The sequence below is a fragment of the Chlamydotis macqueenii genome, chromosome 4 (assembly GCF_036417535.1).
Source record: "Chlamydotis macqueenii isolate bChlMac1 chromosome 4, bChlMac1.mat, whole genome shotgun sequence".
In the NCBI taxonomy this organism is placed as follows: domain Eukaryota; kingdom Metazoa; phylum Chordata; class Aves; order Otidiformes; family Otididae; genus Chlamydotis; species Chlamydotis macqueenii.
In genome coordinates, this window is record NC_141559.1 from 13,979,413 (window position 1) to 14,051,501 (window position 72,089).

The following is a 72,089-nucleotide window of genomic DNA, read 5'->3' on the forward strand; positions in this document are numbered from 1 at the left end:
TCTGTGTCCCACGCCGTGCCAGCAAAAGCAATGGCCTACCATGCAGAGGAAGCTGTTGTTCTCAATAACAGGTGCTCTGGGGAAAGGTACAAACTAACAGATGGGAAAAATTGCTGGTCTGAGGACAATAAGCTATCAAAAAACCCCAGGACTGAAATGACAAACGAACAATTATTGACAGTAAATTGCAAAACACTGTCTTTTCATCAACTAGTTAAAGGTTTCATAACTCCCAGTGCATTCACCCCTTCTGTACATAGTATGCCACGTATTATGATTCCCTACAGAAAGCACATTGATTTTTTCATGTAAAGGAGTGAGCAATATATTGTGGGGTGATGTGGGGGTTTTATGTTGCACAAGTGTGTCATGATATATGAAAAGGCTCTTTATACACCTCAGTAACCTGAAAGAAATGTGACAAAACTAAAGATAATGTTGAATTTAGTATGACTCCTAATTTAAAGTTAAACTACTTGGAGAAAACCCCTTCCTTCCTTTTGGTTAAATACAGTATGTTGTGCAGAGTCTCTTAAATTTTAAGTATTTAGAACACATTCTGTCCACATGGTAGCTAAATATCTTGTTTTCTCTATTTATACAGAAATTACTTTCCATTGAGTGATTTCTATCTTCGTCACAAAAGCTTTGAGCATTAGAAACCAGCTGTATTACAGTATAATGAAACTATAAAACAGTATTATCAAATGAGAAATATTATACATACGTCATGGTTATTGTATTTTAGTATTAAAGAGAAAAAATGGGAAATAATTGTGATGGAATGCATACCATTGCTCAGTTGCATTCCTTCCTCTTTCAGTCCTCTTTTGTATCTAATGTCTTTTTTTAGTAGGACTTAACTTATTCGCATCATCATATGCATTAGGATCTAACTCTTTTGCATCCCTGAAAACTGCAAGTACAAATGGCAAAGTGAGCCGCAAAGCAGGCTGTTAACCTCAGAGAGGGTGTTTAGGCTGGAGAGGTGGGCCCGTGCAAACCTCACAAAGTTCAACAAGGCCAACTGCAAGGTCCTGCATATGGGTCGGGGCAATCCCAAGCACAAACACAGGCTGGGCAGAGAATAGATTGTAAGCACCCTTAGGAGAAGGACTTTGGAGTGCTGGTGGACAAGAAGCTCAATGTGAGCTGGCAATGTGCACTTGCAGCCCAGAAACCCAACCGCATCCTGGGCTGCATCAAAAGAAGCATGGCCAGCAGGTCGAGGGAGGTGATTCTGCCCCTCTACTCCACTCTTGTGAGACCATATCTGGAGTACTGCATCCAGCCCTGGAGACCCCAGCATAAGGACGTGGACCTCTTGGGGAGAGTCCAGAGGAGGCCACAAAGATGATCAGAGGGCTAGAGCACCTCTCCTGTGAGGACAGGCTGGGAGAGTTGGGGCTGCTCAGCCTGGAGAAGAGAAGGCTCCAGGGAGACCTTACAGGAGTCTTCCAGTACCTCAAGGGGGCCTACAAGAAAGATGGGGAGAATTCTTTAGCAGGGCCTGTTGCGATAGGACAAGGGGTAATGGTTTTAAAATAGAGGGAGGTAGATTCAGACTTGCTGTAAAAGAAAAAAATTTTTACACTGAGGGTGAGGAACACTGGAACGGGTTGCCCGGAGAGGTGGTGGATGCCTCATCCCTGGAAACATTCAAGGCCAGGTTGGATGATGCTCTGAGCAACCTGATCTGGTTGGAGATGTCCCTGCTCCTTGCAGGGGAGTTTGACTAGACGACCTTTAAAGGTCCCTTCCAACCCAAACTATTCTATGATTCTATACATGGACTAAGGCTGACAGATCTCGACAAACTATTTTGACAGATAGTTAGCTCTGAGGAAAAGAATCCGTCCCCTCCCCCTCCAAGGGATTACGTTTCATTATTATAATGTAATATTTTGATTCTCCAATTAACTGTTCTGGAATTTCTATTGAGAAACACTTCTAAAATGCTTGTCTAGTAAAAAAAAATAGTAATGGACTGACACATGTTTTGGATGCTGTGCTTTAAACTGAAGAAAGGTACTGCTTTCAGGGGAGGATCCTGAGCCATGGATCCTGGTTGGAGGTATGGTCAGTGTAGCTGAGGGCACATAAATGCTCATAAGACTTTTCCCAGCCCTGCTAATTGGTTAATTTGGACAGTGCCCTGCTCAGTACTTGAAATCTAACTGCTAAATGTGCTTGACTTCCAAGGCACTGCATTAGGCTCCAGCTACCCAGTTAAGAAAATGCCCAGTTATCGCAAGTCAGTATCTAACTTCGAAAAAGCATTTGAGTAGAGAATTCTTTCTACTGGAACTAGCTAGGAACTTAAATAAGGATTAGATTCACTAAGTTTTGTGGATTTGGCATGTAGTTCCCTACATCAGAGACCACTGAGATAGTGTGGACTGCAAGAGTTTTACGGTCTGGCCAGTCCACTCAGGGTTAATTAACACAGAGAGAAATAACACAAGTATAGCTTGAGAGAATCGCTATAGTGAAGACGTGACTTTTGGGATGTCAGCCAGCTTTTTTTTTAAACATATTTTTTAATTTTTGTGTAGATTTTCTGGCTCTATCATAAAATTTAAGGAGCAGCTCTTAATCTTGGAAAACTTTTAGGCTGCAGTACTGGAAATACTTTGTCTAAATAGGATAGTGCTTGTTCACAGGGCACTAAACAAAACACTTTGATTATAGATTCCCCACATTAATCCAACTAAGAGCTGCACATTTCTCTGTGATAGGTTTTTTCACAGATTCAGAAACATATTCTTACTAATTTTAAGCATTAAATCACTTTATTTTTGTTTTGTTTTTGCTAACTTAGCAATTGATATGGTTTTGCTTGGAAACACTGTCTCTTTAAATAGGAATAGTTCATGCAGAGTGGCAACAGTTGATAAATTAGAACATGCCAGAAATAGTGTGCATCCTTCTGAAAGGTAGAATATTAATGTCTCTCCAGATGTGTCTAGAAATTAAATAGCATTTTTGAGATGCTACAATTTTTTAATAACCCTTCTGAAGAGGCTATAATTTAGGACACATTATAATTTAGTATAAAAAAAAAAAAAAAGAGACAGATCAGCTACAGCCCTATAACAGCCATGAAACAGAAGCTGGCTTGATCTTCAGAAGGCGCACATTCCCACCTAGTAACGTGTTTAGTATATTACATGTTCTATTACAGCAATAACTAAGCCAAAGAATCATTTCAGACTGGAATGTTGGTTGATGTGTTGTCTTGGCACCGGTGCAGGATAGTTCCCAAATTCAGTTATGTGTATGATTTGTTGAAGATTGTAATTTCCAGAAATGCACATTCCTAGTGTTTATCAAAGACAGAATTACGTAAGTCCCTCATCATACAATTTCCCCCCACCCGTCCTCTCCTGCTCAGGAGCAAGGCACTCTGCTGCTGACCACTGTCACCAGAATCAGGGCTCACCTTAGCTCAGATACCCCTGCTCTCGGCATGCAGTAACGGTGAAAGCTGTTGGGATGACCGAGATGTGACTCCTCAGAGGCAGAAGGCTTCTTCCCCCTGAGTCAGCTCCTCTGGCTGCCACACTGGAGTGGGGGCAGCCGAAGTTGGACCTGCTTATCAGCTCTTTGCATCCACTCTGTCACCTAGAGGAAGAAAATAACAGCTCTTTCATTTTCCATGCAGAAATTAAGGAGACTGATAATTGAGGGTGCAGTAGTTCAGCCCTGCAGCAAAAATACAAACACAGCAGGAGCACTATAATAAAAAAAATACTCAGGAAAAGACACTATCCAAATTGCAAATACTGTCCTCTGCATCTGCCTGTACATTGGGTTCAGGTTTTCTAAAAATTTTGGAATTCTGTTAAAAACAAATCATTATGCTTATCAGAGCATAATGTCTTATCAAAGCACATATCAGAGAAGGCCTCCATTTAAAGACTGTGTTTTTAAAAAACCTGATACTGAGATAGTAGGTGAGAAGAGAGTAGCGCAGTCCCATCTTTAAGCATCCAGTAATTTAGCAAAGAAAGTTGAGTCTGAGCTGGGTCAGTTGCGAGCCATCTGGCTTTCCAAGAACTGCAATTTTTTTTTTCCAGACTACAGAAAATCTATCATTTTTGTATAACCACCCAAATCACATTACTCTGGAAAAGCCTTCTTCCCTCCCACTTCTTCACTCCTGCTCCTGTAGCAGTATTTCCTCCCCTGGTGTTCAGTGACAGAAATAACACCAGTTCCAAAGGAATTAATTTCACCCTACTAGGGGCAAATTTAAGAGGACAACAGTCCCAAACGTCTTGTGGCTGTTGTGCAGCCATACAAAATGTTTGCATGGTGCTGCTTCAAATCAGGATGACCACGTTTGAATTTTCAGTTATCCTGTTTTACTTTCAGCATGACATTCATGCATCTATTTTCACTTTGATATTTGCAAAATGTAAGTTATTCAAGTTCTTTTTCAATGCACTTACAACACTAAATAACAATTTAGCAGGTCATTAGTGAGAGTAATTGCCAATATCTTGCCAAACAGCCTGTGTCCACTATAAATGAAACTTGCATAAATTAGGAAGGGATATTCTGCTCATAGGAGAGTATGAAAATAATTTATGCTATATATAAACACCTTGGTGTGGCTAGTTGCATAATTAGGAAGCACATTTTTGTGTAATTAAGAAAATGAACAAGAATTAAATGTTGAGGGAGTGCAGGTGGTATTGCCACCCTATTGTAACAAAACACATACTGACAGTTGCATTATTTGTATATACAACTACTGTAACGTTTAGGAACAGTTTTTATATTAAGCTGGAAAATGACATATTTTAACTTCAGAAATGCCAGCAAAACACAGTTCTAAAAAAAAAAAAAAAAAAGAACCAACCTGGAGACGTAGTTTACAAAAAAAATAAAAATCCATCCTATATGCAGTGTTTCCATTTTGCAGTCTTCAAAGGAAACTGTTTGGAAAGTGATTTAAAAAAAAATAATAAATGAGTGATTCTTCCTCCTTTCCCACAGAATATAATTTATGAATATCTAAAGCTTTTTGTGCTTGGTTTTGACTGTTTGCTTATAAATTTTTCCTAGTTGAGAAAATTCTCTCATATTATATTACAGCAAAGGTTTCACATCAAAAAGCAAAGACAAATGGAAAGCAATGTATTTTCTTTCAGTTTTAAACAGCAACAAATATGAGAGACTTTGGGATCCCAAGTCCAAATACATATACTCACATGTGTACTTGAAATTATTTACTCTCATTCTTTGAAACAGCTGGAGGAGTAAACTGACAAAACAGAGGTGCTTGTGACCACTTACATCTTAGAAGAAGTACCCTTACCACAAGACAGTTAATAAATGAGTACGTTCCTTTGGTTTAAATATTTATCTTAGGCTGGTGTTTTTTCCTGCATTGCTGGTACCTCCTTTTTATTTGCATTTTTGTGTTCTGTCACAGCAAGAATTCCAGCCAAGTCTGTACTTTCCTTTAGTCTTTCAAATACTGCCCAGGTTTCTAACAGCTGCCACTTGAGACAGATTTCACCTCCCATGTCTGCACAACTGCTTATGAAGTGCTATTAACACTCTAAACTGAGACAAGAGTACATGGGGCGTGAGTAGCTGCTTTTCTGGAGACACAGATACAGTGTCATGTGAGAGAGCCAAGAGTCCCTGGAGAGCATGAAATTGTGAGTTCTGCTTTTTTGTCTTGTGTCAAATTTCTGGAAGGTTCTCTGCAGCGGTAGTGACTCCAAACCAGATCCTGTACAGGAGCTAAACAGCGCGGCTGCATTTCACTTTGGTGCCTTCTCTGCAGAATGGATCCAAGCGTTGGACCACAGGATACGGTTCACAGGGATGCTGAGAAATGGCAGCAAGCTGCCTCACATAGTGAATTTGTCATGCAGTCATCTAGAACTATTCTCTGGGAACACTCAGTTACAGTCCTTGTTTCTCTCTCTTGTATGACAGCTGTTCAAGATACAGAAGTCTTATTTAGGTCCTTAAGTAGATTTTCTGAATCTGGCTGTATCAGAGTATCCCAGCACAGGAAACTAACTGGTATTGTTCACCAGGTTTTATAAATAGCGTTCCTGAAAAAATGTTATTTCACTGAGAAACAAGAAGGAAATGCCCAAGTCTAGAAACTCATCTCCTCTTCAGTGAGCAGACAGAGCCATTTCTAAAACGCTCTCTTTTAGCAGCAGAATATTTTTACCACCTCACAGTGTGTGATGTGCACAGAATAACAACCACCACCTAAATAACATATAAGAGAAGAAAAACAAAATTGCACAGAGAGGAAGTACCATTTTCACTCTTTCCTCTGGAGTGCGTGAGCTTTACATAGGTAAGTGGTGGTTCCTGGAAAGCTGAGAGTACTCCTAGAGAGCTGCTGAGCCTCATCTTCAGGACATTAAAGTTTAGCTCAAGGTAAAAACTTTTTTCATTGCGAGGTGACTAAGCAGGATTTTAGGATTATAGCTGCCCTGCCCTGTTATTATCATAGCCACTAAACTCACACATAACAGCTAAAACCCACAACTTTGAGTTCTGTGCAATTCACAGAGTATTTTTTCAGCTCCTTTATGAGGATCCTTTTTTGATGCCCCCTGTGCCTATGCCTCCTCCCTGTTCTCTTGTCCCATAGCAAGCCAGATACTGTGTCTTTTGGAGAACTCCTTTCCATCTTGCCAATCCTTTTTCATGGCTGTGCCTTTCTTTCCTGGTGCTGCCCTGAGAGGCAACTTCTCTTTCCCTCCTGTGGTGGCTGCCCCAGTAAAATATTGTTCAGAGAGGAGGAGTTATAGCATAAAGCTACAGTGTCCGCTTTGAAGGTAAGCAACTCTTTGGAGCTCTGGCTGGGAAGATACACTACAAAGTATGTAATTACACAGTCCTTTCAAGAAACAAGGGCACAAACTGTAGGTTTCCTTCCCTTTATTGAAGGATAAGAAGTATCATGCATAAAGATTGCAGCAAGCAGCTGCCTTCTGTGTTTGTCAGTCACTTGCCTGCCTGCTGAATCACAGGCATGTGTCTTTCCCCATGTTATTTTTATTTTTTTTCCAAGTTTGATAATTGCTCAGGAATGGCAGTGGGAAATCCCTACTATCTGCTGTTTGTAGTGAAAACAATTTCCACATCGCATTAGGTACAAGCGTAATCCTACATTATTATATAACAACTGAAAGTAAAACAGAATGGAGGAGGGGGTGGAGCATTTGCTGCTGTCACCAGTGCAAACTTTAGCCTAACTTCTGGGCAAACTTGCTGCATAGCTTCTCCGAGACTTGTGAGTATTTTACAACTTTTAACATCCTCTTGCTTTTCTTTCTTGTATTAAAACATGAGAGAACTCATACTGCTTAGCTTCCAATTATTTAATGATTTTAAAAATTGTCTTGTAAGATTTGTTATAAATATTAAAGACACAGTTTAAGTATTGTATTTAACCTTGTACCTGCCACCTGTGCCTCTGTTTCTGCTGAGAGAGAGACATCAACAAGTACGGAGAACTGGTGCTAGCCAGTGAAAATCTGTATTGTTTTCTAACAAATTCACAAAGCAAAAATGAGGAGAAAACAAAGATACTGCTGTGAGCCTAGTTAACACAACAAGGACAGAGATTACAAGTTGGGAGAAAGGTTCTTTACCATCTTAGTGTATACTTTGCAAGAGCATTAAATGCAGGCAAGGAACTGAAAATCTGCAGTCAAGTGAAATTCTAGTGGAAACAGCGATACAGAAATACTGCAGCTGATAGCAGTATAAAAGGAAGGTATCAGCTGGTAGTAAACCTGAGTAAGCAAATGCATTTATGAGTCTGCTGTTAAAAATGCCCCTTTCCACCTAATGAAACCAAAAGGTAGGAGGAAGAGGATGTGTGGAGCAGAAACTTGTGAAGGATTGTATTGTTAAGACCTGAGAAATGACCTCTGTAAAAGCCAGTAATAGGAAGTTCTCCTTAATGTGCACAACCACTGCCTTGTGATTCCTTCTGTATACAGCAGGTATGTTTGTACTGCTTACTTTTAAGATAGTCTGACATTGCAGAACAAAGTCCTGATTCTAATGACTACAATACGTTTTGCTATACTTTCCAAATAGTCAATAGGACAGCATTTCTTTTGCCTGTTATGAATGTTTTAATTTCTATTTACAGTTACCAACTTATTTGACATATACTAGATAAATGGAAAGGCATCACGTGGGTATTTTATCTTAAAAGGAGATACATAATTATAGATCAACTTGGTATAAACAAATGATCTTTCTAGATCAACAGGGGTATCAAATTCATTCTTTGGGAGCCTACTGGGCTGTTCTAAACTCTAAGAACATGGAGTATGACTTTATAGCCTGTCACAATCATTTTAGCTCTGCAAACTCAAACAGTAAAGGTCAGCTTTGCCAGCTCTTTAGAGTGTAACATTATACCCTGCTGTCTTTAAGAATGTTTGGATTCTCTGGGAAGAAATATTATGGTCAGATCCATTCTGAGGCTTTCTAGGTCTTAACCGAAAAAAAGAGACGAATCACAGGGGACAGGCTGATGTGGAGTAATTGAGTAATATGGATGAAAAGTCCCTTCTTACTTCAGCTGGCAGTCTCTTGGCTTTGCAAGAAGATAAACATCTTCCAGGCTGTAGCCAGTAATACATTTGACACAAACCTTCCAATGCCAGGTGCAGGGTTCTGTCAGCCAAATGTCCCCCTACTCTGTGCTCAAGGTGTTCAGCTTGCTGCAGCCAGCACAGCAGGGAGGACAATCTGGACAGCCCCTCTCTGAGACACACTGTTCTCTCAAAATAATCTGTTTTGTGGTATAAAGTAGATGACTGTTCTGCAGGTCAGCATAGTGTTAATGCTGCAGGGATCAGTAAAGCACAGCAGCCCCACCTTAGTTGTTGGAACAAACTTGCTAGTCTGCACAAAAGGACATACTATATTTCTGCTGGGTTTTTTATGTTATATGGTCTTGTTGCTACATCCTCTATGTCATCACTGTACCATCAGCAGCTAAAACCCAGGAGAGTAAATACTTTTACATTCATGTTTTTCACAAGGTCTTTCTGTGCACTTAAAAACTCATAATGGAGGATAGTGACTTTAAAGGTTATTTTAACTACATGACTATAATGCACTGCAATTTTAATTATTATAATACATTACTACGTCTCTACACCAAATTACAGTGCGTTAGGCAAAGCAAGAACATCTGAAACATGTCCATCTGCTGTGCATACATGCTAACATATTTCTAATTTTCAAAAATATTTCAAAAGTAATTGCTCAGAAATGGAGGTGGGAAATCCGTACTGTCAGTTATTTATTATTGGGTACTTATTACTCAGAGAAATGTATATGGAGCAACATCTTAATTTTTTTATAAGTAGTTCCCAAATTTAAAGACAGACACTCTTCTCATTCAACCCAGATTCCAGATTCCCGTTTTACAGGCTTTGATAGGACAGGAGTTCACTCCAGGAATAAATGCTGATGAATTTGCAAACAAGCTGATACATTTGTTTCTGGCAGAAAGCAGTATTAACAGGAATATATGCTCAAAACTCCTTTCTGAGCAGGAGTTCTAAGGGATAGAAGTTGGAGGTCCCCAGTACCTAGACACACAGATTATTCTTTCACAGACAAAAATGAGTTCTGATTCCATATCATTAATCCCAGATCAACTTACCTTCTCACTGCTTCCATACCAAACACTGAAACTTAGCCGCTGGTGCCCACCTCAAAAGTTCCTATCTGCTGAAGGCTCTTCTGGTCTTGCTGGGCCAGTGCCATTCCCAAGATGAGTGCTATTATCCTATGCTCAGAATGAACCTGAAGGAAGGACTGTAAGAGAAAGAGGTCATTTCATCCAAACTGTCTGTACTGTATCAGTGTAACCAGAGATTCCACTTGGACAAGGTCGAGTGCCACCTTTGAGGTAACATTCAGCACATCTCAGAGAGTTCTAGTCTGGGATTTCCTCCATATCCTTTAGCTCATCTGGAGCCTGTTCTCCACCATCCATCAGGATTCACGGGCAGCCGGGGCTCGATTTTTATATCTTGGTGACAACAGAAAGAATTCAGGCACCTCAACAGCTAATAAAAGCTTTCTGTCTCCCATCCATAAATTAATGTACGAGTGTAAAATAAGAAGACTGATTCTTTTATAGCTAAGAAATTAGTGAAGAGCAGGAGAAATATTTGGAAGCCAGCAGGAGATGTACTATATAATCAAACTGTTGTCCTTGCTGATAGGTTATTATCAGCAGGTAACAAGATATATGCATTGTTACAAACCATCTTGCAGTATTTCATGCTATAACAGACGAGGTACGTCTTTAGTGGCAGCATAGGATGATCACTCAGCCATGGCTGCCATTATAGCTGCTATAAATTACAGCTTAACAGTTTAATAGTTTATCAATTAGCTTTAGTGCCAATGCTTAAAAATTCTTTACCAAAAAATAGCTGATTTTTTCACCCATGGAAGAACTGTTTTTAAAAGTATGCTTTATAAAAATACCTGTAAGATTAGAAAGGTTGAAAGGTTGACACTGTGACAGTTTAAAAATATTGTATCAAAGCTGCTAAATGAGCTCATTCATGAGTAGAATTTATCAAATGTTGTAGGGTGCCTTTTTATAAAGAAAAAAAGAAGCAAGTGAAGCAAATTTATTGGCTGTAATTTATTTTTGAGTAGAGGGATGACCATATTCTAAACTGCTAGCCAAAAATGGCTCCCACTGCACCTTTCCCTGGCTGCAGTCTCTGCCAGAAGGCTGTGAATGTCAAGTTTTTTGTAATTTTTTTCCCTGGAGTTTAAGATATAAATAAGGACAGTGTGGAGAAGTTTATTGTCTCTGCTGGAGAAAGGACTTGAGCTCATCAACAACATCAGGTCATCATCACAGATGCCACAGATCCTGTTTATGCAGATACAAAATATGACGACGCAGTTGTTGAGCTAATGATCACGTGAACAACTAGTGCAGTAGAAGACCCATTTTACACAAAGGAATAGCAACACTGACAAGGTTTCACTCCACATGTCTTAAATACCATATTAACTGTTAATATGTTGTTAACTCCTGTTAACACAATGCCAATTCTGTAACCAACATGATGGAAGATCAGGGATGAACTCTGTGGCCTCTTTTGATGCTGCATGGGCTAACTAAGAATTATGGCACCTGTACCAGAAGGGCCTGCCTGTATCTCTGGCAAGTGACAAAGTGTCACTATCTGCCTTCCTGCAAGGAGAAGCAGGAACCTTACCTGTCCTTCCAGGACTAAGGAGAAGTATTGCAGGAACATGGAAATCTATGCGTCTGGCATCTGAAAGCTTCAGCTGGTTACTGTCACGCACCTGCTTGTAAGAGTAAGAGGTATCAACATAAGCACACTTAGGCAAAAATAATTAATTATATCTGTTTGTATAAGCCATCCTGGCTCCCTCTTGAGTCACACAGCCTCAGTTTGAATGCCATATTAAGCTATGTCAAAGTATTTTAAAATAACAGATATAGACCTATCTATTAAAGCAAGTGCATGTAGCGTGCTTTTAAGAACACAGGAATGGCAGTCACAGTAACTATTGCAGGCTCATCTCTGGCAGCCTGCGGCGGAAAACCAAAAAGTATCGTTTGTTTCCCTGGTAGTGCACTTTGGCAATGGTATACTCGCTACATGGAGTTTTCCTTTGTGCTGCCTCCTGGCAGGGTAAATAGATCAAATAGTGCTTCACATTCCTGAGGCTAGATTAGTTCTGATACTGGAGTTAACAGGAGTAGTTGTACTCAGGGCACGTACCACATGCAGCGTAAATCACTGCCAAGGGGGAAGAGGGGATGGGAAGCAGGGTGGCACCAGGAGCCTGCCTGGGATTGCACTGGTCCCGGTTCTCAGTCTGGGAATTCCAAGTGTCAGCCTGCCCTGTGATGACCAACACCAGATGCTGGTGATGGCAAAAGTAATCAGACTGGGGTTTGCATGCTGCCTTGTTGCTTTCAGCTTTCTCTCAGTAATTTTATTTAATTTAAAATCTTCTTTATTTAATAAAAAAGGTCTACAACCTTAGCTACCTGTATCTAACAGTAATTAGTTACATGGACACAAGAAATGTGATTTTACACTGGCTAGAATACATATTATGTATATAAACAAAACAAAACAGGAAAACCAGGAAAAGCAGTTATTCTGTACTTGATATATTCTTCTTTTATATGGCCCCATGTCTGATTTGCTGCACATTCCTTGCACCATGTTGTAAATCCAGAACCATTAATTTTATCTTTTATTTTTTGTTCTCCCTTTATAGCACTTATCAGTATAGTATACAATTGCGTCTTGAACATGAATTAGTCCATTTTTCTCAAAAGTCCTGAAGGATGGGAATTTTACTTTATAAATGGAAGAAGACTGGAAGAACCTAATGATTTTGGGTCCAGTATGTGATACATGAAGATGGATTTTTTTTTTTAAGAGACTGTTTAGCATTCCCTAGGATTGTCTGTGCTCACATATAGCCCCCAGTGTGTTCTATTGCAGCTGTGAGAACTCAACACTTTTTTGAACTTAGCTCTGTAGAGGGCACTCATTTCTTCAAACTAGAGTATCTGCACTGGAGAAACCTGCATCTGAACTAGCTGACTATAATGACTAGAAATATATGCTCAGGGAGTATTAGGCATCTCATCCTAAGGGCAGATATACAAAGCAACTTAAAGTCAAGATTTCTTGTAGGACGAAACTCAGAAAATGATTGACACTTGTGAAAACTCTGGGTTAAGGAACTTGCTCAAATCACAGGGAGGATGGTGAGATGAATGCAGGGACAGGACTGTTTTCCTCAGGGCTGCATTCAGCTGCCTTTGTCATCGAACTCAAGCTTTTTTTTCTGTGATCTTCTGCCTCCTTTTCTATACATCTTCCCTTTTCAAATAAGGACACTCATACAGGTTTGTTTTTTTTTCAGGAGCTTGGTCCATTTGGTGAACAGAATCAATTTTGTTCCTAAATCCTGTGAGAGAAAAAGGAAATTGTTACCTCATACTGTGATTAAAGATTTAATACCTTTTTAAAATTGTGAATTCATGGAAGGCAGTGAGCATGGAATGGACTATCAAGGTCTTAAGAAAAATATGCTTTAAACCACTTTCGTTACACCCAACCTTTCCTCTTTCCCTTCACCTCCACCCTATCTTAATTCTTCGCTGTGCTTTCCATGCAGTCATGCTACCCAGATTCCACCACTGTGTACCAGCAGCATCACTGATTTCTGTTCCTCTGCCTTCACCACTTTGTTCCTCCAGGAAAGCTTTTTTTTTTTTTTAATACAATGAGTTCTGTTCACCTCTGAAGCTCTGAGATGGAGTATGTTCATTATAAAGAGACTGCTGGAAACGAACTACACAGTGCCAACAAATCTCTTCTGCAATTATGTAAACTGAGCCATTCACGACTTGGCCAAGTCTGTGCAGATTTCCTAGGCTGCCAGACTTGAACACATTACTAAAAAGCACAGCTTTAATTAAATGGTTATAAACATTTTCTTTACATGAAAGAAATGCGTATTTCTGCTAATTTGGTTTTGGAAATTACTAAGCTACTCTTGATGGGACTTAAAAGAAAATCAGTAGCCTAAATAAGTCATTCAGTGTAGGAAACTTCAGCTCAAACAATTTCAGCTTGACCAACCTAAAAGCATCTGAAACTGAGTCTTATTGTTCGAGATGCAGCTGCAGAAGGCTCTAAGAAAACTCTAGGCAATAGCCCCTTTACATATATAGAAATAAGACTGTGTTCCCAGCCCATACCTTCGAAATTATCAGTGTTTAATTTAATTTCCTAAGAAAATAATGCTTATGCAATCACACATCTGTGCCTGTTTGCACATTTCTGCCTCCCTCGTCCATCACATTATTTTTTAATTCAAGGTCTAATTTCATTGAATAATTTATAGTGGAAGAAGGCATCTACAGGTCATCTCTTCCAATCTCCTACCTAAAGCAGGGCTAACATCAACATTAGAGCAGGTTGCTCCAGTCTTGGTTGATTTTTTTAATACCTCTGAGTATGGAGCTTCCACAACTTCTCTAGGTGGCCTCCTTCACAAACTTATTTTCTTGTTGATTGTCTTGAGATTGCTTTTATAAAAAATACTAATATTAATGTCCAAGTGAAGTGTTCTGTGAATATGTCTTCATCTTTTCTGCTGTATCTCTTCAAGGTCTTGCTGTGAATACAAAAAAGTTGTTTGAACAAAAAAAAATTGCTTGTTTCTCCAACAACCCCAACACTTGCAAGATTGGAAAGTGAATCTGGGGAAAAAAAGGTTTCTGAAAGAGAAGAGAAACATTCCAATCAGGTTTTATTTTGTCATCTGTAGAAAGGTAATAAAAAGGGGAATGAGCTGGTTAGACAACTGCCACGATCCTTACTATGAAGACGCTGCTTAGATGGAGGTGGTATAGTGGATTGCTGCTGACCTGACCTTGGTTCCACACCGTTTGCCTCATACATTCTAATTTATTTTCTAAAATAGGGAAGAACAAAAGTAAAATTGCATAGCTGAACTGTACCATGTCTACCTAAAAGGCAACTATTAAAAGCAATTGTCATACCTTGTTGTAGGAATTAGAGGAACTCTTCCAGCCCTTTATAAAATGCAGATTTATACTGATGTTAATGACATGTTAATACTAGCTAACTCTTCTGATTGTCACCAGAAGTCACAAAAAATTATCCTTTGATGACAATATACATTTTCCAGGGGAAACTCCCCTTATATTGTAGCATTCAAAGATGACAGTGTAAGAGGGGTCTCTACTATCTAGATAAAAATAACCCTTTTACAAAGTCTGTCTCTTGTGTCTTCCATTCATTTAGAAGATTCAAAGGGGACTTGCCAAAGTCACTTGCGAAATTTCAGCAACTTCCTGTTTTGCATGCTCTTAACAGATGAGCTGAGAGCCACTCAGAACTCTATTGCAACATGATATACACTGCCTTTTCCACCTCTAGGTCCCACAATGTGCTTTCCTGATCCAGATCCTGTGCTTCCATTCTGAGTAATGTTCCAGCAGGCAGGATGCTGGGGACGGTGCGGCCAACACGAAACTCCGCTGGAGCACTGAGCAGGCTGGAGAGTCAGGTAAGTGTCATTTAAACAATATGACATTTTAGGAAATTTCAGCAAAGCTTTAAAAGTTATTTTTACAGCCTAACAAGAAAACCAGGTAATACAGAAAACCGAAGGCTTGGAAACATTTCCAGTATTTTAGATGAGATCACTAGCACTCTATAATTTTCTGCTTTGTTTTTTCCACTCCTTGTTGTTTGCTTGTACCAGAATTACATAGTAAATAGGTCTGGATTTTTTCACATTTGTGTTTTTCACAGTTTATTCGTTGCATAGCAAATTCTAGCAAACTTTCCCTCTTACTTGGACTTAATGCCTATGTCTAGCTGACCTTTCACAACATGCCAGGCCATAACCCCTGACCATCAAGGGTCTTTAATACAGGAGGAAAATGCTTGCAAGCGGCCAGCCTCTGTAGCACTCTTCAGAGCTGCCCAACACGCTTTCTGGATGAGTCTGTACCAGTTCCATTTCCAGCATGCAGTGTGGCCATGTGACCTCATTATAACCCAAAAGCATATGGCACTTAGTACCCTCCAAGGCTTGCACGCAGCTCCACACTGGTGGGCCAGTCCTTCCATTCCTCCAGGTAGGCTCCCTTCCTGAAGAAACTGGCAGCCTGAGGTGGGATTCTCCCACTTTCACTTGACCTTCCCATGGCAACAAGCAGAGCAGAGAGCAGCCTGCATGGTACCTTGCCATAGAGGGAAAAACAGAGTGTCCCCAGCTGTGGGCCCTCACTCATGCCAGGGCTGCGGTTGGGCTCCGAGGTAGGTACCACGCATAACCCAGCCACCACGGCACCTCCACGACGCCTCCGCAGCCCCATCCCAGCCGGCCTTCCCTGCCCATGTGCTGCACTGCGGGAAAAGCAGGTCCCTGTGCAAAGCCAGTCTGCCTAAATATGCGGGGAGAGGAGTTGTCTGAATGGTCTAGTTATGGTAGTGAAGTTGTTACTTAGGACAGGGTGGATATTTTACAATGGATTTTGATCATTTTGGGGTTTATCGCAAAGCTTCTTTAGCTTCTTCAATTCTAAATGTGTAATTGCTCATAATTGAAACTATAGCTCATCTTTTCCACTGGCTTACCAGTTGCTTTTCTGCAGAAGTCAGAGAAACAACTAATCAGCTCAAACCCAAGTTCATAATTGATTACCCAATAGCTTCATATGACTTGATGCAAAGTGCCAGAGTGATTACATTAGAATCTTGGCTTGCACTAAAAGCAGGAAAAATACAGCCTCCCTGATGATGGAGAAAAATTTGGAACTGGGCTCCCACCAATGTAGCCTATGGAAAGCTGGGAGGATTAGAGCAGATGGCAGCAGTTTATGTAGCAGGTGAAGAATATAGCATAGCTAAGTCACACACCTAAATCTCTCTCACATACTGAGAGAGTCACTCATTATAAGGTTTGTTTCTTGTGTTTATCTAATTCGTTACAATTAAGCTATTTGTGTTCTGCTGGGAGGCTGGGGTAAAAGTAGCATAGTAAAATAGTAAAAAAAAAAAATATATATTACTATATATACTATAGTAAAAAATAGTACATTCTGCTTGTTGGCTGGCTTTAGGTGTCTCCTATTACTGGGAGCTAAACTACTGCAGGGACCTCCTTGTCACAGGCCTTTCAAAATTACACCTCATCAAAGTGCCTCCACTTCTACACCTCTTTCTTTCTGGTCTACACTTCTACCACCTCCTGCATCACATTCCATCTCTCCACACCAGACTATAACTCCCTGAGTCTTTGCCCCTGCATTTTCAGTCTCCCGTCCATGTTCTCATAGAAAAATGCAGGTCCTGGCACTTCTCACTTAGTGCTGAAGTTATGATCTACGATAATGACAGAGCAGGTCATGAGTGACTTGTCTAGAGGAGGTACAAGTTACCACATCCTAGCTGTTCCACAATGATCACCTGTGGCACGTGTGAGTCAAGTTAACGTTATTTATTTTTCTAAGTCTGTAAAAAAATGAAACGCATCACAAACAAGTAAGCTTCTATCTATGCTGAGCATTTAAAATAAAAATACAGCCAGTGTTGTTTTGACTATAGTATCTCCCTTACTCCTCTTAAAGAACATAAAAAGCCATTACTCATGCAGCAAGATGCAGACAAAGAATTGTGTGACTGTCTCAGTAAGCAAGCTTATTTTGCCATTTGGTCATAGTAATGTTGTAGCCTACCTATTTAATCTCCTTCATGGTAACTTAAAAGAAGTCTCATGGCTTCTGGAAGCAACTCTGTTTGCTTCCAAAGCCAGTCAACATTTTTAAATACAACTGTACCACTACCAGTTTTAAAGGTATGTGTGAATTTGTTCATCTGGCATTTATGCTGTTACTTTATGCTCTCTTAAATTAATAATTTTATGCTATTTCTCATATTTATACACAGTGAATGATGTAGCTGTGAAGGTACAAACAAAAAGATTACATCCTTCCAACAGAGCTTCCTATCTAAACCCAAAAGTAACACATTGCTATTAACATCTATGTCGTGCCTGTTAAAAGAAAAAACACAAACATGCCGATAAACTAAAAATAGTAAATCATGGTAGCAGAATAGTCTACTATGAGGAAAAAAGCTGAGTAGATTCCATCCACTGAGAATATATTGTTGTGCACTAGTTTCATAAAGAGTTTTTTGACTTTAAATCTTTAGAGATCGATAAAGATTTGAACTGGATAATGCATTTGTTGTTCAGCTATAGTCTCGCTATTTTTACAGATATTATTTATATAAAATAGTATCTCAGAAACGACTACACAAAAGCTAACTAAGAGTGTTCTGATAATGTTAGAAGTTTCAGAACAGTTTCCAGAGATCAGGTGGGAGAGGTATCACTCACTGCAGAACAGACAGGTAGTTACAACATTACCAGAAATTTAGGAACCAGGGTTCCCGGTCTGTTTTCCAGAAATCAGATCAAACTTCCATTACCAAATTGACTTTGAGTAATTGTATCTGTCTGTTGACCACTTTGCTATGAGTTATCTCTATATGCTAGAAGGAAAGATGCCATAAACAAAAAGTTAGAATAGAGTAGCTGGTCCTTTGGAATTTGACAGGGAAACAGTCGAAGAAGATATTAATCTACAGACTCACAGGTAATTACTTATCCTTAGTGTCCTCAAGGGTGCTTCTGCATGTACTGAACTAGCTCCTCTGCAGTGCTAGCCTATGGACTGTGTGATGATCTTAAGTGGTGTTGAAGAAGGTCATTCTTAAGGAGATTACTGAATAAGAGGTTATTCCTGACATTAATCTTTAATATAAACAGTTACATTAACATAAAAACAAGAACAAAGTAACTAAAGGGGTGAAGTAACCCAGTGTCTTGATCCACTGATTCTAACAGCTCCTAATACAAGCAGAATTTTTCAATATCTTAGAAGTTTCTGCAATAGTTTACCATATTATTTGAAACTACAAGTTGAGATTAAATTACACATTATCTGATCCATTATTCCTAATTTTAGGTTCTCTGGCTGAATAGGAAAGTTAAAAATTTACTTTTAAAAAGACCACTGAAACGGCACCAGCACATATAAGTCATTCACTTATTCATGAAAATGAAATAAAGTAGCCCTGATCTCGGTTGTTAATTTCTTTTCTTTTCTCTGAAAGACATTAAAATGCCTGTTCCTTACTCAACTGAGACAATGAAACTCTGTGCCAGTTTAAAGCAAGTGTTAGGTCTATTTATCTACTGAAGAAATAAAACTCACTGCACACAACCCTTGACTTCTGCCATTCAGGATACGCAGTTCTGTGAAGGACAACACAATGCCATTGAGCATGCAGCCCTATCAGCTTCCACTATTGTCTCCTGTCTCCTTTTCCATCATCAATACCTTAAGCACCTTTTTTTTTTTAACACAGTCAACTTTAAGTCTGTAACTGGAACACAGTTTCGATGCTTTTATTAGCTAATTCATGCTCTCGTTTGAATGAAGTTTCATATACAGTATTTTGTTACACCTCTGTAATCATCTAGCCAGTTGTAAACTGAATTTATTCTACTGTACTGTTAGCTTACCAAGGTTGCTGGGTAAATGAAAGCCTCCAAAAAAGCTCCAGGCATATTCAGTCATCTTATTCCTCCTCAATGTTATTTTTGAGACAAACACCAATCCATTGGTGTTTTCAATTAGAGGTGTCAATTCAGTTACCGTATCCTGAAGAGGGATCAGACAACAGAAAGAAGAGAGAAGCCTCTATGAAAAAATGGAGAAACTTAGAAAATTGTCAGAAGACAGTACTTAGAAACACAGGCACATGCAGAAACACTGCTGGAGTAACTGCAGAAATGGTTGGCCCTGCTGGAGAATATTCCAATTAAAACTCCAGTCCAGAAAAGCCCTACAGCCTAAAATTAATTACATGCTGAGAACAACCATGCACTTCTCCCCCACTGAGGCTGCAAGATGGTGAGTCACTAACAACCCCACCTCTTTTTCTGTTACTTGCCTTTCTGCTCCTATGTCAAGAGCAGCAGGCAGAAATAGGATGTTTGTAGTGGCACACATTCAGTCAAACCTGTGGCCTCAGTACTCACAGGCATGCGTGCTACATTTGCGTTGCTACGTTCAATGAAGTTTGAAATATTTATTCTTATAGGCTGAAATTTATGGTGTAAGGTTTGCATTGTTGGTGGGCTTTATGTTCTGGTAAAAAAAAATCATATCTGACAAAGACTTAATGCAGCATTGTAATATGTATGTGGCACATATAACAAAGCTATTTAAAGGAACAGCTGCATAAAAAGCTTCAACTTCCAGCTTCCTTGCAGACAACGTTGATGCTATATTCAGCTGGCAGGAAGGATTAAATTGCATAAACAATAGTCTCAATAGTTCTGCTTCCCAGCCACTGTGGAAGTCACCCCTCTTGTTTTTGCCACTATTTTGTCAAATAGGAAAAGTTTTTCAAGCACTTGAGGCAGGCACTTCCGGCAGACACCATCTATATGCTTCTATTAGCCTCAGCATTAACCATTGCAAACTCCTTTTCTACCTCCCAGCAGAAAACCTTTTAGTCATTCTACAACTTCTTGAGATCCTCCTTACTATCAATTTTGTCCGGTGACTGGATCAGGCGCATGGTAGTGGGGTATAGTAAACGCTTGAGTCATGGAATACTATGCAAACGGACTGCGAGACCTCAAGGAGTCCTGACTGTCCTGATGGAGCTTGACAAACCCAAGTGTGCAAATCCAGCTGTTATCCATGCATTGCAAAATTTTGTAAGCCAAGATTTGAATATCCACTTGACTGATGTCATCTACTCATCCACAGCCTTGGTGTTTGATCTGTCCACAGCAAACTGGTGAGCTAGGGATTAGTCAGTTCCACCTCAGAGCATAGTGTACTACTATCTCCTTGATATACTGTTTTAATGTCTCGATTTTCTCTGAGCAGATTTTTATGATAATAAGCTTCATTTCCATGCCACATAGTCATTTCACTATTGTATCACTATCCAGCATAGCCTTGCTGTGAACCACAGTTCTTTCCCAATGTTCACTAGTAGTTCCCTGAGTCAAGAAATAACAATCTCCCGAATGAAGATGCTGCAGGAAAAGTTTACTCACAGCTTTTTAGCTGGAGGAAAGAGAGGAAAATATCAGCATGGCAACTTACTGGCAAACCAAAGCAGCTTCAAGTGGAAGTGTACCAGCATTATTTTTTGAAGAAAACAACGCTCCCTGCCTAAATGCAATCTAGAAGTTTCACTTCAACTTCACAGGTAACTCATGAAGCCCTTTTGGAGGCAACACGGTATTTTGTTCAGCTAACTTCAATCACAAAACCCCTCCTTGGTTTCTAACACACGTCCTGCAGTGGGTGCTGGGGAGAGGAGGAAAAGACCTCTCAGTGACATTTGAATATACTGATTTAAAGAAAAACAGCTATGGAGATACAGTTATTTCAAATTAATTCTGCTATTTAGAAAAAAAAAATCGAGGTATGTATTATAAAGACATTCTCTGTACAGCTATTAACAGTTACTTCTCGTCTATGCTATCAGACAATTTCCAACTAAACTCATAAAGCACAGGCTGCTATGAAATTAATTGTTCCTACAGCAACATAACACAATGTACCAGATCATTTGTCTCATGACACTCTTTGCAAAAGTAAAATTGGTAGCCTTTATGTCTTGGCTAAATTCTTATGTGAGTAAGTACCTGTCCTCTCTCTCGAATCCCAGGTATGTATTTCTTCATGTCTCCTTGTCATACCCTCAAGCAAACTTTACAGTAAAGACAGAGAACCTTGATTTGTATGCTTTCTACACGTATAAAAATAGAGAGATGAATCCGACTTCCAATTTCCTCCAGAAGCTATGTGAATAACTACATGATTTTACTCAAAAAAAAAACCAAACCAAAACAAACAACCAAATCAAAACAAAACATGTCCAGAAAAACACAGTATTATTTAATGGACTACAGCTTTGAGCCTGCAGTTATGCCCATTTTGTTACAAAGATGTTCCACACCTCATTACCACATTCCACTTAGATAGAATGCTCTTGTTCTGCTCTTTTGCTTCTATTCAGAATTCTGAAGGGTTGTGCCATAATTTGGCTGATTTTAGACATTCTCAGCGTATTTTGGTGGACTTACTCTTTCCAAGATACACCTCTCTGTGCTACTAAAGAGGTCTGATTTTAAAGTTCTTTGTAAAAAATATTGTGAATTTTATTTTGCATCATGATATCAGTTCAAAGGAGAGATGACCAAATAATATGTCAAAATTAAGATCCTGAATCATATTAATCATCCACAATAACTCTCATTTCATCTGCTGTTGATTTGCAGATAAATTTGTCAATGTAATTTGAGAGGTATGCGATGGCATTTTCAAACTAAGCAATTTCTTCCTGTAAAGAAACGGTCTTTACTTGCCTTATGACAGAATGTGCCTTTCACTTCACTTAATATCTTTAGTCAATTAATTTGAAATAATATGTGCTTCCCCCTTCCAGCTATCATTCTTCTTTAAAACACAAAGATCTGGGATGTGAGGTTCTTCCCCTAGTAAATAATCCATTACTCTATTTTTCACCCATGTCCCCTTGTTAGAATAGTCAACAGGTAATCCTGCCACACAGGACAGCCTGTTTGTTGGCCTTAAATCCTATATGCCGTATCAGCAAATAGTACATTATCTTCCTCATATTTTATGAGCCACAACGTATGTTTTTTTCCTCTGCCCTGCTCTTCAAATCCCATTCACACTGCCACCTGGGAACATCAAGGGAAGTAACCAATAGGGTCTAGGAATTACAGGCGATGCCTGCAGCAATGGCAGACACAGAAAGAAGCAGGAGAAAATAATACATTCTCTGGGTTGTAAAAGGTTGAGTTTGGCCATTTTATCTACCAGTCCTCAACAACAACAAAATCCTCTAAGTGCCAAATAAATTAAGACTACATTTTTGTTTAGTCAGCAGAAACCAATTGATTCAAGCAGTAACGATGTCAGGCATCATCGAAATGCAGTGGTGTCTTTTACTTACCCATTCTGCCCAACAGCTCTCCTTTCAGAGGTTCCTGTGAATATGCTGGCAACAGGTCACGGTTACATGCCCTCAAAAGTTTTCTTTCAAGTCACGTTCCTCAGGGGTCAGTATTGGGACTGGTGCTGTTTAACATCTTTGTTGGCGACACGGACAGTGGGATAGAGTGCACCCTCAGCAAGTTTGCCAACGACACCAAGCTGTGTGGCGTGGTCGACACGCTGGAGGGGAGGGATGCCATCCAGAGGGACCTTGACAGGCTGGAGAGGTGGGCCCGTGCCAACCTCATGAAGTTCAACAAGGCCAACTGCAAGGTCCTGCACATGGGTTGGGGCTGGTTTCAATACAGGCTGAGTGGAGAATGGATCAAGAGCAGCCCTGAGGAGAACGACTCGGGGGTACTAGTGGATAAACAGCTGGACATGAGCTGTCAATGTGCACTTGCAGCCCACTCTGCTCCGGTGAGACCCCACCTGGAGTACTGCTCCCAGCTCTGCAGCCCCCAGCATAAGAAGGACGTGGACCTGTTGGAGTAGGTCCAGTGGAGGGCCATGAAGAGGTGCTGGAGCACCTATCCTATGGGGACAGGCTGGGAGAGTTGGGGCTGTTCAGCCTGGAGAAGAGAAGGCTCCAGGGAAACCTTTCATTGCGGCTTAGAAAGAAAGATAGGGACAAACTTTTCAGCAGAGCCTATTGCAATAGGACGAGGGCTAATAGTTTTAAACTAAGAGGGTAGACTTAGACTTGATATAAGGAAAACATCTTTTACAATGAGGGTTCTGAAACACTGGAACAGGTTGCCCAGAGAGGTGGTGGATGCCCTATCCCTGGAAACGTTCAAGGCCAGGCTGGACAGGGCTCTGAGCAACCTGATCTGGTTGGAGATGTCCCTGCTCCTTGCCAGGGGGGGTGGACTAGATGGCCTTTAAAATGTCCCTTCCAACCCAATCCACTCTGTGATTCTTGATTTTTTATCTTCTTTTTCATATCCTTTTCCATTTTAAGAAGTGAAATTCCACATGCTGTTATTACAAGAGATTAAGCTGCAATATGCAGTTGTCATATGGGATGTAAGTATCTCCCTAAGAATGTTGAAGAGTCTTCTGTAGAAGAATTAAGTACTAGGCAAAGATCTCGGGGGGAAAGAAAAAAAAAAAAAAGAGAAAAGTAAAAAAGAGATCAATGTTTGGATTGTCTTGGAAGTAGGAACTGGACTTCCAAAAGCCTCTTCTAGTCTGTGAAATTCATGCTGTGATGCTGCAAAATAAATCAGTGCAGTGTCTCAAGACCATTGGAGCCTAGGTGTCACTGCAGTGTTTGGTTTAGTAGCCAGTCTTTCAAGAACAACCCCACTGTGTGAGCCCAGAGGAGAAACTAACATAATTTCTAAGGAGCAGGATGCTTGTTCACCTTAAAATCCACACTAGCATTCAGGAGAATTCAGTTCACTTTCTGAAATCTCCACAAACTCTATGCATGACCAGGGGCCAGTAAAGCAATATTACTGTGTCTCAGTTCTGAGACAATAACAATAAAATAACAACCCCTTCCTTTTTGCATTTTGTCTGAATTGTTGAGGTGCTTTGTAATTTCTTTTGGAAAACATTAATCTTAATTGCAGGTTTACATAGGTTAGAGTATAGTACACCAGTTTCCATATTAACAGATGTTTTCAGTTGCTACCGTGAGACAAAAAGTAGTATAGCATTAACATAAAGTATGAGTTCTCAAAAAAATGTGAGTCTTTCAAAAATGCAGGCAATTATCTCCACTTTTTTTTTTCTAACAAATGAGTTAACAGAGAGGCAAACACAATCATTTTGTTTCAGCCAAGCTATTATCTTTTTTGATAGTAATCACGCTGATATTCAAGTAACTAAGTAGCATATAAGATTATTGAATGTAATTACTATTATTTACTCTACTTAAAAAAAGACAAAAATCAGACACACAGTTGGCTGTGTGTTAGTGAAACTTTAACCACAATTTGGAAATGACTCAATAAGTATCCTGCAACTGAGCTTATCTTTTGGCTGAAGGTTAATCAGTATCCTCTGCAACTGTAAACCAAAATGAATATGAATATACTGTGAATCAAGAAATTCACACCATTAGGAGATCATTAGAAATAAAGGAAGCCACACAGCTTCGGGAAAACTGCTGAAGCTTCCCAGTATTTTTTTTCCATTCATTTTGATCTCCTGTCCTTGGTTCTGCTTAGCTTCTGCAGACCCACGTAGGACAATGAAAAACAGGTAAGAAATTCAGAAGAAATTACATCTACCACATCAAATCAGGGATGGTTAGGAGGAACAGGCAAATTCCTTTTTTTCCAAAAATCTTCAAAAACATTCATGTACTGATTCTGATATACAGTATGCTGCTTTCATGTCAGAATATAACTATTGAAGAAAATTTATATCAGACCCATTGCTAGAAAGCATCTGAACAGATCCCATACTTCTATAAAAACTGTAAGGCTTTAGCTTATTAAATGGATGCATTAAGCTGTTCTACTTTGCATGAATTCTACTGCCAAGGTGCTTGGTCCTGTTTCTGCTAAATTACATAGTTAAAATGTTGTTTTGTACTACATTCACCCTTTCTAAAAATAGAGTTTGAATATACAAGAGTTATCAATATCATATGGAAAGACTGCATTCCAGAGTAAGAGAGACGTACCTTTATGAAGATTGTAGGTTAACTTTGAGATTAAAAAAAGACTTTAGTGAGTCAGTCCAGCATTTATTTTCTTTTAAAGTTGAAACAAAAGTTTATCACAGAATATACCCTTATTTAATTTCTACAGTAAAACTTGAAGAAAAGGCAGTGAAGATATGAAATTTGGCCTGATTTTGGGAGACATTTTCATTGACTACTTTATCTCAGGAATACACCCACCCTTTCATAAAGGCTGGAATTTTTCAATGTAACGTTTTTCAAGATGTGATGAAGCATTTAGAGTCTAACACTCCTGAATGAATGAGAGAAATGTGGCAAGTCTCTGCCCTTCCAATCCTGATTTAGGAGGGGCATTGGCTTATTCCTCTGGCCAGAAATACAATGTATGCATATATGCTGGAGGAAGAGTGATGTGCAAGTTAGAGCTGACAAAGATGAGAGAGGGAAGGAGGATAATTGTGGACTGTTCTCAACAGAGAGTTCTGTATAAGAAGCTGCCTCAGAGCTCAGTTGTGGAGCAAGGCACATTGGATCAGGAGAGGAATTTGTTATTTTTGAAGAAAAACATATGTCAAGTTGTTGCATTTACATGATTTTTGTCTCAGCTTGAAGTGGAGGACTCTTGAAACATTTATGTCATCTCTAGAAGTTACTATGATATAATTCAGTACAGAATACGTCTGATTACGTACGGGGATGAAGGGGACCTTCTAGATGTCCTTCTAGAGCACCAAGACTTCAGCGCTGGAAAATGTGAAAACAGCACCAGGAGCTGGAAGGTGATCTTCACAGGCTGAACTTACCCCATATTCTGGTGTGAATGTGATTTCTACCACATCTATTCTGTAACTGAATGGACACCTACTCTAATTAGTAAAAAGTATTTTGGGAATATAAAAGTCATGCCGTCACTACAGACATTGATTTCACACACATTCCTCAGCTTATGCCATCATTTCTCCCTGTAGGAGCCTGTAGTTTAAAATCAATCTGTTTGCTTTCATTTCTTTACCAGTTAGAAGGAAGGAACTGGAAACTAGAGAGAATCTAGGGAAACTGTAGTGAAGAGCTGTGATGCACTGGCTTTGAATTCCCCATAGGCATACACCCAGTTGAAAATTCTGTTATGGGTACTGCTGTTACCATTTGCACTCCGTGTGGCTGATCAGAACACAAAGTGTAGCTCTCCTTTCTAGTATTCAAATTTATCTTGAGCTTTGAGAAAATAATCTGCAGCAGTTGGATACTCCAAGGATATATAATCCAGGCAGCTTTACTGACTTTCCTACTCTGCCTTCTATTATTCCATACTCAAAACGCTTGACTTGTGCATTGTACTGAAAAAACTCTATGCTGCTAACATTTGTTATCTTGCTTAGGGGTTATCTAACAGTACCTGAACATATTATAAATATATGGTGATACAACAGAAATGCCAGGAGCATGTACACTATTGATACATTCACTCTTCCAGTATCTATGATAGATTTTTTTCCAAGGGAATCTTTGTGAAACTTTTCTGTCTTCCTTTTTTTTTTTTTTTGAAGGACAAAACCCCACTCATTTCCTGCCCTCATGCAACTGAAAATATCTCTTGGATTCCTAAGATTTTATAGATGCCTGTAGATTACTTTGCATAATTTAAATTATACATGAATATTTCAGGTCTCATTTTAAACTGTGTGCGATTTCAAGACACATGGGTCGTAGCGAGGACAAAGTCGTTTTCAAGTAGTTTTCATCCAGCTAAAGATAAATGACTGAACAGTAATGCAAATATATGTGCAGTGCATATGTGACAATTTTTGACAAGAAACTAGTAGACAATTTGACTACCACTCTGAGCAAGATACACCGTTGAAAGTGAACTGATATATAAATGTTGAGAAGGCCAACTCAAGCTCTGTATTACACTTAGTAAAACAGACTTTTCAACAATAAGGTCATCCAACAAGACGGAGGGCTAGCGGTGATCCTCTGTGCTTTCTAGAATCTGAAGGCTTTTGCCAGTACCCTTCCTAACAGCTTCAGTGCACATACCATATCGAAAGTATGGGAGCACCCGAGAACTGGGGCAGACTGAGTTATCTCAAAGAAATGAAAGACTCCTGTTTTATCCTGACTTAAATATCAGCACACAAAACCCCCTTCATTTAAACCATGGATCTTAGTTTTGATTTCTGTTTACACTTCAGTTGTTTTCTAAAGAAAAGGTCATTTTCTCTAGCTCACAAAACCACTAAAAATTTTTGCAAATGAGAGAAACCTTTACTTTAAACTTACTACGTTGTATTTCTAACCAGAAAAAAACTTAACATGCCATATTTCTTAAGAAATTTTGTAAGTTATACACTCAAATTCTTAACTGTTACAGAGTTTTTAACCTAGAAGATCAGGAATTATGCCCTTTTTTGCTTTCTAGTTTGTTTTATATTTTGCTTAAATTTTTGTCAGTCTCCATTCCAAAGAAATGGGAATGGAAGTAACATGCTTAAAGAATATTTGAATCTTGTCTTGTATGAGTTAAATATGAGTAACTAAACTATTTTTGATACAAAAGAAGAAAGGAGTATTCTCAAAGTGATAGGTTATGCTTTTTGCCCAGTATCCCTCAGATTTTCTGAAGGACATGGAAGCACCTTTTGAAAAAATATGCTAGGCATTTCTGTAGTATAAATGCTTCACTTACCAAAACCAATAGTATAAACTGATATTTATCATCCCTTCAGTTGACTACAAGCTTCTGTCTGTGGGATTCAACTTTGCTATGTGCTCTGAGGAATTCTACAGGTGCCTGCCTTGGAGCCAAAAACAATCTTGAAAGCATGATACATTGTCTCAGGTGTTTAGAATTAGCAAATGATAGCCATTCCACGCTTTTTTTTTTTTTTTATTCATAGTTTGCAACTAAGGCAGAAGAAAGTTTGGGTTTTTTTTCCAACTAAGTTGCTCAGTTTTGAAATAGCTATTCCAAATGATGAAAACGTTCTCACAGTGTCTGGTGAACTGAAACAAAAATAAATTAGATCAAACCCACAAATAAATGAAATACTCGCTTCGGGAAAAGGGTAAATACCAGTATTTGTTCCATTGTAATATCTGAAAATAATATGTATGTTTATTCAAGGTAGTGACATTGTGACTTTTCAAAAGCTCAAGCTCTCCTAAAAAAAGAAAGATATGTTCCCTTAGGTTATAGATGTATGTAAAACTATTACGGTATGAAGAGGCTTCATTGCATTTTTAAATTACTAACCATTGTATTTTAAGTTTAACTTAACACTGCTTGTCAAAATTTGAAATGTGAGCTGAAAAAAACCAGCTACATAGAAGAAACTGCTGCATAAAATTCTAAAAATCCATTAAAAGGCAAATATTTATCTATACTGATAAGCAGCAGGGAAAAAAAAGGCTTGAGAAGTTATAAACTTGATGACACTAGCCTCAGATCTGACAAGCTTTATCTGCATTCTCCACTGCTGGAGAACAAAGCCTGTATCAGAGAGGTATCAGTATACACTTCCCTTGCCATTCACAGCTGGCTGCAGTTGGAGACATCAGGCCTAGAGGACTTTTCCTCAGTCAGCTCTGCTATTCCTAAATTTGAGGTGTTTCTCTAATTTGTATCAGGGACATGTACCTATTGGCACCCAATGTTATCAGTTAAGTTTTTGTTTGTTTTTTTTTTTAAAGTCAAAACAAACAGGAATGCTTACATGGACTGAGTCAGCTGGTTCCTTGGCTTCCTGAGGTCCCACACAGAAATGCCCAGAGATTTATTAATAGCATGGATCATACAGAATGCAATCATAAGACTTTGGTATAAAGCTAAGTCTTAAGGTCTTCAAACATTTAGTTAGGGACATTTCAAAAGCCAGGTGGCAGCTTGGGACTTATCTGTGAGAATTAACGTGAATTTTCCTTACTGCTTTCATTCCATGTGCATTCTGCCATGTGTGTCTCTGTGCAGTATGCATGATGTCTCTTTTGGCTTTAAGACTTGACGGTGCCAGGCTGCATGTGAATGGCCATATCTTTAGTGACTTCTAAATTTTATTCTAGCTTTACCAACCACATGGACCTTACAGGGCATTTGGGTGAATATCTGCCAGACTCAAGCTTCGTTAGCTGTTCTTACAAAGACAACAAAGTACATCAGTTTGCAATGCTGCTCTTCCATTCAGGACAAACACGTACCTTCCTTTGGGGGCAAGCAAGCACTAAGCAGTCTTGGTGGGAGAGCAAAGAAAAGCCTATGTGAAACAGCAGGGGTATATTGCCTTCAGCAAATCAAGTATTGTTCAGGCAAATGGTATGGCACACAGTTATTAATAACTTTGGGGTCTGGGTTTTGGTGGGGTTTTTTTTTGTTCGTTCGGGTTTTTTTTTGTCTTTGTAAGAAAGAGAGGCTATGATTGTGACGCAGACCAAACACTGCATCAGTCCTTGCTTAGAATGACATAGAATTAATTTCTAGCTTTACCATTCAAAAGTCAGGAAAAAAAATTTGCTTGGAAAAAATGACTACAGGGAAATACTATCTTTAGCTTATCCACCTCTTATGCCTTCCCACAAGGTGGATGTGGCACATTTACTAGACCAGTCATCTCCACATTTATTTCAGTGAGAGCTGCTGAAAGGAGTCAGTTTTGAAAATGAGACTACTTATTTTTTAATTAATTGATATTGATTTGAAGATGTGCACTTTCCAATTTGTAAGAAGTATTAATTTTTGCGGCAGAGTGCATTAACTCCCAAACCGTTTCTTTTACTTAGCAAGACTAATCACAATTCTGTAAATATAGATACACATATATATTAATTTGATAGAACAGATTGACTTTTTGCAATGTGGTCATGGGTTAACTTACAATGTGTATTTAATCTCTTACGGTTTATCTTGCTTCTTATATGAGCATATCGGAAACACTTATTATCAGTTAGTTACTGTTAACAACTTGAGTTGCTTTTGGCTTAACCTCTTGTACGCTAAATTAACGAAGTAAGCAATCCCAGCATGCAGACCTGTAATATTATCCAAGAATTTAGTCCTTTTCAATCATATTGTTCCACACAGCTTTGTATTATAAAGGCACTCAGGGATTTACTTGTGCTTTGTGGTATTGCCAATCATTTCATATACAATTGCTTTTAACGTCCCTATGAAGTATTTTTTCAATCTTTTTAAAAACAGTTTTGTCTAAATGATGTGCTGGTTAGTAGACTCATCCTAACCTGTCTGAAAGAAAATTTTAAATTTTCTGGATGACTGCTGTGCTGCACTGTTAAGAACTATGACTATCTTTATTTTTTTTTAAGAGCTATGATACAGAAACCAGCTTAATATAATATAGTGTTGCTTCAGCTCTCATTAGCTTGCACACACAAAATCTTTTCCTTTCCTCTCTATGTTCTGGGTTTGGCTGCCAAGAAATGAAGGAAAACCATCACACATACAAATTAAAGAAACCTCAAAAAATGACAACTACTGTGGTGCACTCACCACTTACATACATGTAGAAAAATGTGGTTCAGTGTGCAATCTCATAATTTGTTATATTCCACAAAATACATTCAAAATTTACATGAAAGGGGGAGGCTTCTGTAGCACACACGAGAGCTTTTCCAGTAATCAGTTTTCCTGTATCCTAAGGTGAGAACCTAAGGATGATTGCTCAGTTGCTGTAAGTCTTTCTTACTGCATTGTTATTCATAAGTGATTTAGAATAACATAAAAGAAAAATAATTTCCTTTCCAAATTTGTTTGCCTTTCCTGTGCAGAAATATGAAACAAATCTAGAATAGAGATATTTTTTTCTTTCTTTGAATCCTGTTACTAATTTTTTTCTGTATTTCTTTTGGAAGTTTATGTGCTGCTTTCTTCAGTTGTTCATTAAATCTGTTTTTCCTAGGTTAATATTTTGGCCAAATTCTCAACAACTGTGGAAATGGAAAAAGCTTCATTGGTTTCAGTAAGGCTATAGTAATTGACACACATTAGGATTCAATCTGCTCTTTAAGGAAGAATAAAAGCACAAGAAAAAGTAGAGTATTTTAAACTACATCCTGCCTTTTTACCTCAGGGTCCAGTAAATTCCAGTAAAAGTATTGCTGTAAGAGAGATTTGTCAATTATTATTTTCCTTTTTCAAAAAGGGCCTGAAAATACTGCCATACTTTACCATTTTGACAACTGCATTTGCTGTTTTTAGTCTTCTATCTGTTAGAAGTATGTTACAGACCTATTAGTATACTAAGCTAAGTCTTTTGCTAAGTCTCCGATATTGTTTGTCCAGCAGTTGCTCCTGTGATAACTATTCTATGGTCTCAGGATCTCCAACTTCTATGCATCAGTATGACAACAGTATTTTTTTACTGTTTATGTGTTTGACACAGTTTTAGATGTTAACATCCTACCCCTAAATGCACAAATATTTTATCCCTAATTGTATTTTAGTTCCCTGTTGGATACTTGTTGCCATGGCACAAAAATATCACAAATAATATTCAGAGATTGCCTAACAGCATATATAAATCAGGACACATTTTGCGAAACAAACTCCAGTGCTGACTAGTTCTGCTGGCTCTTGTTTTTTTGGTGTTTTATTCATGTCCTTTACATTTTGAATCTCCTATAATTCAACTGCTTACTTATCCAGGAGCTTATATTCTGAAAGGCCTTTTCACTTTATTGCATAATGCATCCTGAGGGAGGTTTGGGGATAAATGGTCAAAGCTAGCCATCTGTATCCTACAAATGAGCTTTTTTGCTGTGTACTTCCTCTTTGCTTTACTTACTGTGCCTTTAACTCACTAAATTTGCCCCTACCAAAACTTGGGCCTTCTCTATTTATTAATCACACTTTGTGTGATTTGTCAAGGAAATCTAGCATTAATATCAGATATGCTTGCACCAAGACAACAATAAATCTTTCATAATTTAATACGTGATTAGTATCTTGAAAAGACTGACATTACATGGAAGGATGTGAAAAAAAAAAATACGTATCAGCTTTCTTTTCTGACTGGATTTTGCCAGCTGGCAAAAAATGTTCAAGAGAGATCCAGAATTGACAGGCAAGGGGGACATCTAACGTATGGAGTAACCAACTTGTTTGATGTTCTGGTCTCTCAATCATGTAAACAGGGACCTGGCACTCACATTTCAAGCAGAGCTATTATTGTAAGAGGCCTGTGGTCATGGAGCATGCATTGTTCTCAGACTGTGACTGACAAACTAGTGAAAGCAGACAAAGGAAAGCTCTTAATTTATAATATTCATACTTACATTCAACTAGTAATATTTATCCCTAAATACTGCAGCACTACTGTTGAGTTTCACTGCTACTGTGACATTTTTTTTTTTTTGCAAAAAAAAAGGTCAAAGGAAATATTTAACTTTTTACATTTCAAATTCTGATGTTTAAGGTATTGAGTGGAATGGCAATGACTCTGTGACCTTTCGGCAAAGTTTTCAAACAGGCATTGCAAACTTTACTTTCTGGCATAAATGCCAGTTAGCAAGAGCGTATAGAAGGAAGTCCTACTGGATGACTGTCAGAACCACATGAAAAAAGACTTAAGCACACCAAGAACATATAAATGCATAAATGATTAAACTGAAAAAGTTTCCTGCCATACTGATTACTGAGAATACTATTTTGAAGGTCAACACTACTCACATACAAGCAGAAAAAGCTAGATAGAATAGTACTCCACAGGGGAGTCTCCACTATAAAATAAAAACAAGGAAAGCTGTAGTTCTTGGGGGGAGGGAGGTGAAGAGAGAGTAATCAAATAGCAATGATACTTAAAGCATAACCAATTTAAGAATGGCAGCTGCAAAAATGCTTTAGCCTGCCTAATTCTAGCTAAAGACAAAACTTCTCAGAAAGCACTTTAGCTTTGTGGAATAAAAGCGTGAAGACAACAATCTAAGGCATGTTTTGGCTCTCATCCAGACAAGCATTCAGGCGTATGATTCAGTTCAACACTCAGTAATTCCACTGACTTCCTTTCTAGATCACCAAGTACAAGGTAGACAGAAACATGGAAAGCTCACTCTTTGCCTTCAGACCTTGAGGAGAAGAGCTGCTGGTAACACCTGGTGAACCCCGAGCTCTGATTTCCTAGGCTTCTATGCAAAGATGTGTAGGAAGGGGAAGAGAAACCAAAATGGCTGTGGAATCATAAAGGATTCAGGCACCACGATAGCAGAGAAGCAACTTTTTAACAGTTCCTGCATCAGTGTTCAGAATAGAACTTACCAAAGCTGTAAAATACGTTTCTCAGGTAGACGGGAACAGTCTGTAGAAATTGGGAAAGGATTTAAGGCACTGGTACTAGATGCCATCATAGTAAACTATTACTTTCTGTTGATACTGGTAACACACAAATGAAGTTACTCTCCAGGTGTGTTTATAGGGCTGCACCTGTAGATAGCATCTGTTACAGAGTTTCTTATTCTCTCAGAGGACATTAATGTGGTTCTCTTTTTTTAATCTCTGAATTCTATCCCCATCAGAATAAATAAATCCTGACACAAGTTCATATTCAGAGGGGTGTTTTTGTTTGTTTCCCTTTGGTTGTTCCCTTTAAGCTGTCTAGAGGAGTTCAGGAATGAAAGAGCAGAGAGATCCTTCAGTGAGTCTGCTCCTTTGACTTGCAATGTTTTCCAGCATTTACTCCATAATAAGGCACTAAGAACATGTCTTTCCTCTAAAACTCACTCATGATCCATGAAAATTTGATTTCAAAATTACTTATTTAAGGGCTAAATACTGAAACATCTATCTGGTTCAGAAGTATTGCTTTCTTTATGGGCTTCATTCCTTTTTTAGTCACTTCCATTAGTTTATGAAATCCTTACTCTACATAGCTTCTCTTCTGAAAAAAAAATCTTTTTAAAAAAGAATTCAAACACTTCGTTTTTTTTTCACAAGAGTAAGATATAAAAGGGAAAACCACCTGATTTTCTTCCCAATCCTATGGATTCTGACATTTAAAATGTTCTCTATGCTTTAAGCATGGACAATGAGCTCAAATATTATGCACAATAAGCAACCTTAAATAGATACAGCACTCTAGTCGTGCAGCTACTCGGCAATTTGTCCCCTTGAAAGGGACTGCCCTAGCACAAGAGGACAGAACAATTAATTAGTGGAGCCACCAGAGAAGAGCAGAACAAGAGCCACAGGATGAGATTTTGTTGGAGGAGGAGGAGACAGAGCTCTCCAAAGGAGGCTGTAATTATTGTGGCAAAGGAGACATTGAAGGAGAAGAGTTGCAGAAACAATGCAAATGAACGGGCGTAGAGCTCAGCTCTGCATGATACAGAAAGCACTTGAATATGGATCTGAAAAAAATACTTTTTGAGATGTTGCTCAATAAAACTTCCAAGGACTAGAGAGAGCTGGAGGGATGGTATGATTTTAGAGGGAAATTTGCAGCAGTAGTAGAGAAAAGAACAGAAGATTTGCAGCCCTTTGTTGCACAGGAGGTCAAAGAGAAACAGTTGAGGACACATATCTGTAGAATAGGGCAGAAGTACAGACTGAATAAAGTCGGATAAATAATGTGCAAGAAGAGGACTATTGCAGTGGAGAATTAAGATGAGAAATGGGCAGAAACAAAAGAATACCTGGCAACAAATAAGACAAGAGCAACACATCATATGTCACAGACGCAAAAAAGAGAGGGAACTCAAGAAGCCAGGGATGAACAAAAATGGAATACACGGTGTCACAAGACAGATCAGTCTGAGAAGGATGATTTGCTTACAGTAGTAATGAATAGAAGGACTAGCGATGCCTATCAGCAGTGTTGAGACTAACCAGAAAGCCCAGAGGCAAAGGCAGAAAGGATTCATCAATAAAGCTGCATGCTAGAGGTCAAAAAGTTAAGGATAAATTTAGAGTAATCAAAACAGGTTAGACTGGTTTTGGGGAGGGAGAGTGTTTTTGCTAATAGTGAAAGACTCTTCAGACATTCCAGGATTCTGAAAGAACTACACACAAAGTTCTGGCAGAGGACCATATTATTGAAGGACAAGCCACCAGTGTGACACGGTCATGAAGAAAACACCGGCACTAGCTAGTTCCCTCTTTCCCATGGAAGGTGAAAATACTAGCACTAGCTTCTAAATCCTTCATGAGATCTCAGTACGTTGTATCCTTCTGGTCACTTGTTTTCAAGAACAACAAAGCAGATAAGGACTGCTAGGAAGATCATGAAAATAGAGGCAAATGTCTTCAAGAGATGGCATTGTGTAGTTGTACTGAGTTGACCCCAGCTGGCAGCTAAGCTGCCACGCAGTTGCGTGTTCACTCCCCACCCCAGCCAGACACAAGAGAGAACTGGAAGGGTAAAAGTGAGAAGAACTCAGGGACTGAGCTTAAAACAGTTTAATAAGTCAAGAAAAAAGGAAAAGAACCCCACCAAGTAATGCAAAAGCAATCACTCTCCACCTCCCACCAGCAGACCGATGTCCAAGCAGTCTCTGAGCAATGGTTACCTTTGAGAAACTCCCCTCCCACCACCTTTTAATGCTGAGTATGATGTTATAAAGTATGGAATATCTCTTTGCTCAGTTTGGGTCAGCTGTCCTGGCCATGTCACCTCTCAACCTTTTGTGCACCCCCAGCCTACTCACTGAGAGTGGCAGGGGAGAGCAGAGCGAGAAAAAGAGAAGCCCTTGCAAGCGCTGTTCAGCATTAGCTGAAGTATTAGAGAGTTGTCAACATTGTTTTGATCACAAATCTAAAATATAGCACTAATACCAGCTCCAGAAATAAACCAGAAAATAAACTCCATCCCACCCAGACTTCATGCAATAGTCTAGCAAAATGTTGGCTGAGAGAAGACTGCTGTCTACTTATCAAAGAGGGATCTCAATGAAGGAAAGAGTTGTTGTAGACTGAAGAACAGTACTGAAAGCATACACACACATAAACAAGAGGTGGTCGAGAACTTGTAGGTTCAGGATCTGAATATTCTAACTAAGAACAAAAATACAGTTCAAAATAAGCAAAAAAAAAATTAGTGGACCTTTGTACATAAAACCAACTTGCACAGCAACTAAACTTTCTTAGCTATAAATATCACATCTCAAGGATTCACTGAGAAATTTATAAGCAAATCTTAATAAAGAAATTTAGGTATATGGTATGTAGGCAAAGACATGTAATTTTAGCTTTCAGTACTTTCCTTTGGATGTAAATTAAATATTGTAAAGAATTATGAATAATTTCTTAGATTATAGCTTCTATGACAGCCAAAACAGCAAAATCAGCAACTGTTTCTGCCTTGTTAAAGAAAAGTTCTGTCATTTGCTTATACGATTACTTCTTTAAAGAGAAAACACTACTACTATGCCTCGGATTTTACTCAGTGGTAAATGCTCTTAAAGTGCTTAATTTTAACTTAATTATAAGAAAACAACATTCCTTTTCCAAACAGATTATTGTGCATATCATAACTCTCAATTGCATTGTGGAATAACATACGTTCACTTACAAAGGCTTTAATCCTTAACCTAGAGTTGCAGGTTATCGTGACACAAGCTACAGATAAAAATATGTTACTTAATTGAATATGAGTTGGTCCCCTGTAAAGTTCAAGCTTCCATAAAATAAGGGTAAGTATCAGAGACATAATAACATCAGAGAGGAATTGGTTAATGATTAACAGAGTCAGAAATGAAAAACTAACATTAGCAAAAGGAAATTTTTAAATTACAAGAATGTGCGTTCAAAGCAGGAGAATAATTTATCAAAGCATGTAAGTAAGCATGTATGTTGTTGAACAGTATTTTGAATGAAATAATTAAGAAATCTAAGCAGAAAATGTCCCTGAATTGTTGAAAGGAATGTGTTAGGTGATCTACTGGATGTTAAGAACCTCTTTCTCTATAAACAAATGGAATACCCTTTAGAGTATGCATATAGCATATTTTTTATACATTTTACAATCAGTAGAAGTTCTCTATTACTTCTAAAAACTAAGCCCTTATTTCAAATTAGCAATGATTATTTCATTACAATAAAATAGTTACCTACTGTATTTTAAGAAAACCAAAGATCAAGACAACTATGGTAATCACTAAGAACAGTGTTCACTGTCACCACAGTGAACAATTATTAAAAAAAGGAAACAAATGATAAATTAATGATAACCCTGGCCCATTATTCATTTCCCCCACCTTGAAGACTTTATTCTACAGCATAAATTTGACAATGCATTTGGACTCAAATCAGCTTTTTAAGCCCCCATAATACTAATTATGAAATACAAAGCTGGTAAGTGCTTATGGAGCGAAAAGAAGTCTTTTATATTTTAATTTGTAGCTACCTCTTCTCATTTGATAAAAATTGGCTTGTAAAATGATCAAAATGTTTACCTATTGTAAAATGCTTCTAATAAATTTTAAATATTTTCTTAAAACATGCTTTTAAAAATTAAAACATGGGATAAAAACATGTTTTCTTCAGCTGTAGCCAACAAATCAGATTTTGAATTTCTTTAAATGTACTTTGAGTTTCCCCATAAGGCTATTTTCGAACTTCAACTAAATGAGAAAAAAAAAAAAAAGCTCCAAAACAAACCAGGATATTTTAAAAGATTTTCAAATAAAATCAAAGCAGTTAGTATGCAGATTTAAAAAAAAAAAAAAAAAACAAAAACAAAACAACACAAAAACACCAAAAACATGACAAATTTCAGATGAAACAATATGAACTGTGGAAAGGTTACAGCCTTTCTGTCATACTATAACAAAATCATTTAGGTCTTTTGACCATAGCCAAGCGGTTAATATTTCTTTCCTATTTCATTTTTAAATGTTTGGAAAATATGTATTATATTGAAATATACTTAATATTTTGGTTTTAATACTCACATATTTTAGATTTCCATTTGTTGTGGAAACAGTAACAGGTTGAGCCTTGTTTTTAAGCATACTTTGGGTAACAATAACACGGCATGTTCCATACTGAAATAATTCAGAAGATGGGTGAGCTATTACTTGCTCTGACCTTACTTTAATTTAGTTTATCAATATGTCATTACGTACTTCTTATTTAACAGGTTTTGGACATACACACAGGGTCTGGAACTGCTTTTGGTTACTGAATGTAGGAATTTTTTTAGTGATCTGGTTACTAGGCTATTTCAGCTATATCTTTGGGTTTTGGAAACAAAATAATTGCAATGTATGTAAAATATTTTCTATTTATGAGAGTAACAAGTATTTTTTACAAACACTCTTCAGGAGTCCCCTGTGACAGATGTAAGTATTACTCTCCTGGCTTTGACAGTAGATGCTTTAGTAACAGGTAGGTGGTTTTCAGCAAGTTAGCCGCAAACCTGACAATGTATGGATTGACCTCCCATTTTGATATTTTTACCACTGCACAGGGCTAGCTCTTGTTTTATTATGTTCTCTGGTCCATTTTAAAATATTCCCTTGCAAGTATGTATGTAAATAAACCACCGTTAAAGAAACATTGTTTCATTCAGTTAATATAAAAGTGCTGCACATATTACAAGAAATAAAACCTTGGACCAAAGACACCGCTGCAATGAATTAACCTAGTTCTGTGAAGCAACTCTACCAGCTTAAATCAAAGGGCTTGTGACTTTGGAACAAAGGTTCCCAGGCTGCACGCAGGGAAACCTGCGCTGATGGTCCACACACGGCTCACACCTCCTCATTTCCAGTTGTCAGACTCCACTGACAGAATTCTTAAATGCATCACTTCCCAGTATTAGATGTACATAGACTATGTAAAGAACTATATACAATATCTGAATATTATATTTAAGATCTACACAAATAACTACAGCATTTTATGTATTCAATGCAAAGTTTCATATATATACAACCACAATACTGTAGGGAATGTTATAGTTGTAGGTAATTCATAGAATTTGGGTGGCAATAGGCAGCCAGGGGAAAGATCTCCAGGATGGAAAACAAATCAAAAGCTCGTTAATATTGTCCCTGCATTAAATTGCAGTCTACCATATGAACAGATAAATTAATAGGGAGCCCAGGAGGAGTTCAGATTTTTGCAGTGTGTCTTCAGAATCTGATTTTCTACCAACTGTTTTGTAAAGTGATTATATAAATCTGCAAGCTACAAATCGGTTTGTCTTTTAAGCTACACACAACAGGTTGCCTTGTCTTGATTGGATGTCTTAGCAAATTGGTTAATTAAGTCAGTACTAAAGCAAAATTACGTGAAATTGGATTGTGACAAGCTATCATCTTGGTTGTGTCTTTCAGAAAACACACCTGAAAAGTATTTGTCTGCAATATCAGCTGTGTCTTCCTCTGAACAGCCATTTCTTTTGCCTTTCAAAGAATGAGATGGGACTAATCATCTTCTTCCTATGGTAACTACAAAGTCAATGTTGACTAGACAGTAAATACAGATTATTTATTTTTGCTACTACAGCTGTTACTTGCCTCCGCTTGCTTTAGAGAGTGGATTCCCTCCTGCTATGATATACAGTCACCCATTGCTTCATAAGCCACGGTCCCTTACTTTATTCTGTTGTTTGCTGCGTAGGTTCAGTCTGATCAAGAAAGGATCTTGGCCCTGATAGAATCACAGAATGGTTTGGGTTGGAAGGGACCTTCAAAGGTCACCCAAGTCCAACCCCCCTCCAAGAAGCAAGGACATTGCCAACCAGATCAGGTTGCTCAGAGCCCCGTCCAACCTGGCCTTGAATGCTTCCAGGGCTGGAGCATCCACCACCTCTCTGGGCAACCTGTGCCAGTGTTCTAACCACTCTCATTGTAAAAAAAATCTTCCTAATATCTAATCTAAATCTGTCTAATTTAAAACCATTACCCCTCGTCCTGTCACAACAGCCCCTACTGAAGAGTTTCTCCCCATCTTTCCTGGAGGCCCCCTTTAGGTATTCTCTGTGATAACCCTGAAGTTACTGAAAATGTTGGATTTAGACCTCAATAAAAATTGCCATGTGTCTTTGAAATGAAAAAAAACCACTACGTGTGAACGTGTTTTAATACTTATGCTGAATTATGTATATGAGATCCCTCCTTCCATTTGCACTCCAGTTTCCTGTCTTAGAAAACTGGCCCTGCTTCTAGGGCCTACATGCCCTAGTTGTTCTCTCCTTGTGCCCCTTCAGTCAAATCTCTTTGCTAAGGTCTGACATTTCTTTTCTGTCTCTCTCCTCCTGGCAGAAACATGGTAAGTGTCCTCTGATTCTTGCTATAAACCTCCTTTTTCTTCCTTTCCCAATAATATGGTAATTTTTGAGCCTTTGGTTAAGGCTTAAATGTTTAACAACTGCTTATTTTAAACCAGCTTCCCAAAACACCTGGTCTGTCTCTCCCTACATTGTCATATATTAGTTATAGCATAGCAGTACTGAAAGGCATACAAATTAAGGATCCAAGTGGAGTCATATTAAAACCACAATGCACGTTCCAAAAATCTTCCAAAGGAGAAAGAAATCTTCCTTCCACCCTTCAGTGTTTCACTTAGAGCCAAATCTAATCCACAGTAGGAGTAAGCTTTCCTGTGCACAAAAATTACACCTAAAATGGCAAATAATATTTCTACAGTGCTTACAGTAGAAATCCCATAGTAGCAGGGTGGGAAATTTTCAGTATAAGGGACTTTGAAATTTGTGGGGTTTTGTAGTTGAATGTTTTTCCTGCACATTGACTGTTTATATAGCGTGTGACTCTAAGATATAGTTTTTATATAGCTATATGATTTTATGTTTGCCAAACATACTTGCCTCATACAGTTACCATTTATACATATATATGTGTGTGTAAACAATATATCTATAGTATCTAAATAATCTCTGACTTTTTTTCAGTATAAATGATGTGTATACCTACTGGTTAGCTTAAAGGCCACCGTTTTTCTTCTGTTCTAGTGCTTATGTACCAAAGACAGTAGCAGGTCACTGCAAGTGGGCAGAAGTTCTGAAAGATTTGGAGCAGATCAGGACAGCCAAAGTAAGTTCATAAAAAAGTCAGCATTTCATATAATCACAGAAGCAGACATAGTAAATTATTTAGCACTGCACTCAGCTAAGAAGTGTCAGTGACCGGGAACAGGAAAAGGGATGGTGTTTGTATAATACTGTTTCATGGGTGGAAGCAAAGAAATAAAAGGTTAAAGGCAATTGGAGTTGACCAAATACTGCGGACTCTAGAATTAAATAGTATTTTCTTCTCACTTTTCCTAAGAAAAGGGGCAGTGGGCTTGGGAGTTAGCTCCTTCAGAAAAAGTATTGTGGGACTCAGTTCTGATGAGTTCTCTTCACAGCGAAGCCCTGCAGGTTACTAGGTGACTTTAAGATCCTCTGAGTTGCTGCCTCCCAGCACCTGGATGGATTCTGCCCTTGAACTTGGAGCTTAGCCATGTCTTGTAGAGTTAGCTTTGTTATCTCTAAATTTGTTAGTTAATCTTCATAATTCTAACTCTTGTTTTCTTTTAGGACATTGATGTCAGTTTATATACTGCAAACGCAGATGTGGGTGTAAGTAAACTTAAAATTTGACCACAACTGGTCTAATATGGTAGCTTCATTTCTTTACTAGCAACTTTCTCCTAAGGCAGTCTTTGTCTAATTTGAGAAAAGTTTCAGAAATCAAATCATTTGCCTTAGAGGGAACAGTTCTACTAGTTAAAGTACTTATGACAAATTAATTATTAATTATTTTTCTTGAATCACCTGCTATTAAAATTCATCAATTAAAAAGGATGATCCAAAATGATCTTATCAAAGCAAACACTGCTAAAATAATGTTGGCAGTCATTTGTAATTTGAGGGAGTGAAAAAGTGACAAAGAAAATAGTTCCAAAGATGATTATTTAACACCACGGACTACTTAATAGAATAAAATAATGGAGAAGTGGAATATGGAGAGTAACTCTCAGCATCTACCTGTGCATTTCTCTGCTTTTGCCACTCCTTAGCTTAGCAGCAAATGCCTAGGTACTCTCAAGGATTTTGATATCCAATAGTTGGAGGTTATAATTTATCCTGCAAAGGATGAATTATGTTAATTTGTCAATATAATTCTTAATATGGTCATAGAAACCTATGTAAAATCATCTTAAATGCAGTTTTGATCAATTAATTCCTGAAGAGGCTTTTTCATAATCTGTTGCCTTGGAGCTCAGTCTGCATTCCATGGAACACTTGCATCCCACCAAGAAAATGAATTCAGCCAGTACCCAACTCCTAGCAGTCACCTTTGGTATAAGCCCTGGTGGAACTGACTGGATTCACTGCTGTAGTAAGTAATGAATCCAGCGTACTTCAGCCTCCTTCAGCGACACTGCTTTCCTGACAACATAAACATTCTCAGAAGGACTGTGCCACAAACAATACCTTAACCTCGTGCACAAAGAGTTAATGAAAGATTTCCTAGAAATGATGTGCTGACCATCTCAGTGCGGAATAGTCTCGGTGTGCGTGCAGAACACAGTAACACTGATGCGTCCAGTGGATCTAGCAAGCCTGAGAAAGGACAGTCCAATGTGTCTGTACAGTTAGCCCTGTGCATGACTGAAAAAAGGTTGCAAAACATGGACGTCCACATGCACACACATATTCCCTGAACTGAACTGAGCCAGAGACATTAATCCATTGTAATGGATGTCTTAATGCCTGATAATGTCAGGAAGATTTTCTTAAAGTGGGACAGTCTGATATGAAAATCAGACAACCTGAGACTTATTCTTGGCTTTATTGTTGGCTTGATTGAGAAATTAGTGCCTCTGCTTCTTTTTCTTTAAATTGTGAAATACAAGTAATATTTACTTTTTCTTCTCCCCTACCTATGCTGAATTCAGATCTCTGAATGAAAGTGCTAGAACTACTAAGAATAATGCTACTTTAATTTCACTATGTTTAATTATATCCCAAATTCGTATTCTAATTAAGTATTTTCCTATGTTCTTCTCCAAGACACTAAGTTTCACCTCATCTTAGCAAGTTGGCTGGCCTTTTTGTTGTTAGCCCTCATAGCCAACCCTGCAAACATTTAAAACTATTTGAATAGTAAGAAGAGATATCCAGTAAATAAAAATCAGCCGCTCTGTGGTAAATTATATCTTACATTCACTTGTTCCTATTACAACTTCATATTTTTCAGAAAGAATGCCAAGAACCTATAATGAGATGCTTTTTCTTAGAGATGAAAGTGGTTGTTCAAGAATGTCATATTAAAAAATGTAGTAGAACACAGGATGTATTGAACATATGGAAAAATGGAAACGCAAGCTTACAAAATAACAAGGTAAGTAACACCAACAGTCTGTGGAAAAAAAAAGGCAAATCAAAAGTGTTTCTTCAGTAGCAGAAATACCCCTTTTGTTATATAGAAGGTAGGATAGTACAGATGAAAGCAAATGGGATCCAGTAATCTGTACATATAACAATAAAAAAGCTACACATACAATGATGAAAAAGCAGAATTCAGTGATATTTAGAAAAACACTTTCAGGATTCCCATAACAGCAAATAATTTTGACTGTGCATGCATACCTATGCAGGGTGTTTGAATGTGTATGTACAAATGAAGTTTGTAACTTCAGTATCTAAAGTCAGGTATGCTCAGACAAATACAGGAAAGCATCCTAATTTTCAAAGGGACAGCAACTTGCATCTCTCACTGAAGTGCTGTGTCTTTGAAAGCTGATCCTACTCAGAAGGCAAGCCAGCAGCTGCACAAAACATTAGTACCACGGAAGCCTCCAGTAGTGCTTTCTGTAGCCACTGACTACATTGGAATTATTCACAGGATAGGACAAACAAGGGTTAGTTCCCTACCAGAACAAATAGATCAGTATCCTGCTTTACTGTTGCATTTTCTTTTTCAGTTGAATTCCACATCATCAGCAAAATGCAAAGAATGTGAAGAATATGAAGAAAAAAATTTTACAGAATTTATACACAGCTTTGTAAAGGTTTTACAAAAGGAATGCAAGCACTGACCAAAAGACACAAGCTGGGAATCAAGATTCTTCCACAAATATGCCTGAGAGAAATTAGATTATCACCAACAATAAGCTGGAAAGCACTTCACTTACAATGCTACTTACATAGCATAACAAGTAAACAAACAAAAATAAAATCCCTGTAATTCAGAATGTATTCATAACTGAATGCATACAAATTGTGTTAATTATGAAATACAAATGAAAGGAACTTAACGAGGTTTAAAGCTTCTTATTGACTTAAAGTGCCTTTATTTTTTGGTACGTCCACCAGAAAATAAATCCTGCCTAATTTACAAACCTTTCAACAAAATTCTCTAAGATCATCTCAGGATATATGCAATGGAAAGCTCCTCATGAACATCAGTTCAGGGCTAAATGTATGGGGTTTCAGAAAAAAAGCTGCTTTTAAATTATTTTTAATATAAAACTATCACACCCTGTTAAACGCTATCTGTGCTCCTAGAAAATCCTAACTCATCTCTCACTTCTGTTGTTGGTCATGTCTGACAGTTTTTCTCATTAACGTTGCTTCAATGAACTGGTGTCAAAACACAAGCTGAGGCCTATTTGTCCTAAAGGTTGTCTTAGAAGTCTGTTGGCTCTCTCTTAACATAATTATTTCTACTGTGGTTTTCAGATAAACCCAATTACTTGTTTTGCCTAAGAATTCAAAGTAAAAAATCAGAATATTTATTTAAAGAGTCTTCCTTGTCCTTTTTCCCTCTCGTACAACAGTAGCATAAGGGTATTAAAAGTTATCTCCAGTCTTCTCAACAGGAAGTCGAGAGCAGCCCTCAGGAGAAGGACTGGGGAGTGATGGTGGATGAGAAGCTCAACATGAGCAGGCAATGCGCCCTTGCAGCCCAGAAGGCCAACCGCATCCTGGGCCGCATCAAGAGAAGCGTGGCCAGCAGGTTGAGGAAGGTCATTCTCCCCCCCTACTCTGCTCTGGTGAGACCCCACCGGGAGTACTGTGTCCAGCTCTGGAGACCCCAGCATAAGAAGGACATGGACCAGTTGGAGAAGGTCCAGAGGAGGGCCACGAAGATGATAAAAGGGCTGGAGCAACTCTCCTATGAGGACAGGCTGAGAGAGTTGGGGCTGTTCAGCCTAGAGAAGAGAAGGCTCCACAGAGACCTTATAGCGGTCTTCCAGTACCTCAAAGGGGGCCTACAGGAAAGATTGGGAGAGACTCTTCAGTAGGGCCTGTTGTGACAGGACTAGGAGTAATGGTTTTAAAATATATTTAAAATATATTTTAAATAATCTAAATCTAATTTAGATTAGACATGAGGAAAGAATTTTTTACAATTAGAGTTGTAGAACACTGGAACCGGTTGCCCAGAGAGGTGGTAGATGTCCCATCCCTGGAAACATTCAAGGCCAGGCTGGATGAGGCTCTGAGCAACCTGATCTGGTTGGAGATGTCCCTGCTTCTTGCAGGGGGGGTTGGACTGGATGACATTTGAAGGTCCCTTCCAACCCAAACCATTCTACGTTTCTAATGCTGGTGCTTGGTTCCACTGTTCAACAACAGAACACACTTTGTTAGTTGATTTGTTACCTCTGACAGAGACACTACCTTAGTCATTATGGTAATTACTACAGTTAGTTTAGCAATTATGAAAGATTTCAATCTAAATTTAAACCAAAGAAACGTAGTGTAAGTTTCATCCTCTGAATAAAGGAGGTGACCAAGTCTCTCACACACTTAAGAAAAAAAATATTTCTATGTGGTAGAAATCTTTCCTATGTAGCAGAGTTTGTAACTTTGGTCTTCTTTTGGGATAAGAACTTTGAAGGCAGGAATCACTTTTGACCAGTTGTTGGAAGTCATGATACTATATTTGTAAGACTCAATGCAAAGTCTCCTGTCCCCTGATAGTTCCGAAATGTCGCATAGTCTTCTTTCAACGCTTTCTAAAGTAACTGCTTTCTTTATGATTCATAACCATGTCATACCAACAGCTATCCATAATAAGTAATTCTCTCCTCCAGGCACCTCCACTTCCCCATCTTCATTTGATAAATGACTGAGTCCTTCTGCTGTCTATTTACCAGGAAAGAAGTCTCAATCTCATTATGGCAACAAATACACTGCCCGGTACTCCCTTATTGTTGGGTTACTCCCCACAGTCAATCTTCAGCACTCTGAGGTGCTGAATCTCCAGTAAACTACAAGAGAATGAACATAAATGCGAGTGCAGTGGATGTCATCCTCCGGATGACTTATAGACTAACCGAACGGTAAATTCATACACACATTGATATCAGGATTAAACACTGGCAGATGTATCACAGAAGAAATAATCAAATTATTTGCCACTACAAAACATCACTTAAAGAAGTGTTTATCACATAGTTTGGATGAAGTAAACTAGCCCTATGTTTTAAATTTTTCCTGAAAACAATGGTATGCATTGAATATGTTTTTGTCTTACCTGATGTCGCATGCATAGGCAAGGTAATACCAGGTAACAACTGTGGTCTTTAATCAAAGAGATTTTCCTTATTTCTAGATTTGAGGGAATCTGAGACACAGTCCAGCAGTATTCACAATGGGAGAAACAAACAGCTCCTTTGCTCAGATAGTTTTCTTTATCTTGGCCATTGTGAAAATCAGTTACACAATTAATTTTATTCTGTGTTTCATTAAATCATTTGCCAGGGACAAGTATGTTAAATACTGTGAATTTGTCTTTCCAGAAGAACATTGCTGTCTGTGACCACTCAGCTTACCACCCTGTTAGCCACTTTCTATTGGCTTCTATCTCTCTTATTTCTTTTCACCTTCACTTATTCCAGATGGATATTCTAGAACCAAGAAAAGGCCATTTGCTAATCTAGTTCTCCAGTATTTCTCCTGAGGTTTTCCTGAGAGCTAAGCTGCCAATTGAAAGCTGTACTACATCCTGAATCCCATGGTTATAAGAAATTATCTGATCAGCATAAAGGATTGACTAAATTAAGGCCATGTTGATTTTTGGATTTTTTTTTTTTTTTTTTTTTTTGGTGAGGGAATACATACATATCTCTGAGGAAAAGATTCAATATGACTAAGATATGCATGAATCTTGATCTGACTCGTTAGTACTGCAGGCAGAGCAGTAAAAACTAATTCAGGGTGCCTTCTTTTGAAGTAAACATCTGTAGGTTGAGGAAGGTACTTATTCTAAACAAAGTCTAGTCATGTGTGTGACATTTACTATCTAATCTTTTCCAACTACTGTTGATAAATGTTAAGAAAAAGATGAATACTGTGTTTTCTCCAACTAATCCAGGCAGTTTGTAACTAAGTTGGCTCATAGCAGAGCGTTTCTACATTTGTTCAGAATGAAAAATAACTCTACCCTTTGATACCAGAAGAGAAGAATAATGCTTTTCCGCAGGACTTATGGACTACATAATTCTGTGTTCCTGACTTTGCAATAATTTAACATCTATTTTTCCTTTCCTTTCCTGGTATTCAATATCTATATTTCTGTCTATATTTTAACAGGATAATACAAGTAGCACTAGTGCAGATGATGTCGGACATCCTCTGCCTTCTTGTTGTTTTATTGCACCCTGAAGATAAATATTGGTTGTTCATCAATACAACGTTGCGTCCATTGGCTCCGAATATTTGAGCACTTGTTGATCAGGTACTGTGCAGATTATTACACAGGAGAAGTTTGAAAGTCCCCAGAGTTTAAAGTTGGTTCTGGATCAGCATCAGTATATTTATAGAAAGACTATTATCTATAATACCTCCCTCTTAAAACACATAAGATAATTCAACCAATAATTTCTGCAGTCCAGATTTTCTTTTAAACAATTTATCTACACTGCCTGATCAATAGATTTCAGTTTCTGCAATGTCCAACTGTCTTTCACAATTACAGGGCACAGTATGTCATACCAGTTTCATTTCCCTAGTAAACACTTGGATCTTTAAAACTAGCATCTGATAGTTTCACCATAATTTTTTAAGTCAGTTTAATTTCTGACTGAGTTTACACAGTGATTTAATTAAGCTAGTAATATGGCATTATCACTGTTGAGTACACTGAGGGAGTATTCTCCTCTGATACCCAAGGCAAGTTTTCCACCCTGACTGGCCCTTCTTAGGTATTTACCTATGTGGATGCATAAGTCTGTAGGAGTTAATTACTGCCTAGAAGTACTGGTCCATTTGTCCCCTCTTTAACCAAGGAGATGCTACTTTAGTCAGCAAGTTGCCTTCACTGAGTAGCCAGCAGCCATGGTGTCGTAGTTCAGCCCTGATCAGGACCAGACTACGCAGTCTCTCTCCCGCTCCCCCCACCCTCCGAGAGAACAGGGGGAGATGATATAAGAAAAATGGCTCAAGGTTTGAGGTAAGGACGGGGAGAAATCCTTAAAGTTACCGTCACGGGCAAAACAGACTCGACTTGGGGAAAACTATTCATTTATTTCTAAAATTAGCAGGAGAATGAGACAGGGAACAAGATAACCTCCCCCCCCACCCCTCCCTCTTCCCGGGCTTAACATTATCTCTACTACCTTCCCCTCCCGAGCGGCACGGGGGGGGAAAAGGGAATGGGGGTCGCGGTCAGTTCATCACGCGTTGTTTTACGCCGCTGTATCATTGTCGGGGGAAGAACTCCTCGCATTCCTCCTCTGCTCCAGCGTGGGGTCCCTCCCACGGGCCACAGTCCTTCGTGAAACTGCTCCGGCGTGGGTCATCTCTTCCACGGGGTGCAGTCCCTCTAGAACAGCTGTCCCAGCGGGCCCTCCACGGGCCACAGCCTCCTTCAGGCCTCCACCTGCTCTGGCGTGGGGTCCTCCACGGGCTGCAGGTGGATCTCTGCCCCTCCGTGGACCTCCATGGGCTGCAGGGGGACAACCCGCTCCACCATGGTCTTCACCACGAGTTGCAGAGGAATCTTGGCCAGGAGCCACATTACTCCTCCCCCTCCTTCTTCACTGACCTTGGCGTCTGCAGCCGTTCCTCACAACAGGCTGGCAGACACCTCTCAGGATCCTTTTTACATCTTATTCACTTCTCATCTCCTCTCCACTTCTTGCAGCCGGGCCGGGCTGAGTTGGGCCCAGTCGGCTGCCCGGCGGGAGGCCAGAGGGTGAGGCCTGCAAGGCCCATGAGGCTCGCGCCTCCCCCTCTCTGCCCCCCGCTCAGCTGCGTCACATCTTCTCTTCCTCTTTTTCCTGTTTTCCCCTACTTAAATACGTTATCGCAGAGGCGTTATCACGGGACATTCTGCTACCAATTGGCTCGGCCTTGGCCAGCAGCGAGTCCGCCCTAGGCCTGGCCAAGTCCCCTGAACAAAGGGGAGCGACTTCTAGCAGTTTCCTACAGAAGCTACCACCTTAGGCCCCCCCTCACTAACAAAACCAGAACACATGGGAATCTTAAGAGAGAACAAGAGGCAGGCTAATAGAGTATTGCAAGTCTACAGCTTACGGTCTCTGTTTTGCCCGGGAAGAAACAGGCGACTGACTCCTCATTTGACTTTTCTCACAATTGTACTCAAAGGTGACTAAGCTGCCATACCTCTTCCTTCCAGTATTGGAAAGTCAGGAAAAAATGAAACATCCACTATGGGAATGAAAGCAAACAGAAGAAAGGAAATTAGAAGTAAGAGCCACCTTAAATGATAAGGATGAAAGTAAAATTAATCCAACTCACTGTTAATCTACGGCATCAGTTCTTTTTGAGTAGCAGAATTTGGCAAGGGGCTGGATGGAAGTACAGATATGTCTGCAATTTCAAAGTTAAACAGTAGATTTCAAAGAGTACTTCCCACAACTGCAGTCACATCATTCATGTCTTCCCTCCAACAGGCATCAAAGGGCGCTTTTGGAAGACTTTGGAAATTCCCATCTGGAGTCCCTAAGCCAAGGTCATGATGGTCTTGGCAAGAGGATTAAGAATGTGAGAACAAACTAGCTGCTCAGAACTAGTGGACGAAGCCAAAGCAAGAGACACATGCTTCACTGTATCTTTACGTCAGTACTGGTGTTCTTGAGAACAGAAATAGTATACATTTTTATCCAAAGTGGCCTTCACTTGCAGCTCATCCGTATGAAGGTGCACCTTCTAGCAACAGACACTAAATATTCCATACCAGAATTTCTGTACAGCATCAGGAGACTGACCAACATGACACTGAGCCATACTGTAGTCTGCAAATAGCTATCCTTTCTTTAAAGGCATAGAAGAAAAACTTTGCTACTATGCTGTCTATGGAATATTATGCACCTGCACTTAAGGAGGAAAAGAAAGCCATGAATCAGTAAGTTAAGTATTTTGCAACAATAAGATCAAATCAGCATCTTTAAACTGTTTCCTCACAACTATTTTCCTCCAAAACCTGGAAATGTTGGAAAATTCTCATCTCCTTATCAAAAGGCTTAATTAGGCAAATGATCAACACCTTAAATAAAGACATAAAGAAATAAAAGTCTGGCAAAACTTCACCCTCTTCTGAATACTTTTTACAGAGAATATTTTCTTGGTCAAATCAAGCTGATCAGGAATCAGTTGGATTTGTAAAAACTGGGGAGAAAATGGGCAAATACAGTTAAGAACGAAACATCTGTTTAAATGACTGAGTTACCTGTACCATGTCATAGGCAGATCACTACCTCTGAAAGTGAAAAATGTATGGCGGGAAAAAATGAACGAAGTTAGAACATTAACAGAAATCAGGGGGATTTCTGGGAAATTTATTGAGAAATACCTAAGGCTAAAGCAGCTTATTTTAACTTTAGCATGCAAATTAATATCTTATCCTGGTTCTCTTTCTTCTGAGTCTGAATCAGATTTTTCAGAGATGGATGATGACTATAGGGTAAAAGCTTTAAAGTCTTAGCCAGATGGTGAATGGGGAGGGAAGCATTGAAGAAATGTCAGGAATTATCTGAGGTGTGAGGCATAATCTTCAGAATATGTCTTTGTGGACAAAGAAACAAACTAATACAAATGCTTTCATTCTCAACTAATTTATTAGAGCCCATTTGTAAAAACATGTGTCCAACAGAAATGGATCATAACAGAGTTCCTACCAACTGTGACTCTAATGTTATGTCACCCAAGAAAAGAGCTGAATCCTTCATCCTATTCCTTCAAAATGTAATTTCCCTGAGGAACATAAATGGGTTTATATTCCAATAGGATGTCTCCACAGTTCCTTCAAATTTCTAAAACCAGGTATAGACTTAAGATTTATCTAGAGCTACTCTCTCATCATATTCAAATTCTTCAGGCAAGAAAAAGTAACAACACTGTTTCACCTGTGGACTCTAATTCCACAAAGTCCTGAACTACAGAAACTTTGCCCCTTTGTTTCTTTTCCTAGTGAGACTCCACATTCCTCTGGGTGTTCCACTTCAATATATGCAGGTCAGAGTTCAACCTCTGTGTACAATTACCGAAACTCTGTAGTCACCCGGATAAACCAGCCTGCTACGTGGCTTAATATATCCTCCAGTAACCTCACTTGCTTTTCATACATCTCACATCAACCGCTTTTACAGCATAAAAAGGATTATCTGCACTTTCGGTTGAGCAGCAGAGTATTTGTCAAAGTTATGGGCTTTAACAAAGTTTACAGCTGACAAACTCTTCTGCTTTACATCACTTCTCCCTGTGCCATTAGATTCTTCACCATAAAAAGAGGTTCAGTTCTGATTTCCTACTTTGTGATTACAGTTTTATACAAAATACTGCTTTCTTTAAACCTGATGAAACAGAGCTGAGAATTAGCCAAAATTCATGCAGTATCAAAACTTTCTGTATCTTTCTGTAAGTGGTTGTGATTTTCAAATTAAACAAATGTGCACAATATGTGATATGGAAAATTATCTCATGCTCAGAGGATCAACATGCAGCATATATATAAAAATAAAAATATTTATATATATTAAAAAACATATATATATATATATGCTTTATTTTATGTTTTGATTACTCAGTCTTCCTATGAATCTGTAATTTCTGGTGTTTTGTTTACTCTATCCAGATGGTTAATTTACCCTGAATTGATTTTTTTTTTCCTAGTAAAAGTATTTTTTTTAAGAAGTATGTTATCTAAGTTCTATTTATGAACAAATATGCTCAGCTGTTTTACATGATTATACATTGTGTTGCTTTTGAATACACAGTGGTCAAACTCTAGTATGAGACAAGCTTTATGCCAGAAAATATTAAATTATGAGCACTGTGGTTACGTTAGAATATATAATAATATACAAACATATTGTTTATGATATGTAATATAACTATAATCTAATAATAAAATAATGTTGCTTTAATATAATGTAATCACATTGCTTTATGTGTTAACTCCCATACTGTTTATTATCAATAAAATTCCTAGCTTAGTCAACTAATTTTTTTTTGTTGTTTGCACTGCACACTTTATTTATGTTGGCAGTTACACAGTATGAACACCAGGCATATAAAAAAAAAAATCCAGAAGTCATAATTTTTGTGGTACAAGAAGGTAGAATGTTCCATCTACAACTTGTGATAGAGACACATTTTAAGTTATACCTGCATTTCATAAAACTTAGATGTTGCTTTGTGGATGAAGGACTGACTCCGAAAAGTTAAACAGGGAAAATTAAAAGATGGTTTGGTTTCATTTTCAAACCACTGTAAATTATTTGCACTGAGTATTCTAGACTTCTAGAACATGCAGATTTACCACTGACATCTACAGGCCCAAATACACCTATTTCTACCCAGCATATTTGCTGTATTTACTTATTCGTATCTTGCATTCCAAACACTTTAAGGTAAGGGCATTATTTTTATAATGTTCATTGGAGTCTTCAGGAATAATCAGATCTCACCTACTTCTAACTGGAAGAGCTTAGAGCTTATCCACTTTCCTACATCTACCAGATGAGCTTACTCATATTTTATTTGTTTGTGTGTGTGTACAGGGTCAATCACCATATGCCTTAATCCAGAGATTTTTTTCAGCTTGTGATCTATAGGACATGCAGGCAGAAAGTAACCAAGAAAAACAAGCCTAGTATCCATCAGAAAATGTTAAATGGTCAGTAGAATAAAAAAAGCATGAAAAACTCCATAGTTCTAAGGACTGCCTCCAGTAAAAATAAAAACATTTTAAGCACTCTGAGACTGGTTTCTAGTGCACTTTTTTTCCACAAGTTGTAGTTGAGGAAAACAAAGAACTGCAACTGACTTTTTATATGTCAAGTTGCTTTCTCAAAATCAAATTTTAAAATACAGTGACAGTATTGCTAAAGGAACTTGCATTAGTCCCAAGTACAGTATTCCTGTTGTGAGACGAACAGCAGCCATCAGCTTGCAGCTTTGTTTATTCAATGCCTTTCAAGAACGAACTGTAGTGGGCTTTTCAAAATGAAATACTGCATGTCAATAATGATTACACTAACTTAGTATCTGTTCTACCACAAATGGCAGGTCTCATTAAAGTGACTAAAGAGAATTTTAGAGAAGTTTAAAATACACTTATGTCATTAGAAAGCTTCTAATACAGCACAAACAATTATAATACTGTATTTAGCAGTGTCCTATCCTGTTCTAAAGTCACCTTTCCTAGCGCTTCTAAGACTCATATACTTCCTTCAGTAAGCTTGAAATCTGTAGTCTTCAGTAATAGAGGACATTGTAGCAATCCCAGCTTGGGATCTTTTGAGCCAAACTGGCCAAAATTTTCTCTTTCAACAACAACACCACAGCCTAGTATTTCTTCTAATTGATAGAGTCTACTGTTTATGAATGGAATTCTGAGACGCTAAATAATGCTTTTGGTCTACCTCAAAGCATTCAAGTCACTTAATATTTATGCAGTTAGCAGTACATTGAACACCCCAGTTCTCTAAGCCAGCAATACTGAATAGCAGGTGTTTGTTGTCATCAATTATGACAGCTGGGAATTTCTTCTCCTCGTTAACCTTAACTGTGTCTTTTTACATCGCATTTTGAAAGAATGTTGTTTTTTTTTTTTCTTATTTTACTTACAAGATACCAAATGAGAGATTAATCTATATTTCCTTTGCTTGCTCCTCTGGCAAGCCTACTACAAGTAATTCAAAGAAAATTAGGTCATTATGCATAATTTATATAACTTTTTTTTATGTAACAAGCATCTTGCTTTCATGCATCATTCGACATTTGAAATTTTTTACTGACATCTTCAGACAACATTTCTTTCTTAAACACTGCCCACTGCAGGACAGTGACTGGGCTTCATTTCACCCTAAACAATCTTCCTAGCGGTAGGTATCAGGCATATTTGGATAAGGTAGCATCCAAAATCCCTTGGCTGTACTGTATTTTTATCACTTGACATAATTCTTTTTTAGGACCTCAGCCTCTAGTATTTTATACCACTAATAAATTGCAAAAATCTAACTGGGACAACTTAGACAGAATTCATTGAATTTCTTAAGTAGTTTGTAAGCTTTAAGTTCTCCAGCTGTGACATTGTTGTAGTTCAGCCCTGATCAGGACCAGACTATGCAGTCTCTCTCTCACTCCCCCCCACCCTCCAAGAGAATAGGGGGAGACAATATAAGAAAAACGGCTCGAGGTTTGAGATAAGGACAGTGAGAAATCCTTAAAGTTACCGTCATGGGCAAAACAGACTCAACTTGGGGAAAACTATTCATTTATTTCTAAAACTAACAGGAGAATGAGACCGGGAACAAGACAACCTCACCCCCACCCTTCCCTCTTCCTGGGCTTAACATTATCTCTACCACCTTCCCCTCCCAAGTGGTACTAGGGGGAAGAGGGAATGGGGGTTGTGGTCAGTTCATCACGCGTTGTTTCACGCTGCTGCTTCATGGTCGGGGGAAGAACTCCTCGCATTCCTCCTCTGCTCCTTCATAGGGTTGCTCCCATGGGCCACAGTCCTTCATGAAACTGCTCTGGCGTGGGTCATCTCTTCCAGGGGGTGCAATCTCTCCAGAACGGCTGTCCCAGCGGGCCTTCCACAGGCCACAGCCTCCTTCAGGCATCCACCTGCCCGGGTGTGGGGTCCTTCACGGGCTGCAGGTGGATCTCTGCTTCTCCATGGATCTCCAAGGGCCGCAGGGGGACAACCTGCTCCATCATGATCATCACCACAGGCTGCAGGGGAATCTTGGCCAGGAGCAGCATTACTCCTCCCCCTCCTTCTTCACTGACCTTGGTATCTGCAGCCGTTCCTCTCAGAAGAAAAATTCTTCACAACAGGCTGGCAGACGCCTCTCAGAATCTTTTTACATCTCATTCACATTTCATCTCCTCTCCACTTCTTGCAGCCGAGCCAGGCCAAGTTGGGCCCAGTCGGCTGCGCAGTGGGAGGCCAGAGGGTGAGGTCTGCAAGGCCCACAAGGCTTGCGCCTCCCCCTCTCTGCCCCCCACTCAGCTTCTTCACATCTTCTCTTCTCTTCTTTTTTTTTCTCTTTTCCCCTTCTTAAATACGTTATCGCAGAGGCGTTACCACAGAACATTCTGCTACCAGTTGGCTCGGCCCTGGCCAGCAGCAGGCCAAGTGCACTGAACAAAGGGGAGCGACTTCTAGCAGTTTCCTACAGAAGCTACCACCTTAGGCCCCCCCTCACTAAACAAAACCAGAACAGACATACAAAGTGCAGATGTTAACTACTGCCTTAAAGACCTAAAGGGATTTTTGTCAGTTTCACGTCCCCTTTTTTTATCCCTCATGATGTCTTGGGATCTTCTGAAAGCACTGATAACACTCGATAGTCCATGTTTTGTTTCAGCTTTGGTGACGAAATCTCAAGGAGATAAACTTCCACAAAGCAGGCACCACTTGTGCCTGCAGGTGGGACATAAGCTTTTCCATGTACATGCTTGTACAGGATCTCCATTGTCCGGTGACCAAGCTATGGAAATGATGCCTTGCCCTCCTCAATGCACAAGGAAAGGACACAATCACCAACAGTCAATGGCACCTGAAACAGTTCTTTGAAAGTCTTAATAACCAGGCTATCATAGAACATGGGTTTTGGGCAGATAATTGTTTTTTCTAGGCAATCTGCTTTAAAACAACAATTCCTATGTCCTGCTCTCACAACATTATCAAAGACTTCTATGTCTGTAAAAATAAAAAGAAAGGATGAAGAATTATTCCTTGGCCCCAAGGCCAGCTGGACGGCACAGCTTATTTGAGGATTCATTCACAGGAATGAATGAATCTGCATCTAGTGCCAGAAAACAAGGAATATTTTTAAGCTGCAGTGACATAAGGCGACAGGACAAAAATAACAGCACTGCTGACAAATGTGCTCTAAGGAGTCAAAAGAAAGGGGTGAAGGTAAAGAAAATAATTATTTTTATTTCTCTGGTCCTTCAAGTTATTGTAACCACTAAATAGTAAAGCTGACAAGATTTGGAATTTAGACACACAGACATCTGTGACTCCTCTCACAAAGCTGTCACCGACATCCTTCCAAGCCTGCAAATCATGACCAAAATGCCCATTCCACTATAACAAGGTGTACTGTATGTTGAAACCAGAGCCTCCTTTCTCCTTGCCCAGCTACAAGTAGCATTTCAAGTGCAAACCATCTGGGTAACAGTGATCTAACACCTAAAGGTATTCTGTAACCACTACAATCAAGAAAACCTTGGGAAACTGAGAGATAGGAAAATAACATACAGTTATTTCCTTGGCTGAATATCACGTCCATGAATGTTGAGATTCACAAATCTCAAGGTTCTGAGGAGTAGGGAGTAAGAATTAAGTAGCATATGCATTCAGATACTGTTTTCAACAGCAACCCATGCCATAAATACCTTTGTTTATGAACAATGTAAAACAAGATCTGCCTTTACCCTTTGCACAGTAAAATACTTTCATGTTTCATGGTAAAAAATGCTGTATGTGCTTCATTTTACAGCCTTCTGCTCCTTAAGGGTGTTACATTTTTATTTCCCTCTCATTAAACATCAAGACTACACTCACCTCCAACCTAACTGCCGTCAATAGCAAGGACACTCTAAGTTCTGCAGCTGAAGCAGTACTGAGCAAGAGACATAATAAATCTCTTGAGATGCATATCCACTCCTTTCTTCGTGCCATGTGCATCCCCATGCAAGAAGAGAGGTGCGCTCAATTCTACTACAGTGAAGTCCTTCCAGACTGCATCATTCTCTCACTGCCAAACTGCTGTAATTAAGCCCTCCAATATTCACAGTAGCTACGCCTAAGACAGCGAATACAAGACAAGATTCAGTGCTAGCAAATTTCCTTTGGCTATGAAAGGTGTAGTGCTTAAGGTTGTCTGCGCATTCTTGGTCATCTGAGTGTGAGTTTTGTTGAACCAGCTGTTCCAGAAGGGTATGATTATACTTCCAGGCAACCCTAACTCTGTATCAAATAGAGCAGCTACAAATACAGTTATAGCAAACGGATCTTAGAATTACCTAGCAGAACAAAACAAAAAGCCTTACAATGTCTTTTATCCTCCAAAAAGGCAAAACAATGCTCACCCAATAAGTTGTTTTAACTCCTCAGATGCTGCCAGAAATTCTTCCAGACCAGTTTTTGCATAATAGCTATGACACTGGAACATATGTTGAAGCTTGAACAGCTGGACAACATTTCTGCAAGGAAAAGATGTTTACTTCAAACAATATCCACTCACAGCTGTTGCTATGACAAAAGCATATCAAGATTACTCAGAAATTTACTCACACTAAAGATTCTTATTAGCTATTTTCTGGTTGTAAGCAGAGTTGCAAGTCAGATTATTTTTTTACTTGAAAATATTTTCTAACAGAGAAAGTTATTACATCTTCAGAAAGAGTCTTTTAAACAACATCGTAAATAACAGCTTTATTATAAAACTACTGATGTCATTGTAAAAAGAGGATAACAAATGTGTGTCAAAAATGTATATTGAAGTAGTTTGCATTTTTCTCATGCCCTAGGAGAACACTGCGTGGAGATGCCAGCACATATAAGCAGTTTATAGATTTCATTCTCAAACTTTCTCAGGGCTTCAGGGACATTTACAGTGGTTTTGTTCTGTATTCCAAAAAGAATTACTGGAACTTTCAACTTCCACAATCTAACAAGAAACCACCAAATTAAAGTTAGTCTGGAATGGCTCTCAGTTAATCCATCAAGATCAGCTCAACAGTAAAAATATTGGCTACATCTAAAGTGATTAAGAATTTCCCAAAAGACATTTCTTGCGTAAAGGTAAAACTACGGACTCTCTTAAATACAAGGAAGTGTTTCTCTGTAGCTTTTTCCAAGATTGCTCAGATACTACCTGATATGTGCCTTTGGCAATACGTCTACAATTAATTGTACGAACTCATTCTTGCTCTGCAAATACAATGGCAAAACTCACTTCATGCTTAAGATTGTTACTATTTTTCCTTGGTGAAAAGACCTGAAAGCGTCTTTTACTTAAAGTCAGAGAGTTCAGTTGTCCAAAATACATACAAGTGATCTGAGAATTGACGGAGCTTTCAATCCCATGTTCACCCCATTTAAAAATACTGACAACTTACTCAAAATATATCCTAACAGAGAACGTTACTGTAAATCTTAGGTCAGAATTTCTATAAGCTCACTCAACCCAACTCTTAGCAATTAAATGCATTTGTAGGAAGAAACCCTACAACATCCTGGCTGAAGGCAGAAAGTTAAATAAAAAATAAAGTAAATAAAAATTTTTTAGAAAAGTGCATGAATCATACCTCAATTTGAACATAAATCAGATGACTATAACTTAATTTTATTATCTAGCATTTTGCATATTACTTTTTTTTTATCTGTCACCTCCTTTGCACTCTCCCTTTCCTGCATTTCTTTCAGTTAAGACTCAGGCTTTTAAAGTGATCTCTTAAAATGGGAGGTTGCACCTTCAGGGTTAGACTGTGTCTCCAGGACAGACTTTAATTTGGGTTGTAGAGAATGGCTGCATCCTGCTTAGCATAACAAGCAAGACAGAGCAGTGAGGTGACAGCTCCTTGGGTTGAAAAGCAGAATTTACAGAAGGCGGTGCATCTCTGCTCTTTTGCTGTCATCACCAGCCTTCAACTGCTGTGGACAGCTTAAATTAAGACAGTTTGCTATCACTGATCCATTGCTTCGATCTCTTCTTTGCAGGTATGTGAAAGAGCTTTATGAAAGCAAGAAGAAAAGAGAATGAGACAAGAGAACTGAAACGAGGCACTGTTAGCAACTCTTATGCTGTAAGGTTACATTGCAGCCTGAGATGCAACTCTCAGGAAAACTATGTTCCCAGCTACAGAAAAGCGTGAAGCTCACTCATGGCTAGTCTCTTGATCCTGGGATCAAAAGAACAGATCGCTAAAAGAAAATTAATTTTCTTTAATGAAAATGATTTTTTTTTTTCTGTTTAATCTCAAAGATACGACCTTTACACTTTAACTTCACTAGACAAAATCACTCAACTTCCTCGTATCTCTAATGGAATGAGTATGTAATTTCCCTACTTATTCTAATAGCCCTTCTTTGCCACATGGAATTGACAGATGTGTAACATTCTTTCTTAGGCACCCATGTAAACATACATGAGAGCTGATGTTAAATGACAGATAACAAATTAATCAAATACTAGAAGTTCTTGCCAGCAGTATACTAACTGTAATTAACTAACAAAGAACCACTGCGTATCTTTAATTCCTTACTACTGAAAATACCTAGATAGCTCTCCAGCCATCCAGCTAAATAAGAACCTACCTTTCACGTAAACACTTTTAAAACTTATATGCAAACTCAGACTTTAGTTATTAAAAAAATGGTACTAAAATCCATTTTATACTATCACCAAATTTAAAAGCTAGCATTTCTGACCCAGTAGTGTTACAAATTGAAATTTCAATTAGTGGGTGGAGGGACTTTCCCATTTTTTAAGCTTAGGACTTGCTTCTGGATCAGATGTCTCATCATACAGGGCAATACTTCCATGGTAAGAACTGAGTAGATAACCTACAGAGTATCTTCTGTGCATTCTTTCCGAGCCCATCTGTATGGTTCTCAGGCAGGACACAGCTGCTCTGCTGCAGCTTGCATCTTGGGAGGGCATGGAAAAACCCAAGGAAACTGCACCTAAATTTCATCTTATTCCTTCTCACCTTTGCAACTTCTTTGCTTTTTTCCCCACAAGTTCTCTCTCTGCAGATTACATGATGAGCCTAAGTGGGTTATGTGCTTATGGCAACTGCAGGCCAGCTAAAGAGCTGCCTCCATTTGCTATCCCTTCCCAAGCTCCTAAAAACGGCCAGGCACACTAGGTATGCAAACTGCATGCAACTTTGGTTACACCAGTACCGCAAGCACCCAATTTACAGACATTCTTCTCTGCCTCTCTACAGCAGACCCACCACAGGCTGACTCCATCAGCCAAGTGTGTGATGCCTCTAAAAACAGACGTAAGAAAGTGGGGGGGAAAAAAAACCAAAACCACAACAAAATCAGACAGGGAGAGGTGAGGTAAGAACAAAAAGAATGAGAAACAGCAGAGGGAAGACCAAGGTCAGAGAAGGAGGAGAAGGTGCTCTATAGCACTGGAGCAGATATCCCCTGCAGTTCATGGAGGATCCCACGCTAGAGCAGCTGGATGGTTCCTGAAGGAAGAATGGTGGCTAATGGAGAGCCTACGCTGGAGCAGACTGTTCCTGAAGGACTGCAGCCCATGGAGAGAGTCCATAGAGCAGGGGAACAGTGTGAACGGGAAGGAATGGCAGAGAGAAACCCCTATGCACTGACAGTCCTACCCCTGGTACCTTCCCTGCTGCCACTCAGAGGTGGGTATAGAGGAGTCTGTCTGGAGTGACAAAATGAAGAGAAGCATGGTAAAAGGGGGAGGAAAGGTGTTTTAAAGTTTGGATTTGTTTCTAATATTCAGATCTATTTTAACTGGCAACAAATCAAATTACTTTTTCCCAATTTTAGTTGGTTTTGCCCTCTACAGTAACTGGTAAGCAATCTGCCCATCTTTATCTTGACCCACAAGCCTTCTCGTCCTATTTTCTGTCCCTGCTCTGCTTAGGAAGGAGAGTGAGTGAGAAGACGGGGGAGTCTGGCCCTTAGCTGAAGCTAACCCACTATGTTATGCACTTTCAGATTAGAACTGTTGCCAGTAGGTATCTGAGCTCAGAGGCGTGCAAATTACAGAGATCTGTAAGCATACTTCACTGCACACAAATGACCTTTCAATTTATTATTCCAGCCTCGACATGTACTACTCAATATATTCAGCGCACTAAATACATTTGGGAGCTGCTGTGGATTCAAGATTAGCTGTGACAAACTGAACTTTTCAACCAAGTAACCAAGGGGAAAATACCAATTAAGCAATGCTGCAGTTCCATGCAGACAAAGCAGGCATTCAAATCCAACCTACATGGCTAGAAGTCACTTGTAGGCTCTACTACTAAGTTAACAAACTGAATGAGGATTCCCCTGTGCCCCTATTTGTGTGTGCACAGAGTCCCAAAGAGGGTTTCTTACCATAGCCAGAGAACCATGGCTAACGAACAAATGTGTGCAGACCTTTCCTCCCTACAGACCTATCACACTACCACAGGAGAAAACACAAATTAGTTCTGGCTGTGAATATCCTCGGACTATCAAAATAATACCTACTCTGAAAGATCAGTCTCTTCCAGCTCTCAACAGTATTTGAGGCTTAAGAAGCTGCATGTTTGAGTTTAATATTTTACTAGAACAGTTTAAAAAAGAAAAAAAACAAACAGTGAAATACTGTGCCATATTGTGGAGGATTTCACAGATAACTTCTAGGACATCAAAGGGGATAGGGCAAATTAACAGCAGCAGTAAATAGAATTACAGTCTAGCTCACTCTCCTTGTAAGTGTTCAACTGACACCAAGTTTATTAACGAAAACTTTTTGCAACACATGCAGTTGCGTGAGATCTTCCATGGAACAGGCAGCAGGTCATAAATTATAAATATTAGCCTAAATCGCAACAGTATCTCTCTTTAAACCTGAGGCATCCATAAGAAAATTATTAACTGTATTAAAAAAAAAATAAAATTAAGTGGCACTAACAAAAAACAAGAAGGCATGAGTGGGTTCCTGATCTAAGAATAGGATGGACTGAAGAAAGAAGTAATAAAAACCTATCTTTCAAAAGTATTGTTTCTAGTGAGCTTGCAAAATATCCAGCTCATAAGTGCCAAGCTGATTTGGAGGGAGGTGTATTGTTGGTCAGAAGTGGGGAAACAGACAAGCACATGCAAAAATCTCTATGAAACTGTTATGTATAAATAAAGATAAAATGGTTTAGTCTTGCAGCTTCTTGCTTTCAAATCTTAAAAAGCTGCTATCTAAATTTGGCTAAACCTCAAGAGCATAAACTTGAAAAAAAAAATTGCAATAACAATCCTTAGTCTTTAAGATACTCTCTTTGCTTATCAGAGCATATACCATGCTTGTGTAAGAAAACAGATTCTTGCAAGTGGACAAATACTAAAGGGAAATAAAAAAAATTCCTACGTGTTGAGACCATGAAGCATCCCATGATTAAATATCTACATTATGACCACAGAAGCCAAACACACAAATTGTATTAAAATTATCTCTGTATTTGATTGAAAAAATATTTTTTAGGATTTAAAAGTCTTGGAAAAAAATTCACTAGGAATAAATTTTAGCCACATAGAAAACAGGAGCAATATCAGTCCCATTGTAAACACAGTTGTAAATGGTGAACAATACTTTCCTGGAATATTGTATTCTATAACAAGAACTCTTCACACGCAGACCTACCGAGTCCTCTTTCCTGTGCAAAAGGGTCACATTCCATTAGCATCTCACTGATAGGCATTTACAGCCAAACAGTCAGGACCAAAGTTCAGCTCAGTAACTTATCAGTCAAGAATAAAGGCCCATTTTACGTTGAAGAGAATATTATATGAAAATTTATTTACAACTTAAAATCAATGTTAGCGCATGTCAAACAAATTTAAATTTAATGTTAGACGTACTGTAACACATGATGAAAAATAGCTGGAAGGTGCACTATTTTTACCCAATATGCTTAGTGTCTTTTGACAAATGGCCCACCTCAAACACAGGTTTAAATCTAGGGTAGTTCAAGATTGCAAGACCTCCCCTCTTGCTTCTCTCTCACGGGTGTGCAGCAAACTAGGAAAAAAAAAAAAAGTATCATCAGCAAACACTGCACCCATGTTACGTTAAAAATTTCATCAAAAGGGAGAGTTTAAGAATGTCTGCCAGAGAAGACAGGACATTTTTACCAGATCACAGGACAGAGATGAAAGTGCTCACAATCCATGTGCTTAGGATAATTTCATACCCTAAGCCCAAGCTAAACAGAGGAATTTGTTAGGCTTCTCTTCCACAAAAAGAGATCAAACAAAGAAATCAGCATTTACCAAAGGAAAATCACTCTGCTCTTAATCCCGCCAGTCTGGAATCATCAGTTTTCTTGGAAAAATATGTAGTATTGGGATCTTTATGGGATATAGCTTCCTAGAGATAGAAAATCTACAGGGCAGGCACTGCAGAAGAACACATATTATTAAGCAGAGGTGGTACAACAGCATAACTGAAATTAAGTGCCAAAGTAATGCTTAGAACTTCTGCCAGAGTGGTAAGCACCAAACATTGCGGTGAGTCATTTTCAGAGATATTGGTGTATTTGCTCACAGAAAATTAGATTAAAAGATAAATTAACAGTCAGCAGCAATAGCCATTTTTCTTTTAAATTCTCTACTTTGCTGTCTCATGACATTTATATGATATATAATTAGTCCTGTTTATTGCCCAATCCTCTATTCAGAAATATGCTACAGTTGTACCTTCTCTGTTGCACTTAGCTACAGACTTACTACAACAGTCCATGAATAATTCTAGAGCAAAGGATTTTGACAGTGAAGTGATCTTCAATATATATTTCCTCAACAGTCTGTAACAAAGCAGATGTTCTGCAAACCACATCACCACTTGTAAGATACATATGCCTCTGAAGAAATTTCTGAAAAGAGAAAGGGGAAACTTACAGGCACATTCATCACCAATAAGTCTGTCTTATCCCAGAGATGACATTTGCAGTTCCGTAGTAACATACACTCAAAAACCCATTTTACATACATACAGCAATAATTCAATTAGTTAGCAGAAGAAAATCAGAGCTTTTCCAGCACGAAGTTGCATTTTCTTTAATATGATTATCTCAAAAATATCTGCTCTGTCCCCGACAGACTATCAGACTAAACTTTTTCCAACAACAGCTAGACCTAGGATAGGGATCCCAAACAAGAACTGTCATTTTCTGGACTAGAACTGTGTCTTGGATCTTCCCACAGAATCTATACTGGATGAGTAAACTGTCTTAGCATTTGCTTTGGATTTCAACAAAGGGATCAAAATTCTCCTTGAACTTACAGCTATAAGTCAAAGACTGAAAACAACCCTTGTCTTTCAGTGTTCCCACACTTGATTGTTTCCTACTATCCCGTTTTTACCATATGCTTCAGATAATCTGCTATGGGTGATGAATTCCCAAAGGCTTATGTAGTGCTGTACCTAAGAGGTTTCATTACTATACTGGATTTCTGCTGGATCAAAGTTCTAATGAAAACTCACTTAACATAATAAAGAACTTAATACCTATATTTTTCTAGTAAATTTTAATTAAAGTTAATAAAAATATACTTTGTTTTCAGTTGTATTGTGCAGGCAATTTAGTTGCAATAGTCCTTTAGCAACATACAATCCTCCTAGGTCTGTAGCTATAACTAAGTACCAGAGTTAAGACTTTTTTTTTTGTTTGTAGAGAAGCATACAAAGATATTGTCTACCTAATAAAGTACACAAAGGAAGAAGATAACTATCATGGAATTGGACAGGGAAGATTTACATCTTCAGTAAAGAGTTTGAAAATGCCATGAAATGTTTGTCTATTAGTCTTCAAGCTTAACAAACATTTGTCTTTGAATTCCATTTAGGTAAAGGCCTCATCTTTAGAAACTCAATTTTCAGAATTACAGAATGGTTGAGATTGAAGGGGCCTCTGCAGGTCATCTGGTCCAACTCCACTACTCAAGCAGAGTGAACTAGAGGAGGTTTCCTATAACCATGCCCAGTCAGCTTTTGAATATCAAGGTTTTTTTAAATGAGGCTACGAAAGAATTAGAGCTGCTAGTGGATGATGTCCTAGTCTTGTTCTGTGGTGATCACCAAGAAATGATTCTCTTCATGCAGGACAGGAAAACACAGTTAGTTATACTTTGTATAAAATTTGTCCCAAATCCTACAGCATCATGGAAACACCATTCTGAATCATTGTAGTATTTTACCTTAGTCTGTGAAGAAAAATATGCCAATTATTGTGACTGCAGACATGATAGTATATGCCTGCGTGTGTGTATATATAGACTCATAGCATGGTTTGGGTTGGAAGGGACCTTCAAAGGCCATCTGGTCCAACCCCCCCGCAAGAAGCAGAGACATCTCCAACCAGATCAGGCTGCTGGCCGTGCTGCTTTTGATGCAGCCCAAGATACCACTGGCCTTCTGGGCTGCAAGTGCACATTCACAGAATCATAGAACCATTATGGTTGGAAAAGACCTCTAATATCATCAAGTCCAACTGTTATTGACAGCTCATGTTGAGCTTCTCATCCACCAGCACTCCCAAGTCCTTCTCCTTGGGGCTGCTCTCAATCCATTCTCCGCCCAGCCTGTATTTGTGCTTGGGACATGATACGGGTTCTTAATCTTAAGGAATGGTTTTAAAGATAACTGATTTTTTTTTCATATCATATTCTATGCATTTTAACTACACTGCACATCTGCTTGATGGTCAATAAAAGTTCGTATAAAGAACTCCAGATTTTAATGGTCACACCTGGATTAACATTTTGATAAAAGACTAACATTTTAAATCTAAGACTAAATTAGAAATTCTGCATTTAATAGCTTAGTGTACTCTTTCCAGATTCAGCTAAAACCCCTTGACTCTCTCAGGTACTTAACAATAAGATAGTCAATTAAGCAAAACGGAATAGTACAGAGGAAAAGCTCACTGTGCATTAGAACACAGCTTAGGAATCAAAGACAGATTGATCTGTATTTTCAAGATGGTTCATTACCAGAATGTAACCAACCATCAATCAATACTTTATATCTGATAATGGAATATTTCACATTAGCAATATGCTGCTTTAGCTAGGTACCGCAAAGAGTTTCCTTTGGGATCACACTTAAGACAACTCCCTTTTTTTAAGTACTTTCCTTTGAACAAGCTGTACTTGGAAACACTTGAGCACATTTCATCATAAGATTACTTTCCAGTCACACTTCAATTCAAAAAAATATTTATTGTTCAGCAAACATTCACTGAGCAAACAAGAAAAGCCCTTACCCTTTGCTACCACCCTATTTCCCTGAAGTTTGATTTAAAGAATGCTGATGGAATGGGCAGCTCTGTGCAACATTAAAGTATTTTTTGAAGATCCCTACTTAGAATTTCAGCATTAAAGGAATGTCAGTTTGTTACTTTCACTATAATTATTTTCTAGCCTGAAGTCATTTTGTAACTCCTTTTCTCCTATCAGAATATTTCTTATAGTAGGAAAGAAGTTTGCAGAGTGTTTTAAGTATCGTACATATTAACAACATGATGATTCCCCACTTTGGGGAAACTACTGGACTACCTTATAGCAGAGAAGACTCAAAGCTACATAGCTCCCAAAGCAAAATTGAATGTTGCTGTCCTTAGGCAGAAAAAGGATTGTATTTTTCAGGGGTGAAAGAGATGGCATGGGGAGCTGAGGGAGACAAAAGGCTGAGAGAAGTCAGAAGAGTATTAGGGGGGTACTCAGATTTAACTGAGTAGGCCTGGGAGCAAGCAATCAGATATGGGGAAAGACCATATGCAAAAATGTAGGCTTAGGTCTCGTGCCTAACAAACATCTGGAAAGGTGCAGAGAGGGACAGAGATCTTTCCTTTCCCCCTTCTTCAGCCCGCCCCTCTTCTGGCATGTTCTCTCTTCATTCCACCTCACTCTATACCCCTCAACCCATCCAAGACACAGAACTCCTCCCTCCTCCCCACCTCCAAAGGCATCTTCTCACCTTCAGCATACACCTCCCATTCCCCTACCTCAGATAAACTAGTTTTCCTTCCCAGCAGCTTTCCTAACAAAGGAAAGGCAGACTCTTGATAATATGGGTTGAAAATAAGACAGGTCCAGAAATAGAACCCAAAGGATCTGGGGATCCCAGAGAGTGAAGCTTTCTGACCCTTCCCTGGCAGGCCTGAGGTAGATGTGGTGGTAGGGACAATGTCTGCTTTGGACTGGGGCTATGTACATGGGCTGCCGTTCTCTTCCTCATTCTCACACAAGCTGACCCTCTCTAAGCAGCAGCAGATGGGGTAAGGACGGATTGCTCAGACTATAGCAGTCCATCTTTGCCACCTCAGGCACCAGCTAAACAGGCAGTTTGCAGCACGCTACAGGCTCACATTGTAGAAAAATGATGATATATCCTTGCTCGGGCAAGCTGTACATATATACAAGATACCGTTCTCATCCTGAGATGCTTTCAACTGTCCTCATTTTGTCTTGGAAGAGGCTGACTGTTGAAAAGCAGTAGTGCATGGAAATTTGATAGCAGCTGTATCACGCTTCAGACCTTGAAGGCAAGCGTGCTCATTCTCCTGTGAGCTTCCTCACCACAGTACCAACAAGACTACTTGAAAAGGGAAATGTACTCCTATTTAATAATGATTACATCTTGTTTATTGCTATTATTGCTGCTTTTACTGCTGTAATTATGCAAGCATGTTCATGAATTTAGAATTCACTCTTTATAGTAATGATATACCTATTTTGTGCTAGTAGGCTTATCTCAAACATATCAGTGTAAAGGATTCCACAATAACCTTCTAAACTTCAGTATCAGTAGAACTCATCGTTCATTACCTGGTCTGCTAATGCCCACCACTCATTTTACTCACTGAAGTGATATTTATATCTCTCCTCTATTTTAAGACTGCATATCTGCCACAGAGGCACATCAATTATAAATAGTAAATGGCCTTTCAAAGGTCTTAAATTTTACTTTTATCAGGGGATTCCCTCTCAGAAGAAAGAATAGTGCTTCTTCTTGCTGTCAGGTCCCATATTACGGCTAAGGCAGTGATAATTCTGAGTCTTGGTGGTATTATTTTGTGAATTGTGACAAAACAGATTACAAGAATAAGGAAATACGATGGAATTATAATGACAATGCTTATTTTGTACTGAGATAGCACTGGAAAGGCAATCAGAAGTAGAGGCACATTGCGCTATGGATCGTACAAACACAACGTAGTAGACAATGACTGCCCTGAAGAGATTACAGTCTCAGTAATTTACAAGGACTGGTGAGTAATTGATATTGAGTACTACAACTCTCTCTGGATTTATTGATACAAGATGACTGTATATTTCACCTAACTTATTTTAATTGATGAAAAAATACTTCAAATCACTAATGCAAAGGAAGGAATTTTTGGTAATCCTACAAAGCCTAAACTTCAAGCCTCACTCAACACCTATTAGGAAGAATGCTGTTTCTTATACAGAGCAGCTACTATCCCTTCCAGCTTCTTCTCAGTGGTGAATACATGGTAGCTGGGCCTAAAATAACTTGTTTAACACAATCAGTTACATATCGCATTCTCCATGTTTAGCAGACTAGAAGAGGCCCAACATGAAAAAGCTAAGAGCCCATTTCACACATCCCTGTCCTAAAGAGAGAAAAAAATCAAGCCAAAAGCACCGTGGCTAGTCTCATCAACCTACTTACATCTATATAAAGCTTTTTATCTTTTTTCTATTACTCCTAGTATTACAAGCAGCACTGCTAGTACGGCAAAGGCCATGTTTTGTTTGGAGTGCAGAGAAAGGTCAGATATTTTTTCTATATTGAGTTTAATCAATGTCTTGTATAAAGAAAAACAGCTAGCAGGGCACATTATAATGTTGTTAGACTTCTTGAAAATCCCAATTACCCCAATGAAACTTTTTTTCCTTGTCTCGTATCTCAGCGTTTTCCTCATGAACAAAAAGCAAAAAATGTGAGCAGTTGTTTCTTCTAAAATTAATCTCTTTTAAAAACACAAAATCACAGGTAAAAATCTAAAAAACGCAAAAAGATCTGCATATGAGTTGCATAGCAAGAACACATAAAAATTAGAATACTTATTCCATTATGACTCTTGTTTCTTCAAACATCCCCCCAAAACTCACATAGTTCTAAAAACATACCTAAAAATAGTAAAAAATGGAATTACAAAAATTAATGTGCTCAAAGAAAGCATAGTTAGCAGTCCACCATTATTTTAGAAATCTTAAGTCACCGAACCAATGTGAAAGAGCTATTCTTTGTAACCCTTAAATCACTTAATGTAACAAAAAATATTCCTAATTTTCATAAATTCAGCTTACTGACCCTTGCAGGGCCTAACTTTAATCATAACTCTATCTGTCCAGAGCATCTTATCAGACCCAGACTTGGAAAAGTATATCAAAACACCACCAGGTTTAGGCAGAACCTGTTGATTCTTCTGGCCTCTCTCTGTCTCCAGTCAGAGTTTACCAGTAGCTACTAGCATCAACACCAATCTCAGCCCTAGTAGCATCCTTAACCTTGTAAAAAAACCCCTTTGGGACTCACATCCACAGCTAACTAGACAGTTTGTTAGGTTAGGTCAGCTCTGAATGTAGCCTGACAGCTTCTTCTAGAGCATAAATTTACCTTTGGTTTTCTTGGAGTCCTACTCCTAAAGGGGAGGTACAAAACAGGAGTGAAAAATATTAATGTGGATGGACCTAATTACGAAAATGAGAAGGCTCATATTGGAGGTAAACGGATATTTTCTACTCAGCAGTATATGTCAATGCCCTTTTATTGTGTGTCCTGTCTGTTGGGGAAAGAGGCAAAGTATTTTGAAGGGGAAAAGCAGCTCTTTGAATGAAGTTGAAGGACCAGCATAGTACCTTCTTGTGAATTTTGCCATTAACTTTTATCATGGAAAAAAAAAATTATTAAAAATTGTGTCATTGGTCAATCAAGTAAGCAAGTGCAAAAGCAGAGATAAGTGAGCAAGCAGTGACTTGAATCAGTTCCAGCTTTCCTAAGGAGAGAACCTAAAGAACCCAGCTTCAGCAGAAGGTATATGTTAAAAGTTGGCTTCGGCCTGGCCTCCAGATGCTTAGGATCTTGAGCTGATGGGCAGCATCAGCTGCAAGCACAGATGTTGTTTCCTTCTTTCTTCAGAGCCCAGGACATGATTCAAAGCAGAAGCTACTGCAATTATTTGTAACAGAAAGAGCAGACAGGTCATAGACACCGGTCATGGTTTAGAACATTAAAAACATGACCACAGACAAAGAAATGAATGTGAAAGGATGTTTGTGTCCCTTGCCTTCTTTTAGCATTCTTGTCATAAACTGAGCAAGAACAAACTAAAGGCTCACACACTACTCTTAGTTTGAGAATTTTTTTAAGCTGACATTTGAAGCTTTAGGTCTGGTTCCAATTGCCAAACAAAACTGATTTTGTAAAAAAAATATATTTAACGCTGATATTTTTCCCAAAGATATATTTTATCTTTGGGAAAAATGTTTCTGTGAGTTGTTTTTTTTTCAACTTGTTTGCAATCTTTCAATGTATGAAATCACATTATGCAGCTGAACTTCAAATGCTTTAAGTGAAAACCTGAACACACATACACACACACACACGTCAGGACCACACATCCCTGGAATTTATTAAATGAAACAGATTGGTATTTAGTATTTTGTCATCTAACTCAAAACAATTTTTTGGTTGCTCAAATCTTTAACGTGACACTCCGCTTCAAGACTCGCTGAAAGTAGTGGATCTATGCCAATCTATTTCAGTGAGGCTCCCACCAGTTCTCATATACTGTGGAATTATGTCATGCTTTAGTAGCTCAAACATAAAAAAACCTGAAGTTTTTCTTTCTGAAATGGAAGGAAGGATTAATTTTCTGCCATGGACAAATCAAAGCATAGGCTAATTTCAATTGTTCCTTGACTGAATAGAAGTCTTCATTTTGTTCTTTATATATTGTACACTTTATAAGCAGAGTCCTTACAGCTACAATTATAAATTCATTGACTCATTCTTACTGACATTTATAAAATAATAACAGAAGTTTCTGCATTGCATTTATATGCTATGGAGACAACTGATGATTTTTTAATATTAAAAAACTTAACTTTTTTTCCTCCCCCTAACACTTTGTTATTATTCAAATTCCTGTTTCTAGAACAAATCTGATTTTCACAAATGCCCTGCTTAAAAAAAAAAAAAAATATATATATATATATATATATATAAAAGCATCAATATATGAGCAGGAGGGTGCTGAATCAGTTCCCATTATCCCTGAACTGGCAGTTTCTCTTGTGATAATGGTCCTTACCTGGCTGCAACTGCATATCAAGACATCTGTAGTCTGAAAAGGGAGCTATAAACTACATTAATTCTGTATTTCCTCTTATTTTTATTGAAACTAAACAAGTAGTAAGAAGCAGCCTTTCATCTCCAAGGAAATTACAAAAGAACATATTATACATGTCCTGGTTTTATTTAGTGGTAGAAGCTGCTAAAAGTTGTTTTCCCCTTTGTCCAGTGGACTCGGCCAGGCCTAGGGTGGACCCGCTGCTGGCCAAGGCCAAGCCAATTGG

At 38.6% G+C, this 72,089-nt stretch overlaps 1 protein-coding gene across 2 annotated transcripts; it reads left to right on the forward strand.

Moving 5' to 3' along the window:
• The first annotated feature begins 7,228 nt into the window (after positions 1 to 7,228).
• Positions 7,229 to 52,655, forward strand: IL15 (interleukin 15). 2 transcript variants are annotated; one of them, XM_086747478.1, is made up of 10 exons: positions 7,229 to 7,282; positions 15,021 to 15,150; positions 39,639 to 39,748; positions 41,276 to 41,357; positions 41,843 to 41,884; positions 43,509 to 43,652; positions 44,236 to 45,279; positions 46,417 to 46,602; positions 47,855 to 47,999; positions 50,179 to 52,655. In XM_086747478.1, exons 2-7 carry the CDS (start codon positions 15,088 to 15,090, stop codon positions 44,347 to 44,349), a joined length of 555 nt encoding a protein of 184 aa, XP_086603604.1. In that variant the 5' UTR covers positions 7,229 to 7,282; positions 15,021 to 15,087; the 3' UTR covers positions 44,350 to 45,279; positions 46,417 to 46,602; positions 47,855 to 47,999; positions 50,179 to 52,655. The 2 variants fall into 2 exon arrangements, with proteins under 2 accessions (XP_086603604.1, XP_086603605.1); XM_086747479.1 differs by lacking the exon at positions 7,229 to 7,282 and adding an exon at positions 36,892 to 36,989 and having other exon boundaries at positions 15,027 to 15,150.
• Positions 52,656 to 72,089: the final 19,434 nt, after the last annotated feature.

Bases quoted from the DNA above. Each gene is read 5' to 3' on its own strand.
- IL15 (XM_086747478.1), top strand. From the start codon at position 15,088: ATGCTGGGGACGGTGCGGCCAACACGAAACTCCGCTGGAGCACTGAGC. The intron at 41,885-43,508 runs GTAAGTAAACTT...CATATTTTTCAG, and splicing joins CTGCAAACGCAGATGTGGGT to AAAGAATGCCAAGAACCTAT. The intron at 43,653-44,235 runs GTAAGTAACACC...TTTCTTTTTCAG, and splicing joins CAAGCTTACAAAATAACAAG to TTGAATTCCACATCATCAGC.